Source organism: Oncorhynchus keta, unplaced genomic scaffold, assembly GCF_023373465.1.
Source record: "Oncorhynchus keta strain PuntledgeMale-10-30-2019 unplaced genomic scaffold, Oket_V2 Un_contig_911_pilon_pilon, whole genome shotgun sequence".
Taxonomy (NCBI): domain Eukaryota; kingdom Metazoa; phylum Chordata; class Actinopteri; order Salmoniformes; family Salmonidae; genus Oncorhynchus; species Oncorhynchus keta.
Genome location: NW_026290392.1, coordinates 1 through 72,089, shown reverse-complemented (window position 1 = coordinate 72,089; position 72,089 = coordinate 1). Strand labels below are relative to the sequence as shown.

The window sequence follows — 72,089 nt, the reverse complement described above, 5'->3', positions numbered from 1 at the left end:
ATTTTTTTGGGGGATTCACAGACTTTACCCTCCCTACACCTCTGATGAATATAACAGGAGACCCGCTCGGGCAAAATCATTCTGGTTATGGACACGGAGAAGATGAACGCTTTAACATCAACAAGCCAGATGATATATCCAATGGACTTGGGGCTCTGCTGGGAGACATAAACATTGACAAGCCAGAGGATATATCCAATGGACTTGGGGCTCTGCTGGGAGACATAAACATCGACAAGCCAGAGGATATATCCAATGGACTTGGGGCTCTGCTGGGAGACATAAACATCGACAAGCCAGAGGATATATCCAATGGACTTGGGGCTCTGCTGGGAGACATAAACATCGACAAGCCAGAGGATATATCCAATGGACTTGGGGCTCTGCTGGGGACATAAACATCAACAAGCCAGATGATATATCCAATGGACTTGGGGCTCTGCTGGGAGACATAAACATCAACAGGCCAGAGGATATATCCAATGGACTTGGGGCTCTGCTGGGAGACATAAACATCAACAAGCCAGAGGATATATCCAATGGACTTGGGGCTCTGCTGGGGACATAAACATCAACAAGCCAGAGGATATATCCAATGGACTTGGGGCTCTGCTGGGAGACATAAACATCAACAAGCCAGACGATATATCCAATGGACTTGGGGCTCTGCTGGGAGACATAAACATCGACAAGCCAGAGGATATATCCAATGGACTTGGGGCTCTGCTGGGAGACATAAACATCGACAAGCCAGAGGATATATCCAATGGACTTGGGGCTCTGCTGGGAGACATAAACATCGACAAGCCAGAGGATATATCCAATGGACTTGGGGCTCTGCTGGGAGACATAAACATCAACAAGCCAGAGGATATATCCAATGGACTTGGGGCTCTGCTGGGGGACATAAACATCAACAAGCCAGAGGATATATCCAATGGACTTGGGGCTCTGCTGGGAGACATAAACATCGACAAGCCAGAGGATATATCCAATGGACTTGGGGCTCTGCTGGGAGACATAAACATCGACAAGCCAGAGGATATATCCAATGGACTTGGGGCTCTGCTGGGAGACATAAACATCGACAAGCCAGAGGATATATCCAATGGACTTGGGGCTCTGCTGGGAGACATAAACATCGACAAGCCAGAGGATATATCCAATGGACTTGGGGCTCTGCTGGGAGACATAAACATCAACAAGCCAGAGGATATATCCAATGGACTTGGGGCTCTGCTGGGGGACATAAACATCGACAAGCCAGAGGATATATCCAATGGACTTGGGGCTCTGCTGGGAGACATAAACATCACAACTAAAATGTTGTGTTATTGTTATGCATATTATTATTAATAAAATAATGGGGGAGTTAAAAATGAATGAACCCCAAAAGGTCAAAGGTCATTCGAGGATCCATTAAAAACGGGTTCTTTGAATAACTATTTTTATTTATTTTATTATTTTATTGAACCTTGATTTAAACTCGGCAAGTCGGTTTAAGAACAAATTCTTATTTACAAAATGTCGGCCTACTTTTAAAGGGTCCTTCGAAGAATTTATAGAGGTTTCCTCATAGTTCCAGTTTGAAGGACCCCTAAAGGATACTCCAGGAACCATTTATTTTCAGAGCGTACATTTTGTAGGCTACAATATGAGGAAATTATAGACCTAAAAATGCTTTCCAGTTTCACTGACTGACCCAAATGATGCTCTGTTCACTAGCTGGTGATGGCCGGTGCTCTGTTCACTAGCTGGTGATGGCCGGTGCTCTGTTCACTAGCTGGTGATGGCCGGTGCTCTGTTCACTAGCTGGTGATGGCCGGTGCTCTGTTCACTAGCTGGTGATGGCCGGTGTTCTGTTCACTAGATGGTGATGGCCGGTGTTCTGTTCACTAGCTGGTGATGGCCGGTGCTCTGTTCACTAGCTGGTGATGGCCGGTGTTCTGTTCACTAGCTGGTGATGGCCGGTGCTCTGTTCACTAGATGGTGATGGCCGGTGCTCTGTTCACTAGATGGTGATGGCCGGTGCTCTGTTCACTAGCTGGTGATGGCCGGTGCTCTGTTCACTAGATGGTGATGGCCGGTGCTCTGTTCACTAGATGGTGATGGCCGGTGCTCTGTTCACTAGCTGGTGATGGCCGGTGCTCTGTTCACTAGCTGGTGATGGCCGGTGCTCTGTTCACTAGCTGGTGATGGCCGGTGCTCTGTTCACTAGATGGTGATGGCCGGTGCTCTGTTCACTAGCTGGTGATGGCCGGTGCTCTGTTCACTAGCTGGTGATGGCCGGTGCTCTGTTCACTAGCTGGTGATGGCCGGTGCTCTGTTCACTAGCTGGTGATGGCCGGTGCTCTGTTCACTAGCTGGTGATGGCCGGTGCTCTGTTCACTAGATGGTGATGGCCGGTGTTCTGTTCACTAGATGGTGATGGCCGGTGCTCTGTTCACTAGCTGGTGATGGCCGGTGCTCTGTTCACTAGCTGGTGATGGCCGGTGTTCTGTTCACTAGCTGGTGATGGCCGGTGCTCTGTTCACTAGCTGGTGATGGCCGGTGTTCTGTTCACTAGATGGTGATGGCCGGTGCTCTGTTCACTAGCTGGTGATGGCCGGTGCTCTGTTCACTAGATGGTGATGGCCGGTGCTCTGTTCACTAGATGGTGATGGCCGGTGCTCTGGTGCCAAAAAAAAAACGTTCTCTCTCTTGTTTAACTTTGTAAAAATAATATATTTGGAAGTTGATTAAATGTTTTGGTAGCCTACAGCAGATAGAAACGAGTCGTGTCTTTTAAGCAGGAGTTATTTCCTTTCCAACCTGTGTTTCCTCGCGATTATATCTGAAATATTGCATAAAGCTCTGTTTCGTCTGCTGTTTGTTCGCTGACAGATTTGCTGCTGTGTTCCTGACTGTACATTGAGTGTGAGAACGTTCTAGACTGCAGGCTACGCTTTGTCATTGGGCCTACAGCCACAGCTAGTATATATATAAAATTAGAAGTATCCATTGATCTTCTGTGGCTAAATTATAGGCCTTATCTCGGTGTATTAGGCTATTCTGAGTTCTGAGTTATTTCTTTCTTCCTGAACAAACAGCAGTCATTCTATCATTTTGGAAAATGTCTTTCAATTTATCAGGGGCTCCTCCAGAACCCTGCGCACGGCTATGATTCTATAAATAAACTAAGTATTAAGTGCAACGCTGGAGAGAGGAGAGTTGCAGGTTCACGTCTATCAGAGGAGAGAGCGGGAGAGAGATCATGGTAAGTGAATACAGGCGTGCTTCTCACACAGGTTCGTTACCATGGTAAGTGAATACAGGCGTGCTTCTCACACAGGTTCGTTACCATGGTAAGTGAATACAGGCGTGCTTCTCACACAGGTTCGTTACCATGGTAAGTGAATACAGGCGTGCTTCTCACACAGGTTCGTTACCATGGTAAGTGAATACAGGCGCTTCTCAGGTTCTCACACAGGTTACAGGCGTTACCATGGTAAGTGAATACAGGCGTGCTTCTCACACAGGTTCGTTACCATGGTAAGTGAATACAGGCGTGCTTCTCACACAGGTTCGTTACCATGGTAAGTGAATACAGGCGTGCTTCTCACACAGGTTCGTTACCATGGTAAGTGAATACAGGCGTGCTTCTCACACAGGTTCGTTACCATGGTAAGTGAATACAGGCGTGCTTCTCACACAGGTTCGTTACCATGGTAAGTGAATACAGGCGTGCTTCTCACACAGGTTCGTTACCATGGTAAGTGAATACAGGCGTGCTTCTCACACAGGTTCGTTACCATGGTAAGTGAATACAGGCGTGCTTCTCACACAGGTTCGTTACCATGGTAAGTGAATACAGGCGTGCTTCTCACACAGGTTCGTTACCATGGTAAGTGAATACAGGCGTGCTTCTCACACAGGTTCGTTACCATGGTAAGTGAATACAGGCGTGCTTCTCACACAACCACCGCCAGGTGTTGGTCTCACACGGGTTCGTTACCATGGTAAGTGAATACAGGCGTGCTTCTCACACAGGTTCGTTACCATGGTAAGTGAATACAGGCGTGCTTCTCACACAGGTTCGTTACCATGGTAAGTGAATAAACACAGGTTCGTTACCATGGTAAGTGAATACTGCTCTCACACAGGTTCGTTACCATGGTAAGTGAATACAGGCGTGCTTCTCACACAACCACCGCCAGGTGTTGGTCTCACACGGGTTCGTTACCATGGTAAGTGAATACAGGCGTGCTTCTCACACAGGTTCGTTACCATGGTAAGTGAATACAGGCTTGCTTCTCACACAGGTTCGTTACCATGGTAAGTGAATACAGGCGTGCTTCTCACACAGGTTCGTTACCATGGTAAGTGAATACAGGCGTGCTTCTCACACAGGTTCGTTACCATGGTAAGTGAATACAGGCGTGCTTCTCACACAGGTTCGTTACCATGGTAAGTGAATACAGGCGTGCTTCTCACACAGGTTCGTTACCATGGTAAGTGAATACAGGCGTGCTTCTCACACAGGTTCGTTACCATGGTAAGTGAATACAGGCGTGCTTCTCACACAGGTTCGTTACCATGGTAAGTGAATACAGGCTTGCTTCTCACACAGGTGCGTTACCATGGTAAGTGAATACAGGTGTTGGTCTCACACAGGTTCGTTACCATGGTAAGTGAATACAGGCGTGCTTCTCACACAGGTTCGTTACCATGGTAAATGAATACAGGCGTTTTACAGATCCTTTTGAAAAACGAGATGATTACTTGGAGGATTAGTTTTACTACTTTTAAATTCAGAAAGGATGTTTTCTCCATGACATTCAAATCAGCGTTGGAAAAAAAAGCGCAAGTTTAAGTTTGTTCCACCTGAGCGAGTCTGACCACCAATCAGAGACCACTATGATGAAACATCAAAATGATGACCACCAATCAGAGACCACTACGATGAAACATCAAAATGATGACCACCAATCAGAGACCACTATGATGACACATCAAAATGATGACCACCAATCAGAGACCACTATGATGACACATCAAAATGATGACCACCAATCAGAGACCACTATGATGACACACCAAAATGATGACCACCAATCAGAGACCACTATGATGACACACCAAAATGATGACCACCAATCAGAGACCACTATGATGACACATCAAATGATGACCACTATGATGACACACCAAATGATGACCACCAATCAGAGACCACTATGATGACACACCAAAATGATGACCACCAATCAGAGACCACTATGATGACACACCAAAATGATGACCACCAATCAGAGACCACTATGATGACAACAAATCAACCACTATGATGACACACCAAATCCACTATGAGACCACCAAATGATGACCACTATGATGACACACCAAATGATGACCACCAATCAGAGACCACTATGATGACACACCAAATGATGACCACCAATCAGAGACCACTACGATGAAACATCAAAATGATGACCACCAATCAGAGACCACTATGATGACACACCAAATGATGACCACCAATCAGAGACCACTATGATGACACACCAAAATGATGACCACCAATCAGAGACCACTATGATGACACACCAAAATGATGACCACCAATCAGAGACCACTATGATGACACACCAAAATGATGACCACCAATCAGAGACCACTATGATGACACATCAAATGATGACCACTATGATGACACACCAAATGATGACCACCAATCAGAGACCACTACGATGACACACCAAATGATGACCACCAATCAGAGACCACTATGATGACACACCAAAATGATGACCACCAATCAGAGACCACTATGATGACACACCAAATGATGACCACTATGATGACACACCAAATGATGACCACTATGATGACACACCAAATGATGACCACTATGATGACACACCAAATGATGACCACCAATCAGAGACCACTATGATGACACATCAAAATGATGACCACCAATCGGAGACCACTATGATGACACATCAAAATGATGACCACCAATCAGAGACCACTATGATGACACACCAAAATGTGTTTGATGGATCGCGGTGGAAGAGAGCAGGAAGGGGTTTTCTGCTTGGCTTCGGTCCAAACGATGTCCTCCAATGGTGTGACTGCTGTCGGCATCCAAAGATGATCCATCTGGAATAAACGCTTGGAGGTACAGGATGACAGTAGTGGTGTCGTCTACAGCGATACGGACATCACCTTGTTATGGATATCTACACAGCGCATTGATGTGAATCACACTGCTGCTCTCTCATTCAGCTATTTGTGCCTTACGGACAGTTGTTGTCGTGGATGGCTGTGTTCACAAATCTAAAATGAATATTTGAACCCCAATTAAATGGTTGAATTCTATACTCTCTACATATTATGTCAAACAAAAAATGATCGTTGAACTCAGGGATGCAGCAGCCCAAGTCGGCTCACAACTTGTTCCGAAACAGTCAGAGAGTTGGATGTGCGCTGGGTCGCCGGGCGGGTTTTGTTCTGTCTGTACGTCGCACTTGTACAGATGAGAGGAGAACCAACACAGAGAAACAAAACACACAGAGGGTGATTAAACCCGCGGCCTTATGCACGATACACTGCATGAGCTAAGCATCACAATCGCTCTAGAACTCTGCTCAGAGAAGAGCAAATTCTAAATCACACAGAGTGATATGTTCTAAATCACACAGAGAGATATGGTCTAAATCACACAGACTGATATGTTCTAATTCACACAGAGTGATATGTTCTAAATCACACAGAGTGATATGTTCTAAATCACACAGAGTGATATGTTCTAATTCACACAGAGTGATATGTTCTAATTCACACAGAGAGATACGTTCTAAATCACACAGAGTGATATGTTCTAATTCACACAGAGAGATAGATGCGTTCTAAATCACACAGACTGATACATTCTAAATCACACAGAGAGATATGGTCTAAATCACACAGAGTGATATGGTCTAAATCACACAGCTTTTTAGCCTATATTATGCAGTACTGTCACTGAACCCCTTATCTCACATGTTCAATTTCAGCACAGGCTTCCACAGACTCCCACAGGCTTCCACAGGCTTCCACAGACTTCCACAGGCTCCCACAGGCTTCCACAGGCCCCCACAGGCTTCCACAGACTCCCACAGGCTCCAACAGGCTTCCACAGGCTCCCACAGACTTCCAGGCTTCCACAGGCTCGCAGAGGCTTCCACAGACTTCCAGGCTTCCACAGACTTCCTCAGACTTCCACAGACTTCCAGGCTTCCACTGGCTCCCACAGGCTTCCGAGGCTTCCAGGCTTCCTCAGGCTTCCACAGGCTTCCAGCAACTGCTGAATGACTAACCAGGCCAGCTTAGTTGAGTTTGGCTCTGTAGTGTGAAGAGAGGTACACTCTTAGGAGAAAAAAGGTGCTATCTACAACCTAAAACGGTTCTTCGGCTGTCCCCAAAGGATAACCCCTTTCAAGAACCCTTTTTGGTTCCAGGTAGAACCATTTCAGTTCCAGGTAGAACCCCCAAAAGGGTTCTACCTGGAAGTATGATGTAAAACCCTTTCCAAAAAGAGTTCTACTTGGAACCAAAATGGGTTCTACCTGGAACCAAAAAAGGGTTCTCCTATGGAGACAGCCGAAGAACCCCTTTGGAACCTTTTTTTTCTAAGGGTGTACTGTAGGGACTCAGAACATAAGAACACAATGGCGGTTTACACACTGCGGGACTAAGCTGACACTGAGTCAAGCCCAGATGAGTCGGCCTGGACTAAGCTGACACTGAGCCAAGCCAAGCCCAGATGAGCCTGGACTAAACTGACACTGAGCCAAGCCAAGTCCAGATGAGTTGGCCTGGACTAAGCTGACACTGAGCCAAGCCAAGTCCAGATGAGTTGGCCTGGACTAAGCTGACACTGAGCCAAGCCACGCCCAGATGAGTCGGCCTGGACTAAGCTGACACTGAGCCAAGCCAAGCCCAGATGAGTCGACCTGGACTAATGGACTAAGCTGACACTGAGCCAAGCCAAGCCCAGATGAGTTGGCCTGGACTAAGCTGACACTGAGCCAAGCCACGCCCAGATGAGTCGGCCTGGACTAAGCTGACACTGAGCCAAGCCAAGCCCAGATGAGTCGACCTGGACTAAGCTGACACTGAGCCAAGCCAAGCCCAGATGAGTCGACCTGGACTAAGCTGACATTGAGCCAAGCCAAGCCCAGATGAGTTGGCCTGGACTAAGCTGACACTGAGCAAAGCCACGCCCAGATGAGTCGGCCTGGACTAAGCTGACACTGAGCCAAGCCAAGCCCAGATGAGTTGGCCTGGACTAAGCTGACACTGAGCCAAGCCAAGCCCAGATGAGTCGGCCTGGACTAAGCTGACACTGAGCCAAGCCCAGATGAGTCGGCCTGGACTAATGGACTAAGCTGACACTGAGCCAAGCCAAGCCCAGATGAGTCGGCCTGGACTAAGCTGACACTGAGCCAAGCCAAGCCCAGATGAGTCGGCCTGGACTAGACTGACACTGAGCCAAGCCAAGTCCAGATGAGTCGGCCAAGACTAAGCTGACACTGAGACATGCCAAGCCCAGATTAATCGGCCTGGACTAGACTGACACTGAGCCAAGCCAAGTCCAGATGAGTCGGCCAAGACTAAGCTGACACTGAGACATGCCAAGCCCAGATTAATCGGCCTGGACTAAGCTGACACTGAGCCATGCCAAGTCCAGACGAGTCAGCCTGGACTAAGCTGACACTGAGCCAAGCCAAGCCCAGATGAGTCGGCCTGGACTAAGCTGACACTGAGCCAAGCCCAGATGAGTCGGCCTGGACTAATGGACTAAGCTGACACTGAGCCAAGCCAAGCCCAGATGAGTCGGCCTGGACTAAGCTGACACTGAGCCAAGCCAAGTCCAGATGAGTCGGCCTGGACTAAGCTGACACTGAGCCAAGCCAAGTCCAGATGAGTCGGCCTGGACTAAGCTGACACTGAGCCAAGCCAAGCCCAGATGAGTCGGCCTGGACTAGACTGACACTGAGCCAAGCCAAGTCCAGATGAGTCGGCCAAGACTAAGCTGACACTGAGACATGCCAAGCCCAGATTAATCGGCCTGGACTAAGCTGACACTGAGCCATGCCAAGTCCAGACGAGTCAGCCTGGACTAAGCTGACACTGAGCCATGCCAAGCCCAGATGAGTCAGCCTGGACTAAGCTGACACTGAGCCAAGCCACGCCCAGATGAGTTGGCCTGGACTAAGCTGACACTGATCCATGCCAAGTCCAGACGATTCAGCCTGGACTAAGCTGACACTGAGCCATGCCAAGTCCAGATGAGTTGGCCTGGACTAAGCTGACACTGAGCCAAGCCAAGTCCAGATGAGTCGGCCTGGACTAAGCTGACACTGAGCCATGCCAAGTCCAGATGAGTTGGCCTGGACTAAGCTGACACTGAGCCATGCCAAGTCCAGATGAGCTGGCCTGGACTAAGCTGACACTGAGCCAAGCCAAGCCCAGATGAGTTGACCTGGACTAAACTGACACTGAGCCATGCCAAGTCCAGATGAGTTGGCCTGGACTAAGCTGACACTGAGCCAAGCCAAGCCCAGATGAGTCGGCCTGGACTAAGCTGACACTGAGCCAAGCCCAGATGAGTTGGCATGGACTAAGCTGACACTGAGCCAAGCCAAGTCCAGATGAGTTGGCATGGACTAAGCTGACACTGAGCCAAGCCAAGTCCAGATGAGTCGGCCTGGACTAAGCTGACACTGAGCCAAGCCAAGTCCAGATGAGCTGGCCTGGAGTAAGCTGACACTGAGCCATGCCAAGTCGAGATGAGCTGGCCTGGAGTAAGCTGACACTGAGCCAAGCCAAGTCCAGATGAGCTGGCCTGGAGTAAGCTGACACTGAGTCAAGCCAAGCCCAGATGAACCTGGACTAAGCTGACACTGAGCCAAGCCAAGTCCAGATGAGTTGGCCTGGACTAAGCTGACACTGAGCCAAGCCAAGCCCAGATGAGTCGGCCTGGACATGCATCCAACATAATGGGTTTGGACCATGGTAGAAATGTCGGTGTGAAGAACATATCCAGACCAGCCCTGGATACAGCTTGGGGTTGGCCTTGTCCTTAATGTGAAAGATCAATAGGGGATATATACATTTTAGGTCGGCCCTCCACTAATATTGGCACCGTTGGTAAATATGAGCAAAATGGCCTTTTGGTATTTTATTCAAAAATATTCACAAAAATCAAACCTTTTAATTGAAGTAAAATGATTGAAGAATAATGTATGTGAAATACATGAAATAAATATATTTTTCTCTAAAACATGTGTGCCACAATTATTGGCACCCCCAGAAGTTCTAATGAGTAAAATCTAACTGAAGTATATTCCCATTCATATGTTACATTTCTTAAGTTCACCTGAGTGGATAGGAACACTTAAGTCATGAATTCCTGTTTCACTGGGGTATAAATATGAGGTGACACACAGGCCAAGTTCCCATAGTCATCCATCACAATGGGAAAAACCTGGGAATACAGTAACGATTTGAGACAAAAGGTTGTTGAGCTGCACAAACCAGGAAATGGCTGTGAGAAAATAGCTCAACGGTTGGAAATGTCCATTTCCTCTATCAGGGCAATAATGAAGAAGTTTAAAGCAACTGGAGGTGTTAACTATCGGCCTGGAAGAGAACATGTCTCTATACTAGGGTAGCCTAGTGGTTAGAGCGTTGGACTAGTAACCGGAAGGTTGCGAGTTCAAACCCCCGAGCTGACAAGGTACAAATCTGTCGTTTCCCCCCCTGAACAGGCAGTTAACCCACTGTTCCCAGGCCGTCATTGAAAATAAGAATGTGTTCTTAACTGACTTGCCTGGTTAAAGAAAGGTAAAATAAAATAAATAAAAAAATTGACCCCAAGCACAGTGAGGAGGATGGTTCGAGTGACCAACAAAAATCTCCAAGGATCACAGATGGAGAATTGCAGACGTTGGGTTTTGGGGTCAGAAAGTCTCCAAAACTGAGATGTCACCTACATAACCACAAGTTGTTTAGGAGGGTTGCCATTAAAAACAACAAACTCAAGCGCCTACAGTTTGACAAACGTTACTGGGACTTTCAATGGGACCGGGTTCTATGGTCAGATGAGACCAATATAGAGTTTCAATGGGACCAGGTTCTATGGTCAGATGAGACCAATATAGAGTTTCAATGGGACCAGGTTCTATGGTCAGATGAGACCAATATAGAGTTTCAATGGGACTGGGTTCTATGGTCAGATGAGACCAATATAGAGTTTCAATGGGACTAATGGTCAGATGAGACCAATATAGAGTTTCAATGGGACCAGGTATAGAGTTTCAATGGGACCAGGTTCTATGGTCAGATGAGACCAATATAGAGTTTCAATGGGACCGGGTTCTATGGTCAGATGAGAACAATATAGAGTTTCAATGGGACCGGATTCTATGGTCAGATGAGACCAATATAGAGTTTCAATGGGACCAATATAGAGTTTCAATGGGACCGGGTTCTATGGTCAGATGAGAACAATATAGAGTTTCAATGGGACCGGGTTCTACGGTCAGATGAGACCAATATAGAGTTTCAATGGGACTGGGTTCTATGGTCATATAGAGCCAATATAGAGTTTCAATGGGACTGGGTTCTATGGTCAGATGAGAACAATATAGAGTTTCAATGGGACCGGGTTCTATGGTCGGATGAGACCAATATAGAGTTTCAATGGGACTGGGTTCTATGGTCTATGGTCAATGGGACTGGGTTCTATGGTCATATAGAGCCAATATAGAGTTTCAATGGGACCAATATAGAGTTTCAATGGGACCAGGTTCTATGGTCAGATGAGACCAATATAGAGTTTCAATGGGACCAGGTTCTACGGTCAGATGAGACCAATATAGAGTTTCAATGGGACCAGGTTCTATGGTCAGATGAGACCAATATAGAGTTTCAATGGGACCGGGTTCTACGGTCAGATGAGACCAATATAGAGTTTCAATGGGACTGGGTTCTATGGTCAGATGAGACCAATATAGAGTTTCAATGGGACTGGGTTCTATGGTCAGATGAGACCAATATAGAGTTTCAATGGGACCAATATAGAGTTTCAATGGGACCGGGTTTTATGATCAGATGAGACCAATATAGAGTTTCAATGGGACCAATATAGAGTTTCAATGGGACCAATATAGAGTTTCAATGGGACCGGGTTTTATGATCAGATGAGACCAATATAGAGTTTCAATGGGACCAATATAGAGTTTCAATGGGACCAATATAGAGTTTCAATGGGACCGGGTTTTATGATCAGATGAGACCAATATAGAGTTTCAATGGGACCAATATAGAGTTTCAATGGGACCAATATAGAGTTTCAATGGGACCGGGTTTTATGATCAAATGAGACCAATATAGAGTTTCAATGGGACCAATATAGAGTTTCAATGGGACCAGGTTTTATGATCAGATGAGACCAATATAGAGTTTCAATGGGACCATGGTCATGAGACCAATATAGAGTTTCAATGGGACCGGGTTCTATGGTCAGATGAGACCAATATAGAGTTTCAATGGGACCAATATAGAGTTTCAATGGGACCAATTTATGATCAATGAGCCCAATATATAGAGTTTCAATGAGACCAATATAGAGTTTCAATGGGACTGGGTTCTATGGTCAGATGAGACCAATATAGAGTTTCAATGGGACCAGATGAGACCAATATAGAGTTTCAATGGGACCAATGAGACCAGAGTTTCAATGGGACCAGGTTCTATGGTCATGATGAGACCAATATAGAGTTTCAATGGGACTGGGTTCTATGGTCAGATGAGACCAATATAGAGTTTCAATGGGACCAGGTTCTATGGTCAGATGAGACCAATATAGAGTTTCAATGGGACCAGGTTCTATGGTCAGATGAGACAATATAGAGTTTCAATGGGACCAGGTTCTATGGTCAGATGAGACCAATATAGAGTTTCAATGGGACCAGGTTCTATGGTCAGATGAGACCAATATAGAGTTTCAATGGGACCAGGTTCTATGGTCAGATGAGACCAATATAGAGTTTCAATGGGACCAATTCTAGGTCAGATGAGACCAATATAGAGTTTCAATGGGACCAATTCTATGGTCAGATGAGACCAATATAGAGTTTCAATGGGACCAATGGGACCAGGTTCTATGGTCAGATGAGACCAATATAGAGTTTCAATGGGACCGGGTTCTATGGTCAGATGAGACCAATATAGAGTTTCAATGGGACCAATTCTATGGTCAGATGAGACCAATATAGAGTTTCAATGGGACCAGGTTCTATGGTCAGATGAGACCAATATAGAGTTTCAATGGGACCAGGTTCTATGGTCAGATGAGACCAATATAGAGTTTCAATGGGACCAATATAGACCAATATAGAGTTTCAATGGGACCGGGTTCTATGGTCAGATGAGACCAATATAGAGTTTCAATGGGACCGGGTTCTATGGTCAGATGAGACCAATATAGAGTTTCAATGGGACCAATATAGAGTTTCAATGGGACCGGGTTCTATGGTCAGATGAGAACAATATAGAGTTTCAATGGGACCGGGTTCTACGGTCAGATGAGACCAATATAGAGTTTCAATGGGACTGGGTTCTATGGTCATATAGAGCCAATATAGAGTTTCAATGGGACTGGGTTCTATGGTCAGATGAGAACAATATAGAGTTTCAATGGGACCGGGTTCTATGGTCGGATGAGACCAATATAGAGTTTCAATGGGACTGGGTTCTATGGTCATATAGAGCCAATATAGAGTTTCAATGGGACCAATATAGAGTTTCAATGGGACCAGGTTCTATGGTCAGATGAGACCAATATAGAGTTTCAATGGGACCAGGTTCTACGGTCAGATGAGACCAATATAGAGTTTCAATGGGACCAGGTTCTATGGTCAGATGAGACCAATATAGAGTTTCAATGGGACCGGGTTCTACAGTCAGATGAGACCAATATAGAGTTTCAATGGGACTGGGTTCTATGGTCAGATGAGACCAATATAGAGTTTCAATGGGACTGGGTTCTATGGTCAGATGAGACCAATATAGAGTTTCAATGGGACCAATGAGACCAATATAGAGTTTCAATGGGACCGGGTTCTATGGTCAGATGAGACCAATATAGAGTTTCAATGGGACCGTTCTATGGTCAATGAGACCAATATAGAGTTTCAATGGGACCAATAGACCAATAGAGTTTCAATGGGACCGGGTTCTATGGTCAGATGAGACCAATATAGAGTTTCAATGGGACCAATATAGAGTTTCAATGGGACCAATATGAGACCAATATAGAGTTTCAATGGGACCGGGTTTTATGATCAGATGAGACCAATATAGAGTTTCAATGGGACCAATATAGAGTTTCAATGGGACCAATATAGAGTTTCAATGGGACCAATATAGAGTTTCAATGGGACCGGGTTTTATGATCAAATGAGACCAATATAGAGTTTCAATGGGACCAATATAGAGTTTCAATGGGACCAGGTTTTATGATCAGATGAGACCAATATAGAGTTTCAATGGGACCAATATAGAGTTTCAATGGGACCGGGTTTCATGATCAGATGAGACCAATATAGAGTTTCAATGGGACCAATATAGAGTTTCAATGGGACCAGGTTTTATGATCAGATGAGCCCAATATAGAGTTTCAATGGGACCAATATAGAGTTTCAATGGGACTGGGTTCTATGGTCAGATGAGACCAACATAGAGTTTCAATGGGACCGGGTTCTATGGTCAGATGAGACCAATATAGAGTTTCAATGGGACCAATATAGAGTTTCAATGGGACCAGGTTCTATGGTCAGATGAGACCAATATAGAGTTTCAATGGGACTGGGTTCTATGGTCGGATGAGACCAATATAGAGTTTCAATGGGACCAGGTTCTATGGTCAGATGAGACCAATATAGAGCTTCAATGGGACCAGGTTCTATGGTCAGATGAGACCAATATAGAGTTTCAATGGGACCAGGTTCTACGGTCAGATGAGACCAATATAGAGTTTCAATGGGACCAGGTTCTATGGTCAGATGAGACCAATATAGAGTTTCAATGGGACCAATAAGATGAGACCAATATAGAGTTTCAATGGGACCAATATAGGGTTTCAGTTTCAATGGGACCAATATAGAGTTTCAATGGGACCAATATAGAGTTTCAATGGGACCAATATAGAGTTTCAATGGGACCAGGTTCTATGGTCAGATGAGACCAATATAGAGTTTCAATGGGACCAGGTTCTATGGTCAGATGAGACCAATATAGAGTTTCAATGGGACCAGGTTCTACGGTCAGATGAGACCAATATAGAGTTTCAATGGGACCAGGTTCTATGGTCAGATGAGACCAATATAGAGTTTCAATGGGACCAGGTTCTATGGATGAGACCAATGAGACCAATATAGAGTTTCAATGGGACCAGGTTCTATGGTCAGATGAGACCAATATAGAGTTTCAATGGGACCTATGTTCTATAGAGTTTCAATGGGACCAGGTTCTATGGTCAGATGAGACCAATATAGAGTTTCAATGGGACCGGGTTCTATGGTCAGATGAGACCAATATAGAGTTTCAATGGGACCTGGTTCTATGGTCAGATGAGACCAATATAGAGTTTCAATGGGACCGGGTTCTACGGTCAGATGAGACCAATATAGAGTTTCAATGGGACCAGGTTCTATGGTCAGATGAGACCAATATAGAGTTTCAATGGGACCGGGTTCTATGGTCAGATGAGACCAATATAGAGTTTCAATGGGACCAACATAGAGTTTCAATGGGACCGGGTTCTACGGTCAGATGAGACCAATATAGAGTTTCAATGGGACCGGGTTCTACGGTCAGATGAGACCAATATAGAGTTTCAATGGGACCAGGTTCTATGGTCAGATGAGACCAATATAGAGTTTCAATTGGACCGGGTTCTATGGTCAGATGAGAACAATATAGAGTTTCAATGGGACCGGGTTCTATGGTCAGATGAGACCAATATAGAGTTTCAATGGGACCAGGTTCTATGGTCAGATGAGACCAATATAGAGTTTCAATGGGACTGGGTTCTATGGTCAGATGAGACCAATATAGAGTTTCAATGGGACCAGGTTCTATGGTCAGATGAGACCAATATAGAGTTTCACTGGGACCTGGTTCTATGGTCAGATGAGACCAATATAGAGCTTCAATGGGACCGGGTTCTATCAGATGAGACCAATATAGAGTTTCAATGGGACTGGGTTCTATGGTCATGGGACCAATATAGAGTTTCAATGGGACCAGGTTCTATGGTCAGATGAGACCCAATATAGAGTTTCAATGGGACCAATATAGAGTTTCAATGGGACTGGGTTCTATGGTCAGATGAGACCAACATAGAGTTTCAATGGGACCGGGTTCTATGGTCAGATGAGACCAATATAGAGTTTCAATGGGACCAATATAGAGTTTCAATGGGACCAGGTTCTATGGTCAGATGAGACCAATATAGAGTTTCAATGGGACTGGGTTCTATGGTCGGATGAGACCAATATAGAGTTTCAATGGGACCAGGTTCTATGGTCAGATGAGACCAATATAGAGTTTCAATGGGACCAGGTTCTATGGTCAGATGAGACCAATATAGAGTTTCAATGGGACCAGGTTCTACGGTCAGATGAGACCAATATAGAGTTTCAATGGGACCAGGTTCTATGGTCAGATGAGACCAATATAGAGTTTCAATGGGACCAATATAGAGTTTCAATGGGACCAATATAGAGTTTCAATGGGACCAATATAGAGTTTCAATGGGACCAATATAGAGTTTCAATGGGACCAATATAGAGTTTCAATGGGACCAGGTTCTACGGTCAGATGAGACCAATATAGAGTTTCAATGGGACCAGGTTCTATGGTCAGATGAGACCAATATAGAGTTTCAATGGGACCAGGTTCTACGGTCAGATGAGACCAATATAGAGTTTCAATGGGACCAGGTTCTATGGTCAGATGAGACCAATATAGAGTTTCAATGGGACCAGGTTCTATGGTCAGATGAGACCAATATAGAGTTTCAATGGGACCAGGTTCTATGGTCAGATGAGACCAATATAGAGTTTCAATGGGACCAGGTTCTATGGTCAGATGAGACCAATATAGAGTTTCAATGGGACTGGGTTCTATGGTCAGATGAGACCAATATAGAGTTTCAATGGGACCGGGTTCTATGGTCAGATGAGACCAATATAGAGTTTCAATGGGACCGGGTTCTATGGTCAGATGAGACCAATATAGAGTTTCAATGGGACCAGGTTCTATGGTCAGATGAGACCAATATAGAGTTTCAATGGGACCGGGTTCTATGGTCAGATGAGACCAATATAGAGTTTCAATGGGACCAATATAGAGTTTCAATGGGACCGGTTCTACGGTCAGATGAGACCAATATAGAGTTTCAATGGGACCGGGTTCTACGGTCAGATGAGACCAATATAGAGTTTCAATGGGACCGGGTTCTATGGTCAGATGAGACCAATATAGAGTTTCAATGGGACCAGGTTCTATGGTCAGATGAGACCAATATAGAGTTTCAATGGGACCGGGTTCTATGGTCAGATGAGACCAATATAGAGTTTCAATGGGACCGGGTTCTATGGTCAGATGAGACCAATATAGAGTTTCAATGGGACCAGGTTCTATGGTCAGATGAGACCAATATAGAGTTTCAATGGGACCGGGTTCTATGGTCAGATGAGACCAATATAGAGTTTCAATGGGACCTATGGTCAGATGAGACCAATATAGAGTTTCAATGGGACCAGGTTCTATGGTCAATGGATGAGACCAAGACCAATATAGAGTTTCAATGGGACCAGGTTCTATGGTCAGATGAGACCAATATAGAGTTTCAATGGGACCAGGTTCTATGGTCAGATGAGACCAATATAGAGTTTCAATGGGACCAATATAGAGTTTCAATGGGACCAATATAGAGTTTCAATGGGACCGGGTTCTATGGTCAGATGAGACCAATATAGAGTTTCAATGGGACCAGGTTCTATGGTCAGATGAGACCAATATAGAGTTTCAATGGGACCAGGTTCTATGGTCAGATGAGACCAATATAGAGTTTCAATGGGACCAGGTTCTATGGTCAGATGAGACCAATATAGAGTTTCAATGGGACCAGGTTCTATGGTCAGATGAGACCAATATAGAGTTTCAATGGGACCAGGTTCTATGGTCAGATGAGACCAATATAGAGTTTCAATGGGACCAGGTTCTATGGTCAGATGAGACCAATATAGAGTTTCAATGGGACCAGGTTCTATGGTCAGATGAGACCAATATAGAGTTTCAATGGGACCAGGTTCTATGGTCAGATGAGACCAATATAGAGTTTCAATGGGACCAGGTTCTATGGTCAGATGAGACCAATATAGAGTTTCAATGGGACCGGGTTCTACGGTCAGATGAGACCAATATAGAGTTTCAATGGGACCGGGTTCTATGGTCAGATGAGACCAATATAGAGTTTCAATGGGACCGGGTTCTATGGTCAGATGAGACCAATATAGAGTTTCAATGGGACCGGGTTCTATGGTCAGATGAGACCAATATAGAGTTTCAATGGGACCAACATAGAGTTTCAATGGGACCGGGTTCTACGGTCAGATGAGACCAATATAGAGTTTCACTGGGACCTGGTTCTATGGTCAGATGAGACCAATATAGAGTTTCACTGGGACCAGGTTCTATGGTCAGATGAGACCAATATAGAGTTTCACTGGGACCTGGTTCTATGGTCAGATGAGACCAATATAGAGTTTCAATGGGACCAGGTTCTATGGTCAGATGAGACCAATATAGAGTTTCAATGGGACCGGGTTCTATGGTCGGATGAGTTTTTTGTAAACAAACACCAGAGGTCGGTTTGGCGAAGACAAAAGAAAGATAGCCTTGCAGAAAAGTACTTCATCCCCACTGTGAAGTACGGTCGGTGGATCTTTGATGTTGTGGGGCTGTTTTTCCTTCCAAAAACCCCTGGACAACTTGTTAGGAAACATGTTATTGGGGACTATCATTCAAGTAGCAGCAGATATTAAATCAAAACCCGACGGCCTCTGCTAGGAAGCTGAAACTGGGCCGCGGTTGGATGTTCCAGCAGGACAACGATCCAAAGCACACCTCAAAATCAACACAAAAAAATGATTCACTGACCACAGAGTCAAGGTGTTACCATGGCCTTCCCAGTCCCCTGACCCAAACCCCATAGAAAACCTATGGGATGAGCTGGAGAGGAGAGTCCACAAGAGTGGACCTGGGAATCTGAGGGATCTGGAGAGGTTCTGTATGGAGGAATGGTCTTAGATCCCTTGCTGCCATGTGCTCTCAAACCCCATTACACATTATAGGAGAAGACTCAGAGCTGTTATCTTGGCTTAGAGAGGTTGCACAAAGTATTGAATGAAGGGGTGCCAATAATTGTGGCACACATATATTTGAGAAAAAAAAATGTTTTATGATAAGGCTTGATTTTTTTCTTACAATTATTTTACTTTAATTAAAGGTTAGATTTGTGTAAATATTTGGAATGAAAGACCAAGAGGACAAACAATAAATAACAAAAATGTACAGCTCATATTTATCAAGGGTGCCAATATTAGTGGAGGGTACTGTACATGTCACTGGGTGCCAATATTAGTGGAGGCACTGTACATGTCACTGGGTGCCAATATTAGTGGAGAGCACTGTACATGTCACTGGGTGCCAATATTAGTGGAGGGTACTGTACATGTCACTGGGTGCCAATATTAGTGGAGAGCACTGTACATGTCACTGGGTGCCAATATTAGTGGAGGGCACTGTACATGTCACTGGGTGCCAATATTAGTGGAGGGTACTGTACATGTCACTGGGTGCCAATATTAGTGGAGAGCACTGTACATGTCACTGGGTGCCAATATTAGTGGAGAGCACTGTACATGTCACTGGGTGCCAATATTAGTGGAGGGCACTGTACATGTCACTGGGTGCCAATATTAGTGGAGAGCACTGTACATGTCACTGGGTGCCAATATTAGTGGAGGGTACTGTACATGTCACTGGGTGCCAATATTAGTGGAGAGCACTGTACATGTCACTGGGTGCCAATATTAGTGGAGGGCACTGTACATGTCACTGGGTGCCAATATTAGTGGAGGGCACTGTACGTGTACACACACACACACACACACACACACACACACACACACACACACACACACACACACACACACACACACACACACACACACACACACACACACACACACACACTCCAGGTATCCCCAAAGCAATGCTATAGTCCTAGGACTACCATTCTAATGGCCATATGGTGCGTTGTCTGGACACCGAATGGAGTTTATCCTCTTGGTACTGTCGCTGAATGTGAAGACATGGAGTTTATCCTCTTGGTACTGTCGCTGAATGTGAACACATGGAGTTTATCCTCTTGGTACTGTCGCTGAATGTGAACACATGGAGTTTATCCTCTTGGTACTGTCGCTGAATGTGAACACATGGAGTTTATCCTCTTGGTACTGTCGCTGAATGTGAAGACATGGAGTTTATCCTCTTGGTACTGTCGCTGAATGTGAACACATGGAGTTTATCCTCTTGGTACTGTCGCTGAATGTGAAGACATGGAGTTTATCCTCTTGGTACTGTCCGCTGAATGTGAACACATGGAGTTTATCCTCTTGGTACTGTCCGCTGAATGTGAACACATGGAGTTTATCCTCTTGGTACTGTCCGCTGAATGTGAACACGTGGAGTTTATCCTCTTGGTACTGTCCGCTGAATGTGAACACGTGGAGTTTATCCTCTTGGTACTGTCGCTGAATGTGAAGACATGGAGTTTATCCTCTTGGTACTGTCGCTGAATGTGAACACGTGGAGTTTATCCTCTTGGTACTGTCCGCTGAATGTGAAGACATGGAGTTTATCCTCTTGGTACTGTCGCTGAATGTGAAGACATGGAGTTTATCCTCTTGGTACTGTCCGCTGAATGTGAACACATGGAGTTTATCCTCTTGGTACTGTCGCTGAATGTGAACACATGGAGTTTATCCTCTTGGTACTGTCGCTGAATGTGAAGACATGGAGTTTATCCTCTTGGTACTGTCGCTGAATGTGAACACATGGAGTTTATCCTCTTGGTACTGTCGCTGAATGTGAAGACAAGGAGTTGCATACATCATCTCTGTCAGGCTGCCCTGACAGAGATGTTACGATGTTATATCCTCAATTCCCTGCGGATGCCAACACCTTGCATGTTATAAAGAGTCCACAGCTGGGCCTAGCCTCTATGTCCAAACGGAAGGTTCATTTACAAATCTGTGTGTAGTGGCATGGTGTTTTATGTAGGCCTACTCTTCCTACACGTCCATACTCTCCCATACACTTCCTAAACGCCCATACACTCCCATACACTTCCTACTCTTCCTACACTTCCTACACTTCTATACACTTCCATACACTTCCTTCACTTCCATACACTTCCATACTCTTCCTTCACTTCCTACACTTCCTTCACTTCCTACACTTCCTTCACTTCCTTCACTTCCATACACTTCCTTCACTTCCTACACTTCCTTCACTTCCATATACCCATACTCTTCCTTCACTTCCTACACTTCCTTCACTTCCTACACTTCCTTCACTTCCTTCACTTCCTTCACTTCCTACACTTCCTACACTTCCTACACTTCTATACACTTCCTACACTTCCTTCACTTCCTACACTTCCTTCACTTCCTACACTTCCTACACTTCCTACACTTCCTTCACTTCCTACACTTCCTTCACTTCCTACACTTCTATACACTTCCTACACTTCCTACACTTCCATACATTTCCTTCACTTCCTACACTTCCTACACTTCCATACATTTCCTTCACTTTCTTCACTTCCTACACTTCCTACACTTCCTACACTTCCTACACTTCCATACATTTCCTTCACTTCCTACACTTCCTACACTTCCTACACTTCCTTCACTTCCTACACTTCCTTCACTTCCTACACACCCTACACTTCCTACTCTTCCATATGCCTAGCATTATTAGTGTGTGAATGTAGCCTAATGCACGGATTGAGTCGAGGAGGCTGTCGGGCTCACCGGCTGCCCCCGAACCCCTGTGATTGACACCTTGCATAGCCACGGGGCAGGGAGCGTGTGTTTGGGTAAAGCCCCATCTGAGACAGCAATGTTACGTCCATTATTAACCTGTTTACAGGTCTAACCACAAGCCTCAGTCTATAGATGATGAAGGTCATTATACAAGAATGGTGTCTTTCCTGTCCGGCTCCACCTTAACTACCAGGAGAAAACACCTAGAAATATTAAATAATGACACAATACATGTTTTACTTTTAATTTAAGTGTTTTATTGTTAATAAAACATATTTGTAAGACAGTTATATTGCAAATGATTTAAAAAAATATCTATCTTAGGCAGGCTGTTTTGAAAAGCACATCGTGACTCTGCACTTTTTGTCACATGTTAAGCAATTTGACTACTAATTTGGTAATTTCATGCAAAGCTTTTAGATGTGTCTCTGGTGTTACACGGTTTATACTAAAAGGTGAAAAGGAAATTTGATTAAAATAATTGATCCAATCACGTGATTTTCATTAATTTACAACTTAAGAAGTGTTGTTTGAGCTACTGTGGCCTCCATTTTAGATATTCTATATTCTCTGAAGATTTGTCACTGGTGTTGCCGGTACTGGTGTTATTATAGAAAAATATGTTAAAAGTCAATTATTACTAATGAATACAAATATAGATATTTATATTAACATGAACCTTTTCTCTCTCTTTCATTTTATATGCAAAGTAAAGAGTAAAATTACATTCTGGAATGCCTGAATTGCCATTAAAAGGTTATAGAGGCATATGAACTAACAGGTTATAGAGACATATGAACTAACAGGTTATAGAGGCATATGAACTAACAGGTTATAGAGGCATATGAACTAACAGGTTATAGAGGCATATGAACTAACAGGTTATAGAGGCATATGAACTAACAGGTTATAGAGGTAAGGCATATGAACTAACAGGTTATAGAGGCATATGAACTAACAGGTTATAGAGGCATATGAACTAACAGGTTATAGAGGCATATGAACTAACAGGTTATAGAGGCATATGAACTAACAGGTTATAGAGGCATATGAACTAACAGGTTATAGAGGCATATGAACTAACAGGTTATAGAGGTATATGAACTAACAGGTTATAGAGGCATATGAACTAACAGGTTATAGAGGCATATGAACTAACAGGTTATAGAGGCATATGAACTAACAGGTTATAGAGGTATATGAACTAACAGGTTATAGAGGCATATGAACTAACAGGTTATAGAGGCATATGAACTAACAGGTTATAGAGGCATATGAACTAACAGGATATAGAGGCATATGAACTAACAGGTTATAGAGGCATATGAACTAACAGGTTATAGAGGCATATGAACTAACAGGTTATAGAGGCATATGAACTAACAGGTTATAGAGGCATATGAACTAACAGGTTATAGAGGCATATGAACTAACAGGTTATAGAGGCATATGAACTAACAGGTTATAGAGGCATATGAACTAACAGGTTATAGAGGCATATGAACTAACAGGTTATAGAGGCATATGAACTAACAGGTTATAGAGGCATATGAACTAACAGGTTATAGAGGCATATGAACTAACAGGTTATAGAGGCATATGAACTAACAGGTTATAGAGGCATATGAACTAACAGGATATAGAGGCATATGAACTAACAGATTATAGAGGCATATGAACTAACAGGTTATAGAGGCATATGAACTAACAGGTTATAGAGGCATATGAACTAACAGGTTATAGAGGCATATGAACTAACAGGATATAGAGGCATATGATCTAACAGGATATAGAGGCATATGAACTAACAGATTGTAGAGGCATATGAACTAACAGGTTATAGAGGCATATGAACTAACAGGTTATAGAGGCATATGAACTAACAGGATATAGAGGCATATGAACTAACAGATTGTAGAGGCATATGAACTAACAGGTTATAGAGGCATATGATCTAACAGGATATAGAGGCATATGAACTAACAGGTTATAGAGGCATATGAACTAACAGGTTATAGAGGCATATGAACTAACAGGATATAGAGGCATATGAACTAACAGGATATGAACTAACAGGTTATAGAGGCATATGAACTAACAGGATATAGAGGCATATGAACTAACAGATTGTAGAGGAAACAACGCAATTATCACAACACACAGGTTGTAATGTGTCCTTTTTTCTGGCTTGGGTTCCCCAGTGATTTTACCCATGCATTCTACTGGATTTTTAGTTACCCCCTAATTCTAAAATTATCTTTTGTTATATAGGCCTAGCTATTAGACTTCCTAAACTAGGCTATATGCAAGGTGTTCGACCTAAATTATGCAGAAGAACGTTGTCGCTAATTCTGGGTGCAGACCGACCCGGGACTCAACCCCAGGCCTCTTTGCAGTCAGTGACCATAGACATTAAAACCACTCTTATTGACTTGTATGTTTGTATTAGTCCATGTGTAACTCTGTGTTGTTGTATACGTCGAACTGCTTTGCTTTATCTTGGCCAGGTCACAATTGTAAATGAGAACTTGTTCTCAACTTGCCTCCCTGGTTAAATAAATAAAAATGTGCTTGTGCTCATAACAGTTCTAAGAGTGTATGTGTCTGGTCGGCAGTCGTAAAGGGAGGGGGGAAACAATGTTGAAATGGAAACATTGAAACTAATATGATTATATTTCACAGAGTGTAGTAGATAGATCATTGGATTGATAAAAGCACCGGAGATGTAGTGACTGTCTTTGCCACCGGGGCTGCTGTTTTTCTTCCTTCCCTCTTTTGCACGACAAGAATCAGATTCAACTTTGACTTCTCTTCCAACCGCAGGTCATTTGTTTTTAGTCCGGCAAAACGCTAAAAATATCCGGCTAAACTCATTGATTATCGGATTAATTATTAAAGATAAAAAAAAAAAAACAATGGATAATCCACAAATTAAATAGTTCATCGACTATATTTTCCATTTGATACTTTTTAAAATTGATTTGAAAGAAAATGGCTGAAATCAACTTAGCCCTCACTAAAGAAGGCTGGTGGGTAGCTTGTGGCTAATGTGCTAGCTAGTTAGCTACATTACACGTTCACTTTGCTAGCATAGCTTTAGCTTTTCTAGTTAACACCTCATTTAGGATCTCACATACTGTGATGCCTGTGATAATGTAGATAGATATATGACATTTCTGGCCTACGGACTGGTAACAGTAGCTAATAATTGTTATTTTGGCCGTTGATGTTGTGAATTTGTCTTGCAAATTGCTGTCAATTATTTTAGCATGTTTAGCTTTGATATGCTAACTAACAAGGCCGTGTATGCTCATTTGAAGCTAAGTAGCTACCTAGCAATACATTACTGTACTGTAGCTAGCTAGCTCTACATTACTGTACTGTAGCTAGCTAGCAATACATTACTGTACTGTAGCTACCTAGCAACACATTACTGTACTGTAGCTAGCTCTACATTACTGTACTGTAGCTACCTAGCAACACATTACTGTACTGTAGCTAGCTAGCAATACATTACTGTACTGTAGCTAACTAGCAATACATTACATTACTGTAGCTAGCTCTACATTACTGTACTGTAGCTAGCAATACATTACTGTACTGTAGCTAGCAATACATTACTGTACTGTAGCTAGCTAGCAATACATTACTGTACTGTAGCTAGCTAGCATGTAGCTCTACATTACTGTACTGTAGCTAGCAATACATTACTGTACTGTAGCTAGCTAGCAATATTACTGTACTGTAGCTAGCTAGCAACACATTACTGTACTGTAGCTAGCTAGCAATACATTACTGTACTGTAGCTAGCTAGCAACACATTACTGTACTGTAGCTAGCTAGCAATACATTACTGTACTGTAGCTAGCTAGCAATACATTACTAGCTAACAATACATTACTGTACTGTAGCTAGCTCTACATTACTGTACTGTAGCTAGCAATACATTACTGTACTGTAGCTAGCAATACATTACTGTACTGTAGCTACCTAGCAATACATTACTGTAGCTAGCTAGCTCTACATTACTGTACTGTAGCTACCTAGCAACACATTACTGTACTGTAGCTAGCTCTACATTACTGTACTGTAGCTAGCAATACATTACTGTACAGCTACAATACATTACTGTACTGTAGCTAACTAGCAATACATTACTGTACTGTAGCTAGCTCTACATTACTGTACTGTAGCTAGCAATACATTACTGTACTGTAGCTAGCAATACATTACTGTACTGTAGCTAGCTAGCAATACATTACTGTACTGTAGCTAGCTAGCAATACATTACTGTACTGTAGCTAACTAGCAATACATTACATTACTGTAGCTAGCTCTACATTACTGTACTGTAGCTAGCAATACATTACTGTACTGTAGCTAGCAATACATTACTGTACAATACATTACTGTACTGTAGCTAGCTAGCAATACATTACTGTACTGTAGCTAGCTAGCAATACATTACTGTACTGTAGCTAGCTCTACATTACTGTACTGTAGCTAGCTAGCTACATTACTGTACTGTAGCTAGCTCTACATTACTGTACTGTAGCTAGCTAGCTCTACATTACTGTACTGTAGCTAGCTAGCTCTACATTACTGTACTGTAGCTAGCTATACATTACTGTACTATAGCTAGCTCTACATTACTGTAGCTAGCTCTACATTACTGTACTGTAGCTAGCTCTACATTACTGTAGCTAGCTATTAATATATCTTCAAAGTTGATCTGCTCGTCAGTTGTTAGCTACGTTATTTAAGTACACTCGAGTGATATGCGAGTTGGCTGGCTAGCTTTTGAATTTCAATGTGTTTGTTCACTGTGGCTAGCTGGCGTGTTGTTGTTTAATAACCATTGGTTACGCCGTTGATATATGAGCCCTTTCTTTTGGTTGACCTCCTACACAGGTACCTTACAGACGAAGGAATAGAGGAGTTGAAAGGCACTTCTGAGAACCCCTCAGCTAATTACATTATTCGCATTGCACTCAATGTAAGTAGCTAGTATTCTCACATCTCTCTTCTAGTATACCAACAACAAAAACAAAAAAACGTTTTCCCCTTTCACCTGTGTCGATGGACATTTAACTGACCCCAGGGGGTTTGAGTAGAAAAGAGACGTTGTGCTTACAGTCAACCTCATTTATAAAAAATAAATAAATCAATCAAGCTTTTTACAAAAACAGGTTTGTGTAAAACAGATTCCTCTACATTGCTTTGAATATTCGTTATTGAATGTTTTGCCGGTATGTCAGATAAATGAAAGTTAAGAACAAATTCTTATTTTCAATGAGGGCCTAGGAACAGTGGGTTAACTGCCTGTTCAGGGGCAGAACGACAGATTTGTACCTTGTCAGCTCGGGGGTTTGAACTCGCAACCTTCCGGTTACTAGTCCAACGCTCTAACCACTAGGCTACCCTGCCGCCCCAATCAGACGAATCAGACTCAAACCAATCCAATAGTTTTTGACGTCCGTGACTAGGGGTGTGCTCTTGCCCACTCTGAGAGACGTGTGGAGAATCAAGATTCAGGCCAATATTTGCCAGAGCTTTCAAAACAGGTTTCTCTACATTGCTTTTCAATTGTGCATCTCGAGGTTTACTACAGGTCATCTCATTGTCGGCCTAATATGTTGGTTGGGATAAGTGTTGCTTATTTCTCCCTCCCCCTGTCTCTGTGACTATCTCTACAGAGTGACCTGAGGCCTATTGGCAGGAAGTTTCTCCCTGCGGACATCAACAGTGGCCGGGTGGAGAAGGTGAGGCAGTGTGTGTGTGTGTGTGTGTGTGTGTGTGTGTGTGTGTGTGTGTGTGTGTGTGTGTGTGTGTGTGTGTGTGTGTGTGCACCCAAGGGTCAGAGAAACTGTCAAAGATTCATAATGATTCGATACAGAACAAAAACAAAAACAAAGTTAGAACCAACAGGAATGTCTAATAGTGGATGGAGGTTAGTCAAGCTAGACTGTTATGGTCATAGATCTAATAGTGGATGGAGGTTAGTCAAGCTAGACTGTTATGGTCATAGATCTAATAGTGGATGGAGGTTAGTCAAGCTAGACTGTTATGGTCATAGATCTAATAGTGGATGGGGGTTAGTCAAGCTAGACTGCTATGGTCATAGATCTAATAGTGGATGGAGGTTAGTCAAGCTAGACTGTTATGGTCATAGATCTAATAGTGGATGGAGGTTAGTCAAGCTAGACTGCTATGGTCATAGATCTAATAGTGGATGGAGGTTAGTCAAGCTAGACTGTTATGGTCATAGATCTAATAGTGGATGGAGGTTAGTCAAGCTAGACTGCTATGGTCATAGATCTAATAGTGGATGGAGGTTAGTCAAGCTAGACTGCTATGGTCATAGATCTAATAGTGGATGGAGGTTAGTCAAGCTAGACTGCTATGGTCATAGATCTAATAGTGGATGGAGGTTAGTCAAGCTAGACTGCTATGGTCATAGATCTAATAGTGGATGGAGGTTAGTCAAGCTAGACTGTTATGGTCATAGATCTAATAGTGGATGGAGGTTAGTCAAGCTAGACTGCTATGGTCATAGATCTAATAGTGGATGGAGGTTAGTCAAGCTAGACTGTTATGGTCATAGATCTAATAGTGGATGGAGGTTAGTCAAGCTAGACTGCTATGGTCATAGATCTAATAGTGGATGGAGGTTAGTCAAGCTAGACTGCTATGGTCATAGATCTAATAGTGGATGGAGGTTAGTCAAGCTAGACTGCTATGGTCATAGATCTAATAGTGGATGGAGGTTAGTCAAGCTAGACTGTTATGGTCATAGATCTAATAGTGGATGGAGGTTAGTCAAGCTAGACTGCTATGGTCATGGATCTAATAGTGGATGGAGGTTAGTCAAACTAGACTGCTATGGTCATAGATCTAATAGTGGATGGAGGTTAGTCAAGCTAGACAGTTATGGTCATAGATCTAATAGTGGATGGGGGTTAGTCAAGCTAGACTGCTATGGTCATAGATCTAATAGTGGATGGGGGTTAGTCAAGCTAGACTGTTATGGTCATAGATCTAATAGTGGATGGAGGTTAGTCAAGCTAGACTGCTATGGTCATAGATCTAATAGTGGATGGAGGTTAGTCAAGCTAGACTGTTATGGTCATAGATCTAATAGTGGATGGGGGGTTAGTCAAGCTAGACTGCTATGGTCATAGATCTAATAGTGGATGGAGGTTAGTCAAGCTAGACTGTTATGGTCATAGATCTAATAGTGGATGGGGGTTAGTCAAGCTAGACTGTTATGGTCATAGATCTAATAGTGGATGGGGTTAGTCAAGCTAGACTGTTATGGTCATAGATCTAATAGTGGATGGAGGTTAGTCAAGCTAGACTGCTATGGTCATAGATCTAATAGTGGATGGGGGTTAGTCAAGCTAGACTGTTATGGTGAGTACCCATGCTGAAGACACATGGCAACATGGAAAGCTAACTCCTAGGCGTTTAGCTCAGTGGGCTATTTATCTCAGCCTTGAAAACAACATGCACCTGACCCGGGTTTGATACCCTGTTGGTTACACTGCCCTGTGCACGTTTGAGAAATACAGAAAAATGCACTACTTCCAAAGGCCACTAGATGTCTCTGTCACACCAGCTTTAAAATGCCTTCATTCCTTCCTTCAGCCATGTGGGGAGTTGCACTGAGTTCAACTGAGAAAAAGCCACAGATGATGACGAGGGAGATAATTAATTAATTAATTTGTATGTGAGCTAATAACCCACGGTCCTCAGAGAGCTAATAACCCACGGTTCTCCTAAAGCTCAGAGAGCTAATTACCCACGGTCCTTCTAAAGCTCAGAGAGCTAATAACCCACGGTCCTTCTAAAGCTCAGAGAGCTAATAACCCACGGTCCTTCTAAAGCAAAGAGAGCTAATAACCCACGGTCCTTCTAAAGCAAAGAGAGCTAATAACCCACGGTCCTCAGAGAGCTAATAACCCACGGTCCTTCTAAAGCAAAGAGAGCTAATAACCCACGGTCCTCAGAGAGCTAATAACCCACGGTCCTTCTAAAGCTCAGAGAGCTAATAACCCATGGTCCTCAGAGAGCTAATAACCCACGGTCCTCAGAGAGCTAATAACCCACGGTCCTTCTAAAGCTCAGAGAGCTAATAACCCACGGTCCTCCTAATGCTCAGAGAGCTAATAACCCACGGTCCTTCTAAAGCAAAGAGAGCTAATAACCCACGGTCCTCAGAGATAATAACCCCCGGTCCTCAGAGAGCTAATAACCCACGGTCCTCCTAAAGCTCAGAGAGCTAATAACCCACGGTCCTCCTAAAGCTCAGAGAGCTAATAACCCACGGTCCTCAGAGAGCTAATAACCCACGGTCCTCAGAGAGCTAATAACCCACGGTCCTCCTAAAGCTCAGAGAGCTAATAACCCACGGTCCTCCTAAAGCTCAGAGAGCTAATAACCCACGGTCCTCCTAAAGCTCAGAGAGCTAATAACCCACGGTCCTCAGAGAACTAATAACCCACGGTCCTCAGAGAGCTAATAACCCACAGTCCTCAGAGAGCTAATAACCCACGGTCCTCAGAGAGCTAATAACCCACGGTCCTCAGAGAGCTAATAACCCACGGTCCTCAGAGAGCTAATAACCCACGGTCCTCAGAGAGATAATAACCCACGGTCCTCAGAGAGCTAATAACCCACGGTCCTCCTAAAGCTCAGAGAGCTAATAACCCACGGTCCTCAGAGAGCTAATAACCCACGGTCCTCAGAGAGATAATAAACCACGGTCCTCAGAGATAATAACCCACGGTCCTCAGAGATAATAACCCACGTTCCTAAGAGAGATAATAACCCACGGTCCTCAGAGAGCTAATAACCCACGGTCCTCAGAGAGCTAATAACCCACGGTCCTCAGAGATAATAACCCACAGTCCTCAGAGATAATAACCCACGGTCCTCAGAGATAATAACCCACGGTCCTCAGAGAGCTAATAACCCACGGTCCTCAGAGAGATAATAACCCACGGTCCTCAGAGATAATAACCCACGGTCCTCAGAGATAATAACCCACGGTCCTCAGAGAGCTAATAACCCACGGTCCTCAGAGAGATAATAACCCACGGTCCTCAGAGATAATAACCCACGGTCCTCAGAGAGCTAATAACCCACGGTCCTCAGAGAGATAATAACCCACGGTCCTCAGAGAGATAATAACCCACGGTCCTCAGAGAGATAATAACCCACGGTCCTCAGAGATAATAACCCACGGTCCTCCTAAGGCTCTGTATAAGATATTGCACTCCTTTCAGGTAAGTCCAACTCCCACTCTGCATTAGTCTAACAGGGGAAGCGCCATCAATGCTGGTGATTCAGAATGTCTCAGTCTGTCTGCATTACGTTACTATCATCTTTGCTTGGCTCTTTTCCCAGAGTTGGTTATCACTAGACTGCAATTAATATGTACTGCATTTACAAAGAGGTGATTGAATATGCCGTAGATTGCCAGCTCTTGGAGCCCAGAAACCATTTTAATTGGAACGTGTAAACCTCAGTTGAATGTAAACGAGGGAACCAGCTGTGAAAAGAACCATCTGAGTAGTGTTATTTCTTTATGGCTTTTTAGTTGCCACTTCTCTGTTTACAACATGGACCTGAAGAACAAACACACTCTGTTTAACGGTACATCAGCGTTAAGGGAGGTCAGGTACATGATCGTTAAGAAAGGTCAGGTACATGATCGTTAAGGAAGGTCAGGTACATGGTCGTTAAGGAAGGTCAGGTACATGATCGTTAAGGAAGATCAGGTACATGATCGTTAAGGAAGTTTAGGTACATGGTCGTTAAGGAAGGTCAGGTACATGATCGTTAAGGAAGGTCAGGTACATGATCGTTAAGGAAGGTCAGGTACATGGTCGTTAAGGAAGGTCAGGTACATGATCGTTAAGGAAGGTCAGGTACATGATCGTTAAGGAAGGTCAGGTACATGGTCGTTAAGGAAGGTCAGGTACATGGTCGTTAAGGAAGGTCAGGTACATGGTCGTTAAGGAAGGTCAGGTACATGATCGTTAAGGAAGGTCAGGTATATGGCCGGTAAGGAAGGTCAGGTACATGGTCGTTAAGGAAGGTCAGATATATGGCCGGTAAGGAAGGTCAGGTACATGATCGTTAAGGAAGGTCAGGTACATGATCGTTAAGGAAGGTCAGGTACATGATCGTTAAGGAAGGTCAGGTACATGGTCGTTAAGGAAGGTCAGGTACATGATCGTTAAGGAAGGTCAGGTACATGATCGTTAAGGAAGATCAGGTACATGATCGTTAAGGAAGGTTAGGTACATGGTCGTTAAGGAAGGTCAGGTACATGATCGTTAAGGAAGATCAGGTACATGATCGTTAAGGAAGGTTAGGTACATGGTCGTTAAGGAAGGTCAGGTACATGATCGTTAAGGAAGATCAGGTACATGATCGTTAAGGAAGTTTAGGTACATGGTCGTTAAGGAAGGTCAGGTACATGATCGTTAAGGAAGATCAGGTACATGATCGTTAAGGAAGGTTAGGTACATGGTCGTTAAGGAAGGTCAGGTACATGATCGTTAAGGAAGGTCAGGTACATGATCGTTAAGGAAGGTCAGGTACATGGTCGTTAAGGAAGGTCAGGTACATGGTCGTTAAGGAAGGTCAGGTACATGATCGTTAAGGAAGGTCAGGTATATTGCCGGTAAGGAAGGTCAGGTACATGGTCGTTAAGGAAGGTCAGATATATGGCCGGTAAGGAAGGTCAGGTACATGATCGTTAAGGAAGGTCAGATATATGGTCGGTAAGGAAGGTCAGGTACATGATCGTTAAGGAAGGTCAGGTACATGATCGTTAAGGAAGGTCAGGTACATGATCGTTAAGGAAGGTCAGGTACATGGTCGTTAAGGAAGGTCAGGTACATGGTCGTTAAGGAAGGTCAGGTACATGGTCGTTAAGGAAGGTCAGGTACATGGTCGTTAAGGAAGATCAGGTACATGGTCGTTAAGGAAGGTCAGGTACATGGTCGTTAAGGAAGGTCAGGTACATGGTCGTTAAGAAAGGTCAGGTACATGGTCGTTAAGAAAGGTCAGGTACATGATCGTTAAGGAAGGTCAGGTACATGATCGTTAAGGAAGGTCAGGTACATGGTCGTTAAGGAAGGTCAGGTACATGGTCGTTAAGGAAGGTCAGGTACATGATCGTTAAGGAAGGTCAGGTACATGGTCGTTAAGAAAGGTCAGGTACATGATCGTTAAGGAAGGTCAGGTACATGATCGTTAAGGAAGGTCAGGTACATGATCGTTAAGGAAGGTCAGGTACATGGTCGTTAAGGAAGGTCAGGTACATGATCGTTAAGGAAGGTCAGGTACATGGTCGTTAAGAAAGGTCAGGTACATGATCGTTAAGGAAGGTCAGGTACATGATCGTTAAGGAAGGTCAGGTACATACGCATTAAGGAAGGTCAGGTACATGATCGTTAAGGAAAGTCAGGTACATGATCGTTAAGGAAGGTCAGGTATATGACCGTTAAGGAAGGTCAGGTATATGGCCGGTAAGGAAGGTCAGGTATATGGCCGGTAAGGAAGGTCAGGTACATGATCGTTAAGGAAGGTCAGGTACTTAAGCATTAAGGAAGGTCAGGTACATGATCGTTACGGAAGGTCAGGTACATGATCGTTACGGAAGGTCAGGTACATGATCGTTAAGGAAGGTCAGGTACATGGTCGTTAAGGAAGGTCAGGTACTTAAGCATTAAGGAAGGTCAGGTACTTAAGCATTAATGAAGGTCAGGTACATGGTCATTAAGGAAGGTCAGGTACATGGTCATTAAGGAATGTCAGGTACATGTTCGTTAAGGAAGGTCAGGTACATGATCGTTAAGGAAGGTCAGGTACATGATCGTTAAGGAAGGTCAGGTACATGATCGTTAAGGAAGGTCAGGTACATGATCGTTAAGGAAGGTCAGGTACATGATCGTTAAGGAAGGTCAGGTACATGATCGTTAAGGAAGGTCAGGTACATGATCGTTAAGGAAGGTCAGGTACATGATCGTTAAGGAAGGTCAGGTACATGATCGTTAAGGAAGGTCAGGTACATGAGCATTAAGGAAGGTCAGGAACATGGTCGTTAAGGAAGGTCAGGTACATGGTCATTAAGGAAGGTCAGATACATGAGCATTAAGGAAGGTCAGGTACATGATCATTAAGGAAGGTCAGGTATATGATCGTTAAGGAAGGTCAGGTACATAAGCATTAAGGAAGGTCAGGTACATGATCGTTAAGGAAGGTCAGGTACATAAGCATTAAGGAAGGTCAGGTACATGATTGTTAAGGAAGGTCAGGTACATAAGCATTAAGGAAGGTCAGGTACATGATCGTTAAGGAAGGTCAGGTACATGGTCGTTAAGGAAGGTCAGGTACATAAGCATTAAGGAAGGTCAGGTACATGATCGTCAGGTACATAAGCATTAAGGAAGGTCAGGTACATGAGCATTAAGGAAGGTCAGGTACATGATCGTTAAGGAAGGTCAGGTACATAAGCATTAAGAAAGGTCAGGTACTTACAGTTGAAGTTTACATACACCTAAGCCAAATGCATTTAAAATCAGTTTTTCACAATTCCTGAAATTTAATCCTGGCAAAAATTCCCTGTCTTAGGTCATTTAGGATCACCACTATTTTAAGAATGTGAAATGTCAGAATAATAGTAGAGAGAATTATTTCTTTCAGTTTTTATTTTTTCCATCACATTCCCAGTGGGTCAGAAGTTTACATACACTCAATTAGTATTTGGTAGCATTGCCTTTAAATTGTTTAACTTGGGTGAAACGTTTCGGGTAGCCTTCCACAAGCTTCCCACAATAAGTTGGGGGAATTTTCCAAGCTGTTTAGAGGCTCAGTCAACTTAGTGTATGTAAACTTCTGACCCACTGGAATTGTGAAACAGTGAAGTAATAAGTGAAATAATATGTTTGTAAACAATTGTTGGAAACATTAATTGTGTCAACGCACAAAGTAGATGTCCTAACCGACTTTCCTAAACTATAGTTAGTTAACAAAACATGTGTGGAGTGGTTGAAACATGAGTTTTAATGACTCCAACCTAAGTGTATGTAAACTAGTTTTAATGACTCCAACCTAAGTGTATGTAAACTAGTTTTAATGACTCCAACCTAAGTGTATGTAAACTAGTTTTAATGACTCCAACCTAAGTGTATGTAAACTAGTTTTAATGACTCCAACCAAAGTGTATGTAAACTAGTTTTAATGACTCCAACCTAAGTGTATGTAAACTCTCCAACCTAAGTGTATGTAAACTCGTCTTAATGACTCCAACCTAAGTGTATGTAAACTAGTTTTAATGACTCCAACCTAAGTGGGTGTAAACTCGTCTTAATGACTCCAACCTAAGTGTATGTAAACTAGTTTTAATGACTCCAACCTAAGTGGATGTAAACTAGTTTTAATGACTCCAACCTAAGTGTATGTAAACTAGTTTTAATGACTCCAACCTAAGTGGGTGTAAACTCGTCTTAATGACTCCAACCTAAGTGGATGTAAACTCGTCTTAATGACTCCAACCTAAGTGTATGTAAACTAGTTTTAATGACTCCAACCTAAGTGGGTGTAAACTCGTCTTAATGACTCCAACCTAAGTGTATGTAAACTAGTTTTAATGACTCCAACCTAAGTGTATGTAAACTAGTTTTAATGACTCCAACCTAAGTGTATGTAAACTAGTTTTAATGACTCCAACCTAAGTGGATGTAAACTAGTTTTAATGACTCCAACCTAAGTGGGTAAACTCGTCTTAATGACTAACCTAAGTGTATGTAAACTAGTTTTAATGACTCCAACCTAAGTGGGTGTAAACTCGTCTTAATGACTCCAACCTAAGTGGATGTAAACTGTTTTAATGACTCCAACCTAAGTGTATGTAAACTAGTTTTAATGACTCCAACCTAAGTGGATGTAAACTAGTTTTAATGACTCCAACCTAAGTGTATGTAAACTAGTTTTAATGACTCCAACCTAAGTGGATGTAAACTAGTTTTAATGACTCCAACCTAAGTGTATGTAAACTAGTTTTAATGACTCCAACCTAAGTGGGTGTAAACTCGTTTTAATGACTCCAACCTAAGTGGATGTAAACTAGTTTTAATGACTCCAACCTAAGTGGATGTAAACTAGTTTTAATGACTCCAACCTAAGTGGATGTAAACTAGTTTTAATGACTCCAACCTAAGTGGATGTAAACTAGTTTTAATGACTCCAACCTAAGTGGATGTAAACTAGTTTTAATGACTCCAACCTAAGTGGATGTAAACTCGTTTTAATGACTCCAACCTAAGTGTATGTAAACTAGTTTTAATGACTCCAACCTAAGTGGATGTAAACTCGTCTTAATGACTCCAACCTAAGTGGATGTAAACTGTAATGACTCCAACCTAAGTGTATGTAAACTTAATGACTCCAACCTAAGTGGATGTAAACTAGTTTTAATGACTCCAACCTAAGTGGGTGTAAACTCGTCTTAATGACTCCAACCTAAGTGGATGTAAACTAGTTTTAATGACTCCAACCTAAGTGGATGTAAACTAGTTTTAATGACTCCAACCTAAGTGGATGTAAACTAGTTTTAATGACTCCAACCTAAGTGGATGTAAACTAGTTTTAATGACTCCAACCTAAGTGGATGTAAACTAGTTTTAATGACTCCAACCTAAGTGGATGTAAACTAGTTTTAATGACTCCAACCTAAGTGGATGTAAACTAGTTTTAATGACTCCAACCTAAGTGGATGTAAACTAGTTTTAATGACTCCAACCTAAGTGTATGTAAACTAGTTTTAATGACTCCAACCTAAGTGGATGTAAACTAGTTTTAATGACTCCAACCTAAGTGGATGTAAACTAGTTTTAATGACTCCAACCTAAGTGGGTGTAAACTAGTTTTAATGACTCCAACCTAAGTGTATGTAAACTAGTTTTAATGACTCCAACCTAAGTGGGTGTAAACTAGTTTTAATGACTCCAACCTAAGTGGATGTAAACTAGTTTTAATGACTCCAACCTAAGTGGATGTAAACTAGTTTTAATGACTCCAACCTAAGTGGATGTAAACTAGTTTTAATGACTCCAACCTAAGTGTATGTAAACTAGTTTTAATGACTCCAACCTAAGTGGATGTAAACTAGTTTTAATGACTCCAACCTAAGTGTATGTAAACTAGTTTTAATGACTCCAACCTAAGTGGATGTAAACTAGTTTTAATGACTCCAACCTAAGTGGATGTAAACTAGTTTTAATGACTCCAACCTAAGTGGATGTAAACTAGTTTTAATGACTCCAACCTAAGTGGATGTAAACTAGTTTTAATGACTCCAACCTAAGTGTATGTAAACTAGTTTTAATGACTCCAACCTAAGTGTATGTAAACTAGTTTTAATGACTCCAACCTAAGTGTATGTAAACTAGTTTTAATGACTCCAACCTAAGTGTATGTAAACTAGTTGTAATGACTCCAACCTAAGTGTATGTAAACTAGTTTTAATGACTCCAACCTAAGTGGATGTAAACTAGTTTTAATGACTCCAACCTAAGTGTATGTAAACTAGTGTTAATGACTCCAATCTAAGTGGATATAAACTAGTTTTAATGACTCCAATCTAAGTGTATGTAAACTAGTTTTAATGACTCCAACCTAAGTGTATGTAAACTAGTTTTAATGACTCCAACCTAAGTGTGTGTAAACTAGTTTTAATGACTCCAACCTAAGTGTATGTAAACTAGTTTTAATGACTCCAACCTAAGTGGATGTAAACTTCCCGACAACTGTAAAAGCAGTCAGGTCCATTTGAGCGAGGAGACGGCGAGGGCAGCTCAATTCAATAAACTTTATTCATCCCAGAGGAGCAGTTATTGATGCTGGAACCATCTGGTGAGGTTGTTTGCCAGTTCCTGGTTACAAGGCTGATGTCTTTACTGCAACAAACCCTGACATTAGGACACACCGGAGCGGAGAAAATATCCTTATTGGACAAGTTCAGCTCCCCTCTCGCTTTGTCTGTTTTCATCTGTTTGGTGCTTAATGAATACGGACCCCTAACTCACTCTCTGGCTGTACTAAAAGGTTTTTGCTACAGTGTGCCCTAATGAATACGGACCCCTAACTCACTCTCTGGCTGTACTAAAAGGTTTTTGCTACAGTGTGCCCTAATGAATACGGACCCCTAACTCACTCTCTGGCTGTACTAAAAGGTTTTTGCTACAGTGTGCCCTAATGAATACGGACCCCTAACTCACTCTCTGGCTGTACTAAAAGGTTTTTGCTACAGTGTGCCCTAATGAATACGGACCCCTAACTCACTCTCTGTCTGTACTAAAAGGTTTTTGCTACAGTGTGCTCTAATGAATACGGACCCCTAACTCACTCTCTGGCTGTACTAAAAGGTTTTTGCTACAGTGTGCTCTAATGAATACGGACCCCTAACTCACGCCCTCAGTCTCTGGCTGTACTAAAAGGTTTTTGCTACAGTGTGCCCTAATGAATACGGACCCCTAAACTCACTCTCTGGCTGTACTAAAAGGTTTTTGCTACAGTGTGCCCCAATGAATACGGACCCCTAACTCACTCTCTGGCTGTACTAAAAGGTTTTGCTACAGTGTGCCCTAATGAATACGGACCCTAACTCACTCTCTGTCTGTACTAAAAGGTTTTTGCTACAGTGTGCCCTAATGAATACGGACCCCAACTCACTCTCTGGCTGTACTAAACTACTTTTTGCTCCCTGTGCCCAGATGAATACGGACCCTAACTCACTCTCTGGCTGTACTAAAAGGTTTTTCTACAGTGTGCCCAGATCATGGTAGGACCCTAACTCACTCTCTGGCTGTACTAAACAGGTTTTGCTAGTTCAGTGTGCCCTAATGAATACCTGACCCCAACTCACTCTCTGGCTGTACCCAAAGGTTTTTGCTACAGTGTGCCCTGTCCCAGATCAGTACGGACCCACCTCACTCTCTGGCTGTACTAAAAACTTTTTGCACAGTGTCCCAGATCAGGTAGGACAACTAAGTTCACTCTCTGGCTGTACCAAACCTGTCCCAGATTTTTGCTCCAGTGTGCCCTAATGAATACGGACCCCTAACTCACTACTAGTCTGTACCTAAGATCAGGTTTGTGAACCAGTGTGCTTCAATTAACACCCAGATCAGGTTGTCTTGTCCCAGATCTTTTCCATCAACCTAGTTCAAACACCTGTCCCAGATCAGTTGAGATGGTACTAGTTCAAATACCTGTCAGGTCCCAGAAGGTGAGGACAACTACTAGTTCAAACACCTCCCAGATCAGGACAACTAGGAGTCTCAGGGAGCCCCCAGGAGATACAACTACTAGTTCAAACGGACACACCCAGATCAGGTAGGCAACTACTAGTTCAAACACCTGTCCCAGATCAGGTAGAGTACAACTACTAGTTCAAACACCTGTCCCAGATCAGGTAGAGTACAACTACTAGTTCAAACACCTGTCCCAGATCAGGTAGAGAACAACTACTAGTTCAAACACCTGTCCCAGATCAGGTAGAGAACAACTACTAGTTCAGACACCTGTCCCAGATCAGGTAGAGAACAACTACTAGTTCAAACACCTGTCCCAGATCAGGTAGAGAACAACTACTTGTTTAAACACCTGTCCCAGATCAGGTAGATAACAACTACTAGTTCAAACACCTGTCCCAGATCAGGTAGAGAACAACTACTAGTTCAAATACCTGTCCCAGATCAGGTAGATAACAACTACTATTTCAAATACCTGTCCCAGATCAGGTAGAGAACAACTAACTACTAGTTCAAACACCTGTCCCAGATCAGGTAGAGAACAACTACTAGTTCAAACACCTGTCCCAGATCAGGTAGATAACAACTACTATTTCAAATACCTGTCCCAGATCAGGTAGAGAACAACTAACTACTAGTTCAAACACCTGTCCCAGATCAGGTAGAGAACAACTACTAGTTCAAACACCTGTCCCAGATCAGGTAGAGAACAACTACTAGTTCAAATACCTGTCCCAGATCAGGTAGATAACAACTACTAGTTCAAACACCTGTCCCAGATCAGGTAGATAACAACTACTAGTTCAAATACCTGTCCCAGATCAGGTAGACAACAACTAGTTCAAATACCTGTCCCAGATCAGGTAGAGAACAACTACTAGTTCAAACACCTGTCCCAGATCAGGTAGAGAACAACTACTAGTTCAAACACCTGTCCCAGATCAGGTAGATAACAACTACTAGTTCAAATACCTGTCCCAGATCAGGTAGAGAACAACTACTAGTTCAAATACCTGTCCCAGATCAGGTAGAGAACAACTACTAGTTCAAACACCTGTCCCAGATCAGGTAGAGAACAACTACTAGTTTAAACACCTGTCCCAGATCAGGTAGATAACAACTACTAGTTCAAACACCTGTCCCAGATCAGGTAGAGAACAACTACTAGTTCAAACACCTGTCCCAGATCAGGTAGAGAACAACTACTAGTTCAAACACCTGTCCCAGATCAGGTAGAGAACAACTACTAGTTCAAATACCTGTCCCAGATCAGGTAGAGAACAACTACTAGTTCAAACACCTGTCCCAGATCAGGTAGATAACAACTACTAGTTCAAATACCTGTCCCAGATCAGGTAGAGAACAACTACTAGTTCAAACACCTGTCCCAGATCAGGTAGAGAACAACTACTAGTTCAAACACCTGTCCCAGATCAGGTAGAGAACAACTACTAGTTCAAATACCTGTCCCAGATCAGGTAGAGAACAACTACTAGTTCAAACACCTGTCCCAGATCAGGTAGAGAACAGTGAATCCTTCCTCTTTAACCCTCTATAGTCCACGGCACAGTGAATCCTTCCTCTTTAACCCTCTATAGTCCATGTCCACGGCACAGTGAATCCTTCCTCTTTAACCCTCTATAGTCCATGTCCACGGCACAGTGAATCCTTCCTCTTTAACCCTCTATAGTCCATGTCCACGGCACAGTGAATCCTTCCTCTTTAACCCCCTATAGTCCATGTCCACGGCACAGTGAATCCTTCCTCTTTAACCCTCTATAGTCCATGTCCACGGCACAGTGAATCCTTCCTCTTTAACCCCCTATAGTCCATGTCCACGGCACAGTGAATCCTTCCTCTTTAACCCCCTATAGTCCATGTCCACGGCACAGTGAATCCTTCCTCTTTAACCCCCTATAGTCCATGTCCACGGCACAGTGAATCCTTCCTCTTTAACCCTCTATAGTCCATGTCCACGGCACAGTGAATCCTTCCTCTTTAACCCTCTATAGTCCATGTCCACGGCACAGTGAATCCTTCCTCTTTAACCCCCTATAGTCCATGTCCATGGCACAGTGAATCGAGACTCTCACGAAACGGTTGTTTTGCTCTATAGGACACCAACAAGCCTCTGTCCCCGGGAAACGAGTTTAAAAAATGAATGGGAAGATATATGGAGATAGTTTAAGTGCCAACAATAAGGGATAAAATACACGATCCAAAAATTATAAATAGTTTCCCGATCTTATATCTCTTAGATATAGGACAGACACTTCAGAACAAACTTCCTTATGATGTTTTTTTTTTTGGGGGGGTTTATCTGTTCCATGCAGTGAATCTGTTATTCAATGTGCTTCTATTGTCTAATAGCCGTAAGGCCAAATTTAAAAAAATCCACCAAAAACATATTTTTTAATAATAATTCCATATGTTAGCTTAGTAAAGAAATGCAATTTTATGACCTTTTAAAACAATTCCATATAGCTTAGTAAGGAAATGCCATTTTATGACCTTTTTAAAACAATTCCATATAGCTTAGTAAGGAAATGCCATTTTATGACCTTTTTAAAACAATTCCATATAGCTTAGTAAGGAAATGCCATTTTATGACCTTTTTAAAACAATTCCATATAGCTTAGTAAGGAAATGCCATTTTATGACCTTTTAAAACAATTCCATATAGCTTAGTAAGGAAATGCCATTTTATGACCTTTTTAAAACAATTCCATATAGCTTAGTAAGGAGATGCCATTTTATGACCTTTTAAAACAATTCCATATAGCTTAGTAAGGAAATGCCATTTTATGACCTTTTAAAACAATTCCATATAGCTTAGTAGACCCCCCCCCCCGCCTTGTTAGACAGGGCTTTTTCACTTTTTCTTTTTATAAGGAAATGCCATTTTATGACATTTCAATTGATTTCCCCCAAAATATATTAGTACTCTGAATGTGTACCTCATGTAAAAATGACTGCAGAAAGGAACTGTCTTGGTGACACACTGTTGCTATCGATTATGAATTACCATTTAGAAGTGGATACAGTACAAATCACCTCCTGTTGACTGTATAGACCTGTAGACTGACCTGCAGACTGACCTATAGACTGACCTGTATAGACCTGTACACTGACCTGTAGACTGACCTGTAGACTGACCTGTATAGACCTGTAGACTGACCTGCAGACTGACCTGTATAGACCTGTAGACTGACCTGTAGACTGACCTGTAGACTGACCTGCATAGACCTGTAGACTGACCTGCAGACTGACCTGTAGACTGACCTGCAGACTGACCTGTATAGACCTGTAGACTGACCTGTAGACTGACCTGTATAGGCCTGTAGACTGACCTGTAGACTGACCTGCATAGACCTGTAGACTGACCTGTAGACTGACCTGTAGACTGACCTGTATAGGCCTGTAGACTGACCTGTAGACTGACCTGTATAGACCTGTAGACTGACCTGTAGACTGACCTGTAGACTGACCTGTATAGACCTGTAGACTGACCTGTAGACTGACCTGCAGACTGACCTGTATAGGCCTGTAGACTGACCTGTAGACTGACCTGCATAGACCTGTAGACTGACCTGTAGACTGACCTGTAGACTGACCTGTATAGACCTGTAGACTGACCTGTAGACTGACCTGCATAGACCTGTAGACTGGTGCTGCTTCACTCCTGTCAACCAATCAGCCAGTATCGTAGATCCTCATTTTCAACCAAAACTCTCGTCTTGCTTTTGAAATGGAAGCACAGACCGATGTTGATGACTTTCTGAACTTCCTCAGCCCCCTCCCTCCCTCCCTCCCTCCCTCCCTCCCTCCCTCCCTCCCTCCCTCCGTCCCTCCCTCCCTCCCTCCCTCCTCCCTCCCCCGGCCTCCATCTCTCTCGCTTTCTTCTCCTCTCTCTGCAATTTCCACTCCTCAGTGGCTGATCCGCTACCAATCCGTTTCCTTAATTACAACTCCATCCAAGCAGCGTCCGCGGCGACGGCTGCCGTGGCGACCAGCCAGCCCCTACAGGTGGAGTGGCCGGAGAGGAACGCTGAGTCCCACATGGTTCCCTATTATCTATGGACTCAAAACGATGTTAGTGCACTACAAAGGGGATTAGGGTCCCATTTGGGACGGAGAGGAGAGCTTGCCCGGAATCTATCCGCGAGGAGAGAACAGTACAACCCTTTTATTATGGCAACACTAACTAGTGTCTGTTCTGTTGATATCAGCTAGCTCTGATAGTGGAGAGAGAGAGAGGGAGGGAGGGAGGGAGGGAGGGAGAAAGAGGGAGTGAGGGAGAGAGAGAGAAAAGGAAACAGAACGAGATGGATGAGAGGATGGATAGAAGGAAACAGAAAGAGGTTAGTTTGTAATGGCGTGCAGCCCAATTCGTTCCACAGTGTCATTATGAGACAGTACCCTGAGAGAGGATCCTGCTCCAGTCCCAGCTAGCTCTGATAGTGGAGGGAGGGAGGGAGGATCCTGCTCCAGTCCCAGCTAGCTCTGATAGTGGAGGGAGGGAGGATCCTGCTCCAGTCCCAGCTAGCTCTGATAGTGGAGGGAGGGAGGATCCTGCTCCAGTCCCAGCTAGCTCTGATAGTGGAGGGAGGGAGGATCCTGCTCCAGTCCCAGCTAGCTCTGATAGTGGAGGGAGGGAGGACCCTGCTCCAGTCCCAGCTAGCTCTGATAGTGGAGGGAGGGAGGACCCTGCTCCAGTCCCAGCTAGCTCTGATAGTGGAGGGAGGGAGGACCCTGCTCCAGTCCCAGCTAGCTCTGATAGTGGAGGGAGGGAGGGAGACAGCTCCAAGCTGTCTGAGCCGCTTGATAGAGACGTACTGGGTCATTGGGTTGGACCCTGTACTGGGCCATTGGGGGAGGGGACCCTGCTCCAGTCCCAGCCATTGGGTTGGACGACTGGGCCATTGGGTTGGACGTGCTGGGCCATTGGGTTGGAGGGACGTAGCTGGGTCATTGGGTTGGACGACCGGGCCATTGGGTTGGACGTACTGGGCCATTGGGTTGGGACGACCTGGGCCCATTGGGTTGGAGTGGACTGGGCCATTGGGTTGGAAGTACTGGGCCATTGGGTTGGACGACCTGTCCCAGCTAGCTCTGATTGGGGGAGGAGGACGTACTGAGCCCAGCTGGGTTGGTGGAGGGAGGGAGGATCGTGCTCCAGTGGGCCATTGGGTTGGGAGGACGTGCTGAGCCATTGGGTTGGACGTGCTGGGCCATTGGGTTGGACGTACTGGGCCATTGGGTTGGACGCTCCAGTCCCAGGCCATTGGGGGAGGACGTCCAGTCCCAGCTAGGCCATTGGGTTGGAGGACTGGGCCATTGGGTTGACGTAGTGGGCCGTTGGGTTGGACCCTGCTCGGGCCATTGGGATAGTGGGACGTCCCGGGCCATTGGGTTGGACGTAGCTAGGTCATTGGGTTGGGACGTACTGGGCCATTGGGTTGGACGTACTGGGCCATTGGGTTGGACGTACTGGGCCATTGGGTTGGACGTACTGGGCCATTGGGTTGGACGTACTGGGCCATTGGGTTGGACGTACTGGGCCATTGGGTTGGAAGTACTTGGGCCTGGGCCATTGGGTTGGACGTACTGGGCCATTGGGTTGGACGTACTGGGCCATTGGGTTGGACGTACTGGGCCATTGGGTTGGACGTACTGGGCCATTGGGTTGGACGTACTGGGCCATTGGGTTGGACGTACTGGGCCATTGGGTTGGACGTACTGGGCCATTGGGTTGGACGTACTGGGTCATTGGGTTGGACGTACTGGGCCATTGGGTTGGACGTACTGGGCCATTGGGTTGGACGTACTGGGCCATTGGGTTGGACGTACTGGGCCATTGGGTTGGACGTACTGGGCCATTGGGTTGGACGTACTGGGCCATTGGGTTGGACGTACTGGGCCATTGGGTTGGACGTACTGGGCCATTGGGTTGGACGTACTGGGCCATTGGGTTGGACGTACTGGGCCATTGGGTTGGACGTACTGGGCCATTGGGTTGGACGTACTGAGCCATTGGGTTGGACGTGAAATCCCTAATTGCTGCATCAGCAGCTGGACATCCCTCTAAGTCCCTGTGCTTTTTAATGAGAGGACTAGGGAGGCTGAATTCCAAATAGCACCTTATTTCCCATCAGGCTTTGGTCAAAAGTAGTGCACTACATAGGGAATAGGATCCCGTTTGGGACGCGGGCCGGGGGCTCAGAGGTGGTGGTGATCAGAACTGGGCTGTTAATTTAAAATGAGAACGGTCTGAACCGGGGAATGGGATTATTCCTAGTGTGTGTCCCAATTTGGGCCCCCCCTATTCCCTATATAGTGCACTACTTTTGGCCACAGGCCATGCCCTATCCAGACCACTTTTCTAAATGACACATCTGTGTTTCTATAGGGTGCTATTTCAGGACACAATCCCTCAGTCTCACCATCCTACTGCCACACAGCGTGTCATTTAGAAGAGTGGTCTGGATAGGGCACGGTCTGACAGGACAGAGAGGGTTTGTGGGTAACGTAAGCTAAGCTGTTCTTTTGGCACGGCTAGCCCTTGTTGGACAGTAGCCATCACAGGCATAGCTGGCTGGATGAAGAGTTTTAGGAAGGGAAAAATGAATCGTGATGATTTGTTGTTTTTACTTTTCTAATTAAAGCTGCCCCCCAAACCCCCCCCCAAAAACTGCTTTCACACCAATACACTGTCTGTTCTGTCTGTTGTTTGTGCCGTTCTTACAGAGATCGACATCTATTGTTGGTCCTTCTGTAGCTCAGTTGGTAGAGCATGGCGCTTGTAACGCCAGGTTAGTGGGTTCAATTCCCGGGACCACCCATACGTAGAATGTATGCACACGTGACTGTAAGTCGCTTTGGATAAAAGCGTCAGCTAAATGGCATATATTATTATATATATTATTTATCAATCTCCTGCTGTTGTTTTTGTCCTATCCAGTATTAGGTTAACCTGTGCTTCCATTCCATTACTGTCGCCAGTCTGGATGAAATGTACCTGTAAACATGCTCCATGTAAACCTATTATAGTCAATCTCCTCGTTTGTTTGTTTGTTTGTTTGTTTGTTTGTTTGTTTGTTTTGGCATTGGTTTATTAAGCTTCCTTTAACCGCTTAATTGATTTGATCTACTGAGCTCTCCGTTTAATACACAATGGGTTCTCTATGGAGCTGTCCTCTGGCCTCCCTAATTCACCCCCCCCGTATTGTTTTATATCTTTTAGCCTGAACACCCCTCCAGGAACCAAGGTGAAGGTCCTTGGTACGGTCCAGGTGAAGAATGGCATTCTGCTTCTGGACGACTCCAAGATCTCCGTCCTCGGAGGGGAGGTCGACCACATGATGGAGAAATGGGAACTGCAAAGGGTGAGGAAGAGGAGGTGTTTTTTACCCTTCGTTTTACAGCAGACTGTCTCTGTGACTGTGTTCCAAACAGGACCTTATTTCCTACATAGGGCGTGCACTTCAAAAGTAGTGCACTAGACTCTTTATACTATACGGGGAATAGAGGGCCTGCACCTCAAATGGTGGTGTTTATTACGCTGTTAATGGACAGTTGTTCGTCCTGTCTGGTTCAAAGGACCATGCAAAAGGTTGTCCTGAAGGGCGTTGTAAAGGGCGTTGTAAAGGGCTTTGTAAAGGTTGTCCTGAAGGGCTTTGGGTAAAGGGCGTACTAAAGGGCGTTGTAAAGGGCGTTGTAAAGGGCGTTGTAAAGGGCGTACTAAAGGGCGTTGTAAAGGGCGTACTAAAGGGCGTTGTAAAGGGCGTACTAAAGGGCGTACTAAAGGGTGTTGTAAAGGGCGTTGTAAAGGGCGTTGTAAAGGGTGTTGTAAAGGGCGTACTAAAGGGTGTACTAAAGGGCGTACTAAAGGGCGTTGTAAAGGGCGTTGTAAAGGGCGTACTAAAGGGCGTACTAAAGGGTGTACTAAAGGGTGTTGTAAAGGGTGTTGTAAAGGGTGATGTAAAGGGTGTTGTAAAGGGTGTTGTAAAGGGCGTTAAAGGGGCGTACTAAAGGGTGTACTAAAGGGTGTACTAAAGGGTGTTGTAAAGGGCGTTGTAAAGGGGTTTTTAGATTTTTACATCAGCAAATAACCTTCAATTCATAAAATTGTATCTGTTATATAAATTAATACATTTATTCAATTACATTTTTTTTTTTAAATTATCTTTTCTCAAAATCGTTTGTTTATTGTCCCATATAATAATCTGTACTCTTAAGTACTTTGTTCCTAAAATAAGAGGTAAAAACAAAAATCGAATCTAATTTTATTGGTCATGTAAACATGTTTAGCTGATGTTATTGGGGTGCAACGAAATGCTTGTGTTTCTACTTCCGACAGCAATACCGAACAAATTACACAATACACACAACATATACCCAATACACACACATCTAATTACACAACATATACCCAATACACACACATCTACACAACACATACCCAATACACACACATCTACACAACATATACCCAATACACACACATCTACACAACATATACCCAATACACACACACATCTAATTACACAACACATACCCAATACACACACATCTAATTACACAACACATACCCAATACACACACATCTACACAACACATACCCAATACACACACATCTACACAACATATACCCAATACACACACATCTACACAACATATACCCAATACACACACATCTAATTACACAACATATGCCCAATACACACACATCTACACAACATATACCCAATACACACACATCTACACAACATATACCCAATACACACACATCTAATTACACAACATATACCCAATACACACACATCTACACAACATATACCCAATACACACACATCTAATTACACAACATATACACAATACACACATCTACACAACATATATCCAATACACACACATCTAATTACACAACATATACCCAATACACACACATCTAATTACACAACATATACCCAATACACACACATCTACACAACATATACCCAATACACACACATCTACACAACATATACCCAATACACACACATCTAATTACACAACATATACCCAATACACACACATCTACACAACATATACCCAATACACACACATCTACACAACACATACCCAATACACACACATCTAATTACACAACACATACCCAATACACACACATCTAATTACACAACACATACCCAATACACACACATCTACACAACATATACCCAATACACACACATCTACACAACATATACCCAATACACACACATCTACACAACATACCCAATACACACACATCTAATTACACAACATATACCCAATACACACACATCTACACAACATATACCCAATACACACACATCTAGTTACACAACATATACCCAATACACACACACATATACACAACATATACCCAATACACACATCTACACAACACATACCCAATACACACACACACATATACACAACATATACCCAATACACACACATCTACACAACATATACCCAATACACACACATCTAATTACACAACATATACCCAATACACACACATCTACACAACATATACCCAATACACACACATCTAATTACACAACATATACCCAATACACACACATCTAATTACACAACACATACCCAATACACACACACATCTACACAACATATACCCAATACACACACATCTAATTACACAACATATACCCAATACACACACATCTACACAACATATACCCAATACACACACATCTAATTACACAACATATACCCAATACACACACATATACACAACATATACCCAATACACACATCTACACAACACATACCCAATACACACACACATATACACAACACATACCCAATACACACACACATCTAATTACACAACATATACCCAATAGACACATATACACAACACATACCCAATACACACACATCTAATTACACAACATATACCCAATAGACACATCTACACAACACATACCCAATACACACACATCTAATTACACAACATATACCCAATACACACACATCTAAGTAAAGGAATGGAATTCAGAATGTCTAAATATATACTCAAGGGCGTTCTAAATTCTTCTCCCCTTTGACCTCCAGAGCTTGGCCAAACACAGCAGGAGTAACATCGGACGAGAAGGTGGAGCCCCTCCCTTCGTGCCCTTCGGACAGGTATGACCTGCCAATATTTAACGAGTTCCACGCACAGCCAATCAGACTGATTCTCTCTCTGTTGACTAACCAATCAGACTGATTCTCTCTTTGTTGACTAACCAATCAGTCCGATACTCTCTCTGTTGACTAACCAATCAGACTGATTCTCTCTTTGTTGACTAACCAATCAGGCTGATTCTCTCTCCGTTGACTAACCAATCAGACTGATTCTCTCTTTGTTGACTAACCAATCAGACTGATTCTCTCTTTGTTGACTAACCAATCAGACTGATTCTCTCTTTGTTGACTAACCAATCAGTCCGATACTCTCTCTGTTGACTAACCAATCAGACTGATTCTCTCTTTGTTGACTAACCAATCAGACTGATTCTCTCTCCGTTGACTAACCAATCAGACTGATTCTCTCTCTGTTGACGAACCAATCAGACTGATTCTCTCTCCGTTGACTAACCAATCAGGCTGATTCTCTCTCCGTTGACTAACCAATCAGACTGATTCTCTCTTTGTTGACTAACCAATCAGTCCGATACTCTCTCTGTTGACGAACCAATCAGACTGATTCTCTCTCCTTGACTAACCAATCAGGCTGATTCTCTCTCCGTTGACTAACCAATCAGACTGATTCTCTCTCCGTTGACTAACCAATCAGGCTGATTCTCTCTCCGTTGACTAACCAATCAGACTGATTCTCTCTCTGTTGACTAACCAATCAGACTGATTCTCTCTCCGTTGACTAACCAATCAGACTGATTCTCTCTCCGTTGACTAACCAATCAGACTGATTCTCTCTCCGTTGACTAACCAATCAGACTGATTCTCTCTCCGTTGACTAACCAATCAGACTGATTCTCTCTCCGTTGACGAACCAATCAGACTGATTCTCTCTCCGTTGACTAACCAATCAGACTGATTCTCTCTCTGTTGACTAACCAATCAGACTGATTCTCTCTCCGTTGACTAACCAATCAGACTGATTCTCTCTCCGTTGACTAACCAATCAGACTGATTCTCTCTCTGTTGACTAACCAATCAGACTGATTCTCTCTTTGTTGACTAACCAATCAGCCTGAATCTCTTTGTTGACTAACCAATCAGACTGATTCTCTCTCCGTTGACTAACCAATCAGTCTGATTCTCTCTCTGTTGACTAACCAATCAGACTGATTCTCTCTCCGTTTACTAACCAATCAGACTGATTCTCTCTCCGTTGACTAACCAATCAGACTGATTCTCTCTCTGTTGACTAACCAATCAGACTGATTCTCTCTTTGTTGACTAACCAATCAGCCTGAATCTCTTTGTTGACTAACCAATCAGACTGATTCTCTCTCCGTTGACTAACCAATCAGACTGATTCTCTCTCTGTTGACTAACCAATCAGACTGATTCTCTCTCCGTTGACTAACCAATCAGACTGATTCTCTCTCCGTTGACTAACCAATCAGACTGATTCTCTCTCGTTGACTAACCAATCAGACTGATTCTCTCTCTGTTGACTAACCAATCAGACTGATTCTCTCTCCGTTGACTAACCAATCAGACTGATTCTCTCTCCGTTGACTAACCAATCAGACTGATTCTCTCTCTGTTGACTAACCAATCAGACTGATTCTCTTGTTGACTAACCAATCAGCCTGAATCTCTTTGTTGACTAACCAATCAGACTGATTCTCTCTCCGTTGACTAACCAATCAGACTGATTCTCTCTCCGATGACTAACCAATCAGACTGATTCTCTCTCTGTTGACTAACCAATCAGACTGATGAAATGGTCGTTTCTCTGTGCTCCTCAGAAGTGTGTAAGGAATGAGGAAGTGGACTCCAGAGAGCTGGACACCAGGAAGACTCTGGTCAGCACCAGTGTGGTGAAGACGGCTGACGAGAACGAAGAGTTTGAGAAGCAGAGGCTGTGCCATCGCTGAGGTGGCCAAGAACAAAGAGGTGTGTGTGTGTGTGTGTGTGTGTGTGTGTGTGTGTGTGTGTCTGTGTCTGTGTCTGTCTGTCTGTCTGTCTGTCTGTCTGTCTGTCTGTCTGTCTGTCTGTGTTTTATCCCTGTTGTCGTCGCTATAGTAACTGGACCATCCATGTCTGTTGAACTCTGTCTGTGTCCCACTGTGTGAGTTGGTTGTTTCTACTGGCTTGTTGTATCTGAAGGGCCAGTTTCCCAGACACAGACCAGGTGCAGCTTCTCCATTGTAAAACAGTTGTTTAGTCCAGGAAGAGACTTTGTCTGTCTGCCCCGGGAGGAATCCAGCTCTGAGTGTCTTTTGACCTCTTCTGAAGGGAACTCGGACGTTTGGAGGCGGAGGCAATGCTGGCGGGAACCTCGTTAATACAGGCGGTCGGGACCGACGAGGAGGAGGAGACCGAGGAGGAGACCGACGAGGAGGAGGAGACCGAGGAGACAGGGACTCGTACCGGCAGAGACGAGAGGAGAGGACGGAGGAGTCCAGCCGTCCAGAAGGAAACTACAGAGAGCTCGGGAGTTACCGGGAACAACCAAACTACCGGGAACTAGGAAATTACCGCGAGCTGGTGAGGGCTCCGACCTTTTGACCCAGTGTTTCCCTTAGCTCTGTGTAGGCGGGTGGGTCTCTTTCCCTCTGTCTAAAAGCCCCCCCCCCCGGGCTCCTTTCAATTTTAATTGAAGATGTTTGAGGTCTTTGTGGTCAGGAGAATAATTCTGGTAAAATATGCCTTGGCTCTCTGGTTTTGGGCTGGACCTGTCTAGGCTTCACAACAACAACAACAACCACAACCACAACAAGTCAGCCTAATTCATTTGTTTAATTCCTGGCTCGCAGTAAGAAATGTCTCTGATTCAGGTTTTTATTGAGCCGTTTTGGTGTCAGAGTCAGATGATGGTTTAGGGTCCTCTGTGGTCTGATTGTGAAATAATCTTGGGGACCCTCATTGGTTTCAGAGTCAGATGATGGTTTAGGGTCCTTTGTGGTCTGATTGTGAAATAATCTTGGGGACCCTCATTGGTTTCAGAGTCAGATGATGGTTTAGGGTCCTTTGTGGTCTGATTGTGAAATAATCTTGGGGACCCTCATTGGTGTCAGAGTCAGATGATGGTTTAGGGTCCTCTGTGGTCTGATTGTGAAATAATCTTGGGGACCCTCATTGGTGTCAGAGTCAGATGATGGTTTAGGGTCCTCTGTGGTCTGATTGTGAAATAATCTTGGGGACCCTCATTGGTGTCAGAGTCAGATGATGGTTTAGGGTCCTTTTGTGGTCTGATTGTGAAATAATCTTGGGGACTCTCATTGGTTTCAGAGTCAGATGATGGTTTAGGGTCCTCTGTGGTCTGATTGTGAAATAATCTTGGGGACCCTCATTGGTGTCAGAGTCAGATGATGGTTTAGGGTCCTCTGTGGTCTGATTGTGAAATAATCTTGGGGATCCTCAGTGGTTTGAGACGGTGTGGGACTGGGCCTCAACATCAACGAGTCTTTCATTCAGTTGTGTAATGTAGACTCCTGGCTTGCAGTAAGACCCCTCCCTTCCCCCATCAGGCTGTCTCCCAAAGGGCACCATATTCCCTCTATAGGGCACTACTTTAGACCCTATTCCCTCTATAGGGCACTACTTTAGACCCTGTTCCCTCTTTAAGACCTGAGAGAGGGAAGTTCAAATGGGGGGGTTAATGAAGACCTGAGAGAGGGAAGTTCAAATGGGGGGGGGTTAATGAAGACCTGAGAGAGGGAAGTTCAAATGTGTGGGGGGTTAATGAAGACCTGAGAGAGGGAAGTTCAAATGTGTGGGGGGGGGTTAATGAAGACCAGAGAGAGGAAAGTTCAAATAGGGGGGGTGAAGACCTGAGAGAGGGAAGATCAAATGGGGGGGGGGTTAATGAAGACCAGAGAGGGAGGGAGAAGTTCAAAAATGGGACCAGGGGAGAAGTTAATGAAGTCCAGAGCACTGTATTTGTACATGACATTTGAAATGTCTTTATTCTTTTGGAACTTCTGTGAGTGTAATGTTTACTGTTAATTATTATTGTTTATTTCACTTGTTAAAGTATGTTTCCATGCCAATAAAGCCCCTTGAATTGAACTGAAGTGCGTCACCTCTCCTGAGTTCCAAAAGAATAGAGACATTTCACATGTCATATTATGTCTATATACGGTGTTGTAACGATGTGCTCCGGGTCTTCATTAACCCCTCCACTCACTCCCCTCCCCCATTTGAACTCCCCTCCCCCATTTGAACTCCCCTCCCCCATTTGAACTCCCCTCCCCCATTTGAACTCTCCTCCCCATTTTAACTCCCCCTCCCCATTTTAACTCCCCTCCCCATTTTAACTCCCCTCCCCCATTTTTAACTCCCTCCCCCATTTTAACTCCCTCCCCATTTGAACTCCCCTCCCCCATTTGAACTCCCCTCCCCCATTTTAACTCCCTCCCCCATTTGAACTCTCCTCCCCCATTTGAACTCTCCTCCCCATTTTAACTCCTCCCCCATCCCTCCATCTCCCCTCCCCTCCCTCCACCCCCTCCCATCCCTCCACCCCCTCCCTCCACCCCCTCCCATCCCTCCACCCCCCTACCCTCCCCTCCACCCCCTCCCCTCCCTCCACCCCCTCCCTCCCTCCACCCCCTCCCCTCCCCTCCCCACACCCCCTCCCCTCCCTCCATCCCCCTCCCCTCCCATCCCTCCACCCCCTCCCATCCCTCCACCCCCTCCCCTCCCTCCACCCCCTCCCATCCCTCCACCCCCCCATCCCCTCCCTCCACCCCCCCCATCCCCTCCACCCCCTCCCCTCCCTCCACCCCCTCCCTCCCTCCATCCCCCTCCCATCCCTCCATCTCCCCTCCCCTCCCTCCACCCCCTCCCATCCCTCCACCCCCTCCCCTCCCTCCACCCCCTCCCATCCCTCCACCCCCTCCCCTCCCTCCACCCCCTCCCATCCCCTCCACCCCCTCCCCTCCCTCCACCCCCTCCCCTCCCTCCATCCCCTCCCATCCCTCCATCTCCCCTCCCCTCCCTCCATCCCCCTCCCCTCCCTCCACCCCCTCCCCTCCCTCCATCCCCTCTCCCCTCCCTCCACCCCCTCCCCTCCCTCCATCTCCCCTCCCATCCCTCCATCTCCTCCCCTCCCTCCACCCCCTCCCCTCCCTCCATCTCCCCCCCCCCCTCCCTCCACCCCCTCCCATCCCTCCACCCCCTCCCTCCACCCCCTCCCATCCCTCCACCCCCTCCCCTCCCTCCACCCCCTCCCTCCCTCCACCCCCTCCCCTCCCCTCCCTCCACCCCCTCCCCTCCCTCCATCCCCCTCCCCTCCCTCCCTCCACCCCCTCCCCTCCCTCCCTCCACCCCCTCCCCTCCCTCCACCCCCTCCCTCCACCCCCTCCCCTCCCTCCATCCCCCTCCCCCCCTCCCATCCCTCCACCCCCTCCCATCCCTCCACCCCCTCCCCTCCCTCCACCCCCCCCATCCCTCCACCCCCCTCCCCTCCCTCCACCCCCTCCCATCCCCTCCACCCCCTCCCCCTCCCTCCACCCCCTCCCCTCCCTCCACCCCCTCCCCTCCCTCCACCCCCTCCCCTCCCTCCACCCCCTCCCCCCCTCCCTCCACCCCCTCCCCTCCCTCCATCCCCCTCCCCCCCCTCCCTCCCTCCACCCCCTCCCCTCCCTCCATCCCCCCCCCCCTCCCTCCACCCCCTCCCATCCCCTCCACCCCCTCCCATCCCTCCATCCCCCTCCCCTCCCTCCACCCCCTCCCCTCCCTCCACCCCCTCCCATCCCTCCATCCCCCTCCCTCTAGGTGGATGAGCGGGCCCTAAGGGACATTATGGAGATGGGGTTTGATAAGGAGGATGCTCGTCAGGCCCTGATGGACAACAACAACAACATGGAGGTGGCTCTCAACAGTCTACTGACGGGGACCTTCAAACCCCCCACCCCCGAGGAACCCAGCAGACCCCCACCCAGAGGTAAGCCCTGCTCCCCCACCCAGAGGTAAGCCCTGCTCCCACCCCCCACCCAGAGGTAAGCCCTGCTTCCACCCCCCACCCAGAGGTAAGCCCTGCTCCCCCCACCCAGAGGTATAGAATCCCCCCACCCAGAGGTCAGCCTACAACATGACCTACGACTACGTAATAACTATAGAATCCCATTGATAATGTGACTTTTCTGCTGCGCCTGTTTCCTCCATGCAGCAGACAGAGGAAGGGGTCGTGGCCGGGGTCGGGGTCGGTCCAGTAGGTTTGGGGGTGAGGATGAGGAGGAGGGAGCAGGAGGAAGACCGTCAGGACCCAGCACTCTGTTCGACTTCCTGGAGTCCAAGATGGGGAGCTTCTCCCTACAAGGTACAGTCCTGTCCTTTACCAATAGTCTTCTCCCTACAAGGTACAGTCCTGTCCTTTACCAATTGTCTTCATCAGGGTTGCTATAGTTGAAACCTGTTCGTTTTAACAATAAAGAAGTGTCTCTACTTCACTTTGCTCCTGAATTCATGCACCTTGATGGGAGAGCGAGGCAGCAGCAGGGATCTTTCCCCTCCTCTACCTTTATCCCGCTGTGATGCCTGTTTTCAACCTGACATTTTTTTTCCCACAAAGCACAAAGCAGTTTGTTACACCTATTTGTGACATATTTTGAAAAGGGGAATTTTCTATTACAGGGAGATAATAACTTTCTTTTTGTTCCTGTTTTTCTTTCTGATTCACAACTCTTTTTTTTTCCAGCATCAAAGATGAACTGTCATTCAAAATTCCTTCAAGTATTGTACATTTTTAAAAATAATAGACTATTGTGAGAAACAATGTACTGTCTCTGGTGTTATAGTCTCTGGTGTTATAGTCTCTGGTGCTATAGTCTCTGGTGTTATAGTCTCTAGTCCTGTCTCTGGTGTTATAGTCTCTGGTGTCATAGTCTCTGGTGTTATAGTGTATGGTGTTATAGTCTCTGGTGTTATAGTCTCTAGTCCTGTCTCTGGTGTTATAGTCTCTGGTGTTATAGTCTCTAGTCCTGTCTCTGGTGTTATAGTCTCTGGTGTTATAGTCTCTGGTGTTATAGTCTCTGGTATTATAGTCTCTGGTGTTATAGTCTCTGGTGTTATAGTCTCTGGTGTTATAGTCTCTGGTGTTATAGTCTCTGGTGTTATAGTCTCTGGTGTTATAGTCTCTGGTGTTATCGTCTCTGGTGTTATAGTGTATGGTGTTATAGTCTCTAGTCCTGTCTCTGGTGTTATAGTCTCTGGTGTTATAGTCTCTGGTGTTATAGTCTCTGGTGTTATAGTGTATGGTGTTATAGTCTCTGGTGTTATATATAGTCTCTGGTGTTATAGTCTCTGGTGTTATAGTCTCTGGTGTTATAGTCTCTAGTCCTGTCTCTGGTGTTATAGTCTCTGGTGTTATAGTCTCTGGTGTTATAGTCTCTGGTGTTATAGTCTCTGGTGTTATAGTCTCTGTATGGTGTTATAGTCTCTGGTGTTATATATAGTCTCTGGTGTTATAGTCTCTGGTGTTATAGTCTCTGGTGTTATAGTCTCTAGTCCTGTCTCTGGTGTTATAGTCTCTAGTCCTGTCTCTGGTGTCATAGTCTCTGGTGTTATAGTCTCTGGTGTTATAGTCTCTGGTGTTATAGTCTCTGGTGTTATAGTCTCTGGTGTTATAGTCTCTGGTGTTATAGTGTATGGTGTTATAGTCTCTGGTGTTATAGTCTCTGGTGTTATAGTCTCTGGTGTTATAGTCTCTGGTGTTATAGTCTCTGGTGCTATAGTCTCTGGTGTTATAGTCTCTGGTGTTATAGTCTCTGGTGTTATAGTCTCTGGTGTTATAGTCTCTAGTCCTGTCTCTGGTGTTATAGTCTCTGGTGTTATAGTCTCTAGGCCTGTCTCTGGTGTTATGGTCTCTGGTGCTATAGTCTCTGGTGTTATAGTCTCTGGTGTTATAGTCTCTGGTGTTATAGTCTCTGGTGTTATAGTCTCTGGTGCTATAGTCTCTGGTGTTATAGTCTCTGGTGTCATAGTCTCTGGTTTTATAGTCTCTAGTCCTCTAGTCCTGTCTCTGGTGTTATAGTCTCTGGTGTTATAGTCTCTGGTGTTATATTCTCTGGTGCTATAGTCTCTGGTGTTATAGTCTCTAGTGTTATAGTCTCTGGTGTCATAGTCTCTGGTTTTATAGTCTCTAGTCCTCTAGTCCTGCCTCTGGTGTTATAGTCTCTGGTGTTATAGTCTCTGGTGTTATAGTCTCTGGTGCTATAGTCTCTGGTGTTATAGTCTCTGGTGTTATAGTCTCTGGTGTTATAGTCTCTGGTGTTATAGTCTCTGGTGCTATATATAGTCTCTGGTGTTATATATAGTCTCTGGTGTTATATATAGTCTCTGGTGTTATATATAGTCTCTGGTGTTATATATAGTCTCTGGTGTTATAGTCTCTGGTGTTATAGTGTATGGTGTTATAGTCTCTAGTCCTGTCTCTGGTGTTATAGTCTCTGGTGTTATAGTCTCTGGTGTTATAGTCTCTGGTGTTATAGTCTCTGGTGTTATAGTCTCTGGTGTTATAGTCTCTGGTGTTATAGTCTCTGGTGTTATAGTCTCTGGTGCTATAGTCTCTGGTGTTATAGTCTCTGGTGTTATAGTCTCTGGTGTTATAGTCTCTGGTGTTATATATAGTCTCTGGTGTTATAGTCTCTGGTGTTATAGTCTCTGGTGCTATAGTCTCTGGTGTTATAGTCTCTGGTGCTATAGTCTCTGGTGCTATAGTCTCTGGTGTTATATATAGTCTCTGGTGTTATATATAGTCTCTGGTGTTATATATAGTCTCTGGTGTTATAGTCTCTGGTGTTATAGTGTATGGTGTTATAGTCTCTAGTCCTGTCTCTGGTGTTATAGTCTCTGGTGTTATAGTCTCTGGTGTTATAGTCTCTGGTGTTATAGTCTCTGGTGTTATAGTCTCTGGTGCTATAGTCTCTGGTGTTATAGTCTCTGGTGCTATAGTCTCTGGTGTTATAGTCTCTGGTGTTATAGTCTCTGGTGTTATAGTCTCTGGTCCTGTCTCTGGTGTTATAGTGTATGGTGTTATAGTGTATGGTGTTATGGTGTTATAGTCTCTGGTGTTATAGTCTCTGGTGTCATAGTCTCTGGTGTTATAGTCTCTGGTGTTATAGTCTCTAGTCCTGTCTCTGGTGTTATAGTCTCTGGTGTTATAGTCTCTAGTCCTCTAGTCCTGTCTCTGGTGTTATAGTCTCTAGTCCTGTAGTCCTGTCTCTGGTGTTATAGTCTCTGGTGTTATAGTCTCTAGTCCTCTAGTCCTGTCTCTGGTGTTATAGTCTCTGGTGTTATAGTCTCTAGTCCTCTAGTCCTGTCTCTGGTGTTATAGTCTCTGGTGTTATAGTCTCTGGTGTTATATTCTCTGGTGCTATAGTCTCTGGTGTTATAGTCTCTAGTGTTATAGTCTCTGGTGTCATAGTCTCTGGTTTTATAGTCTCTAGTCCTCTAGTCCTGCCTCTGGTGTTATAGTCTCTGGTGTTATAGTCTCTAGTCCTGTAGTCCTGTCTCTGGTGTTATAGTCTCTGGTGTATAGTCTCTGGTCTTGTAGTCCTGTCTCTGGTGCTGTAGCCCTGTCTCTGGTGCTGTAGTCTCTGGTGCTGTAGTCTCTGGTGCCATCGTCCTGTCTCTGGTGCTGTAGCCCTGTCTCTGGTGCTGTAGTCTCTGGTGCTGTAGTCCTGTCTCTGGTGCTGTAGTCCTGTCTCTGGTGCTGTAGTGTCTGGTGCTGTAGCCCTGTCTCTGGTGCTGTAGTCTCTGGTGCTGTAGTCTCTGGTGCTGTAGTCCTGTCTCTGGTGCTGTAATCCTGTCTCTGGTGCTGTAGTCCTGTCTCTGGTGCTGTAGTCTCTGGTGCTGTAGTCTCTGGTGCTGTAGTCTCTGGTGCCGTAGTCTCTGGTGCCGTAGTCTCTGGTGCTGTAGTCTCTGGTGCCGTAGTCTCTGGTGCCGTAGTCTCTGGTGCCGTAGTCTCTGGTGCTGTAGTCTCTGGTGCTGTAGTCTCTGGTGCTGTAGTCTCTGGTGCTGTAGTGTCTGGTGCTGTAGTGTCTGGTGCTGTAGTGTTGTCTCTGGTGCTGTAGTCTCTGGTGCTGTAGTCTCTGGTGCTGTAGTCTGGTACCGTAGTCTCTGGTGCTGTAGTCTCTGGTGCTGTAGTCTCTGGTGCCGTAGTCTCTGGTGCTGTAGTCTCTGGTGCTGTAGTCTCTGGTGCTGTAGTCTCTGGTGCTGTAGTCTCTGGTGCTGTAGTCTCTGGTGCTGTAGTCTGGTGCTGTAGTCTCTGGTGCTGTAGTCTCTGGTGCTGTAGTCTCTGGTGCTGTAGTCTGGTCCCGTAGTCTCTGGTGCTGTAGTCTCTGGTGCCGTAGTCTCTGGTGCCGTAGTCTCTGGTGCTGTAGTCTCTGGTGCTGTAGTCTCTGGTGCTGTAGTCTCTGGTGCTGTAGTCTCTGGTGCTGTAGTCTCTGGTGCTGTAGTCTCTGGTGCCGTAGTCTCTGGTGCTGTAGTCTCTGGTGCTGTAGTCTCTGGTGCTGTAGTCTCTGGTGCTGTAGTCTCTGGTGCCGTAGTCTCTGGTGCTGTAGTCTCTGGTGCTGTAGTCTCTGGTGCTGTAGTCTCTGGTGCTGTAGTCTCTGGTGCTGTAGTCTCTGGTGCTGTAGTCTCTGGTGCTGTAGTCTCTGGTGCTGTAGTCTCTGGTGCTGTAGTCTCTGGTGCTGTAGTCTCTGGTGCCGTCGTCCTCTCCTCTGGTGGTTACAGTGAGGAGCCAGGCCAGATGGTCTGTGTCTCTCTACAGAGGGTATTAATCTGTATGAAACAGTGCTGCCGTTAGTTAAGTCTCTGACATCAGTGTGTCGGCATGGCGACAAACTGACATATGGTTCACCACAGAGGGGAAATGGACACAGTCAACAGAGAGGGATGGGTTTCATTTCCTGCCTTTCATGAGGGGAAGTTACCGTTTGATGTTTGGGCTCATTTCAAGCGTTTTAGACGTTTGAAACCAGAGTTTGGGATCGTTTTTACTGAACTCTGGCAATGACTTTAGTTTCTGCCTTCTTTGTTTAAAAATAAAAAGTATATAATGACGTTTGTTTTTTGATTTGTTTCTCAGGTCTCCAATTAAAAGAGCGTATCCAGAACGTATTAAGCATGTCTGTGTGTGTACACGTTAGGAATGTGACCAATGGACAATGTTGCTTAACGTTTAATCTGCATTTTTTTTTTTACAAATAATTTTCTGTTAAAACTATACACAAAAACATCAGAAAATTCCACGTCAATTTACCATGCATAGTGGTCCTATTAGTTCACGATGCAGAATCATTCATTCACGAAGCAGAATAATGGTCCTAATAAGGACCCCTAGGGACAGACGGTGTAGTTCTCTCTCCCTCAGACAGACAGTGTAGTTCTCTCTCCCTCAGACAGACAGACAGACAGTGTAGTTCTATCTCCTCTCCCTCAGTCAGACAGTGAAATCTCCCTCAGTCAGACAGTGAAGTTCTATCTCCTCTCCCTCAGACAGACGGTGTAGTTCTATCTCCTCTCCCTCAGACAGACAGTGTAGTTCTATCTCCTCTCCCTCAGTCAGACAGTGAAATCTCCCTCAGTCAGACAGTGAAGTTCTATCTCCTCTCCCTCAGTCAGACAGTGTAGTTCTATCTCCTCTCCCTCAGACAGACGGTGTAGTTCTATCTCCTCTCCCTCAGACAGACGGTGAAGTTCTATCTCCTCTCCCTCAGACAGACAGTGTAGTTCTATCTCCCTCAGACAGACGGTGAAGTTCTATCTCCTCTCCCTCAGACAGACAGTGTAGTTCTCTCTCCCTCAGACAGACGGTGAAGTTCTATCTCCTCTCCCTCAGACAGACAGTGTAGTTCTATCTCCTCTCCCTCAGACAGACAGTGTAGTTCTATCTCCCTCAGACAGACGGTGAAGTTCTATCTCCTCTCCCTCAGACAGACAGTGTAGTTCTATCTCCCTCAGACAGACGGTGAAGTTCTATCTCCTCTCCCTCAGACAGACGGTGAAGTTCTATCTCCTCTCCCTCAGACAGACAGTGTAGTTCTCTCTCCCTCAGACAGACGGTGAAGTTCTATCTCCTCTCCCTCAGACAGACGGTGAAGTTCTATCTCCTCTCCCTCAGACAGACGGTGAAGTTCTATCTCCTCTCCCTCAGACAGACGGTGAAGTTCTATCTCCTCTCCCTCAGACAGACGGTGAAGTTCTATCTCCTCTCCCTCAGACAGACGGTGAAGTTCTATCTCCTCTCCCTCAGTCAGACGGTGAAGTTCTATCTCCTCTCCCTCAGACAGACGGTGTAGTTCTCTCTCCCTCAGACAGACAGTGTAGTTCTATCTCCTCTCCCTCAGACAGACAGTGTAGTTCTCTCTCCCTCAGTCAGACGGTGAAGTTCTATCTCCTCTCCCTCAGACAGACAGTGTAGTTCTATCTCCTCTCCCTCAGACAGACGGTGAAGTTCTATCTCCCTCAGTCAGACAGTGTAGTTCTATCTCCCTCAGACAGACGGTGAAGTTCTATCTCCTCTCCCTCAGACAGACAGTGTAGTTCTCTCTCCCTCAGTCAGACGGTGAAGTTCTATCTCCTCTCCCTCAGACAGACAGTGTAGTTCTATCTCCTCTCCCTCAGACAGACAGTGTAGTTCTATCTCCCTCAGACAGACAGTGTAGTTCTATCTCCCTCAGACAGACAGTGAAGTTCTATCTCCCTCAGACAGACAGTGTAGTTCTATCTCCCTCAGTCAGACAGTGTAGTTATATCTCCCTCGGTCAGACAGTGTAGTTCTCTCTCCCTCAGTCAGACAGTGAAGTCTTCCTCAGTCAGACAGTGAAATCTCCCTCAGTCAGACAGTGAAATCTCCCTCAGTCAGACAGTGAAATCTCCCTCAGTCAGACATTGAAATCTCCCTCAGTCAGACAGTGAAGTTCTCTCTCCCTCAGTCAGACAGTGAAGTTCTCTCTCCCTCAGTCAGACAGTGAAGTTCTCTCTCCCTCAGACAGACAGTGAACTCTCCCTCAGTCAGACAGTGTAGTTCTATCTCCCTCAGTCAGACAGTGTAGTTCTATCTCCCTCAGTCAGACAGTGAAATCTCCCTCAGTCAGACAGTGAAATCTCCCTCAGTCATATCCCCTTGAAAGCACCTCTGCTTCGGTATATTTGTTTGTCTGTTCAGTGTAGGACGACAGCTTTTTAAATGCCAAAACCAAACCTTCTCTGGAGAGTCGAGGCGCCCGCTGAACGGGTGTTCTACTTGTCTGTGAAGGAAGGTCGCTTCTGAAGTGGGACTTAACGTCCATCACGAGGCTTCCAGAACTGTCCATCAAATTAATCTTGAGCTGCCTGTGGGATAAACAATCGTACAGCCTGCCTTCCGCCTGCTCACAGACCAATCTTTACATCTTGTTAAATACCATGACTTGCCAATTTCATTTATTTTATTTCACCTTTTATTTAACCAGGTTGGCCAGTTGAGAACAAGTTCTCATTTACAACTGCGACCCTGACCAAGATAAAGCAAAGCAGTGCGACAAAAACTACAACACAGAGTTACATATGGAGTAAAACAAACGTACAGTCAATAACACAATAGAAAACTCTGTTTATTCACTGTGTTCAAATGTAGTAAGGAGACATTTAGTAGACTGAAAATACATCTTCCTCTAGGAATCGCCTCCTGAGATTCAGTATTTTTGAAAACGGAGACTGGATTAGTTGCCGTACTTCCGAGAACACAAACACTCACATCTTTTCATAGAGAGGTGGGAGGGGCACAGAGACAGACAGAACAGCTAGAGAGGTGGGAGGGGCACAGAGACAGACAGAACAGCTAGAGAGGTGGAGAGGGGCACAGAGACAGACAGAACAGCTAGAGAGAGGGGAGGGGCACAGAGACAGACAGAACAGCTAGAGAGGTGGGAGGGGCACAGAGACAGACAGAACAGCTAGAGAGAGGGGAGGGGCACAGAGACAGACAGAACAGCTAGAGAGGTGGGAGGGGCACAGAGACAGACAGAACAGCTAGAGGGGTGGAGAGGGGCACAGAGACAGACAGAACAGCTAGAGAGGTGGGAGGGGCACAGAGACAGACAGAACAGCTAGAGAGGTGGGAGGGGCACAGAGACAGACAGAACAGCTAGAGAGGTGGAGAGGGGCACAGAGACAGACAGAACAGCTAGAGAGGTGGGAGGGGCACAGAGACAGACAGAACAGCTAGAGAGGTGGGAGGGTCACAGAGACAGACAGAACAGCTAGAGAGGTGGGAGGGGCACAGAGACAGACAGAACAGCTAGAGAGGTGGGAGGGGCACAGAGACAGACAGAACAGCTAGAGAGGTGGAGAGGGGCACAGAGACAGACAGAACAGCTAGAGAGGTGGGAGGGGCACAGAGACAGACAGAACAGCTAGAGAGGTGGGAGGGGCACAGAGACAGACAGAACAGCTAGAGAGGTGGGAGGGGCACAGAGACAGACAGAACAGCTACAGAGGTGGGGAAGAGAGGTGGGAGGGGCACAGAGACAGACAGAACAGCTAGAGAGGTGGGGAAGAGAGGTGGGAGGGGCACAGAGACAGACAGAACAGCTAGAGAGGTTGGAGGGGCACAGAGACAGACAGAACAGCTAGAGAGAGGGGAGGGGCACAGAGACAGACAGAACAGCTAGAGAGGTGGGAGGGGCACAGAGACAGACAGAACAGCTACAGAGGTGGGGAAGAGAGGTGGGAGGGGCACAGAGACGGACAGAACAGCTAGAGAGGTTGGAGGGGCACAGAGACAGACAGAACAGCTAGAGAGGTGGGGAAGAGAGAGGGGAGGAGCACAGAGACAGACAGAACAGCTAGAGAGGTTGGAGGGGCACAGAGACAGACAGAACAGCTAGAGAGGTGGGAGGGGCACAGAGACAGACAGAACAGCTAGAGAGGTGGGAGGGTGCACAGAGACAGACAGGACAGCTAGAGAGGTGGGAGGGGCACAGAGACAGACAGAACAGCTGGAGAGGTGGGAGGGTGCACAGAGACAGACAGAACAGCTAGAGAGGTGGGAGGGGCACAGAGACAGACAGAACAGCTAGAGAGGTGGGAGGGGCACAGAGACAGACAGAACAGCTAGAGAGAGGGAGGGGCACAGAGACAGACAGAACAGCTAGAGAGAGGGGAGGGGCACAGAGACAGACAGAACAGCTAGAGAGAGGGGAGGGGCACAGAGACAGACAGAACAGCTAGAGAGAGGGGAGGGGCACAGAGACAGACAGAACAGCTAGAGAGGGGAGGGGCACAGAGACAGACAGAACAGCTAGAGAGAGGGGAGGGGCACAGAGACAGACAGAACAGCTAGAGAGGTGGGAGGGGCACAGTGACAGACAGAACAGCTAGAGAGAGGGGAGGGGCACAGAGACAGACAGAACAGCTAGAGAGGTGGGAGGGGCACAGAGACAGACAGAACAGCTAGAGAGGTGGGAGGGGCACAGAGACAGACAGAACAGCTAGAGAGGGGAGGGGCACAGAGACAGACAGAACAGCTAGAGAGAGGGAGGGGCACAGAGAGACAGAACAGCTAGAGAGAGGGGAGGGGCACAGAGACAGACAGAACAGCTAGAGAGAGGGGAGGGGCACAGAGACAGACAGAACAGCTAGAGAGGGGGGGGGGCACAGAGACAGACAGAACAGCTAGAGAGAGGGGAGGGGCACAGAGACAGACAGAACAGCTAGAGAGAGGGGAGGGGCACAGAGACAGACAGAACAGCTAGAGAGAGGGGAGGGGCACAGAGACAGACAGAACAGCTGGAGAGGTGGGGAAGAGAGGTGGGAGGGGCACAGAGACAGACAGAACAGCTGGAGAGGTGGGGAAGAGAGGTGGGAGGGGCACAGAGACAGACAGAACAGCTAGAGAGAGGGGAGGGGCACAGAGACAGACAGAACAGCTAGAGAGAGGGGAGGGGCACAGAGACAGACAGAACAGCTAGAGAGAGGGGAGGGGCACAGAGACAGACAGAACAGCTAGAGAGAGGGGAGGGGCACAGAGACAGACAGAACAGCTAGAGAGAGGGGAGGGGCACAGAGAGACAGAACAGCTAGAGAGAGGGGAGGGGCACAGAGACAGACAGAACAGCTAGAGAGAGGGAGGGGCACAGAGACAGACAGAACAGCTAGAGAGAGGGGAGGGCACAGAGACAGACAGAACAGCTAGAGAGAGGGGAGGGGCACAGAGACAGACAGAACAGCTAGAGAGAGGGGAGGGGCACAGAGACAGACAGAACAGCTAGAGAGAGGGGAGGGGCACAGAGACAGACAGAACAGCTAGAGAGAGGGGAGGGGCACAGAGACAGACAGAACTGGGCACTAGGTCTATCTATCAGTATAGTCAGGTCAGACACCAGACAGAACAGGGCACTAGGTCTATCTATCAGCATAGTCAGGTCAGACACCAGACAGAACAGGGCACTAGGTCTATCTATCAGTATAGGCAGGTCAGACACCAGACAGACAGAACAGGGCACTAGGTCTATCTATCAGTATAGGCAGGTCAGACACCAGACAGACAGAACAGGGCACTAGGTCTATCTATCAGTATAGGCAGGTCAGACACCAGACAGACAGAACCGGGCACTAGGTCTATCTATCAGTATAGGCAGGTCAGACACCAGACAGACAGAACAGGGCACTAGGTCTATCTATCAGTATAGGCAGGTCAGACACCAGACAGACAGAACAGGGCACTAGGTCTATCTATCAGTATAGGCAGGTCAGACACCAGACAGACAGAACAGGGCACTAGGTCTATCTATCAGTATAGGCAGGTCAGACACCAGACAGACAGAACAGGGCACTAGGTCTATCTATCAGTATAGGCAGGTCAGACACCAGACAGACAGAACAGGGCACTAGGTCTATCTATCAGTATAGGCAGGTCAGACACCAGACAGACAGAACCGGGCACTAGGTCTATCTATCAGTATAGGCAGGTCAGACACCAGACAGACAGAACAGGGCACTAGGTCTATCTATCAGTATAGGCAGGTCAGACACCAGACAGACAGAACAGGGCACTAGGTCTATCTATCAGTATAGGCAGGTCAGACACCAGACAGACAGAACAGGGCACTAGGTCTATCTATCAGTATAGGCAGGTCAGACACCAGACAGACAGAACAGGGCACTAGGTCTATCTATCAGTATAGGCAGGTCAGACACCAGACAGACAGAACAGGGCACTAGGTCTATCTATCAGTATAGGCAGGTCAGACACCAGACAGAACCGGGCACTAGGTCTATCTATCAGTATAGGCAGGTCAGACACCAGACAGAACAGGGCACTAGGTCTATCTATCAGTATAGGCAGGTCAGACACCAGACAGAACAGGGCACTAGGTCTATCTATCAGCAAACAAAAACTACTTTTTGTGTATCCAATTTGGTTGAAATGTTTTAATGTTTACACCTGTGTGTGTGTGTGTGTGTGTGTGTGTGTGTGTGTGTGTGTGTGTGTGTGTGTGTGTGTGTGTGTGTGTGTGTGTGTGTGTGTGTGTGTCCTCTCTGGGTTTCCCCTCCAGAGCCAAAGAGCCAGTCCTCCCAAAGGCATCACGAGGGTAAGATGACGTTCCCTCCTAACAGCCAGTCCCAGGACAGGTACCCCCAACGCAGCGACAGCCGTAACGACTGGTCCAGGAACGACAGATCACGGAAGGAGAGGAACGACAGATCAGACTTCAGGAACGACCGGAACGACCGACCACCTCGTTTCCAGAGAGATAGTGACAAGGATTTCCCTAAACCTGGCCACGACCCCTCCATCGCCACATCCACCCCTTCCCCAGCCCCAGCTCCAGCAGGGAGCCGGCAGGGCCAGGAGAGAGCCCAGGACAGAGGCCAGGAAAGGGGCCAGACACAGGAGAAGGCCCCTCCTGGAGGTGGAGGAGGGTCAGAGAGGTGGAGAGAGGCCCAGGACAGAGGCCGGGAAAGGGGCCAGACACAGGAGAAGGCCCCTCCTGGAGGTGGAGGAGGGTCAGAGAGGTGGAGAGAGGCCCAGGACAGAGGCCGGGAAAGGGGCCAGACACAGGAGAAGGCCCCTCCTGGAGGTGGAGGAGGGTCAGAGAGGTGGAGAGAGGCCCAGCATGAGAGACAAACAGCCAGGGAGGCCAGAGGACAGACATCAGTGTTCTGCCCTGCTGCTACGTACCCTGCCCCCGGCCAGCGGAACAGAGAACCCAGAGACGGAACCCAGGGGATTCTTCTGGTTCTAGAACCTTCCAGCAGGGGATCAGAGTAGGTTCTAGTTCTGGTTCCGGAGGGTTCCAGAACCAAAGTCGGAGAGAGCAGCACTCGGTACCCGATCTGTCGTTTAATAAGAGAGGAGGAGGAGGAGGAGGAGGAGGAGGAGGAGGAGGAGGAGGAGGATGAAGCAGGACAACGGACCTGCACCAGCTGCCTCTAAACCAGGCCAGCACCAGACAGAGTCCAGTTTTAACTGTGTATCAGAACCTAAAGGGGTCCAGAGGTCTGACAGCGGAACAGACAACAGGTATGGATACTGGATTAGACTTGATTGGCAACGTCATCAAATCAAATCACATTTTTATTGATCACATACACATGGTTAGCAGATGTTATTGATCACATACACATGGTTAGCAGATGTTATTGATCACATGGTTAGCAGATGTTATTGATCACATGGTTAGCAGATGTTATTGATCACATGGTTAGCAGATGTTATTGATCACATACACATGGTTAGCAGATGTTATTGATCACATGGTTAGCAGATGTTATTGATCACATACACCCGGTTAGCAGATGTTATTGATCACATACACCCGGTTAGCAGATGTTATTGATCACATACACATGGTTAGCAGATGTTATTGGTCACATGGTTAGCAGATGTTATTGATCACATGGTTAGCAGATGTTATTGATCACATGGTTAGCAGATGTTATTGATCACATACACATGGTTAGCAGATGTTATTGGTCACATGGTTAGCAGATGTTATTGATCACATGGTTAGCAGATGTTATTGATCACATACACCCGGTTAGCAGATGTTATTGGTCACATGGTTAGCAGATGTTATTGGTCACATACACACGGTTAGCAGATGTTATTGGTCACATGGTTAGCAGATGTTATTGGTCACATACACACGGTTAGCAGATGTTATTGATCACATACACATGGTTAGCAGATGTTATTGGTCACATACACATGGTTAGCAGATGTTATTGATCACATACACATGGTTATCAGATGTTAATGTGAGTGTGTAGCGAAATGCTTGTGCTTCTTGTTCGGACAATGCAGTAATAACCAACAAGTAATCTAACCTAACAATTCCACAACTACTGTCTTATACACACAAGTGTAAGGGGATAAAGAATATGTACATAAAGATATATGAATGAGTGATGGTACAGCGCGGCATAGGCAAGATACAGTAGATGGTATAGAGTACAGTATATGAATATGAGATGAGTAATGTAGGGTATGTAAACATTATCTAAAGTGGCATAGTTTGTATGGATACTTGATTAGACTTGACTATGAATGTCGTCTCATTGTCAATGTCATCCGTGTTTATGAATACAACGTGTGAGAGTCGACTGTTTACTAATGTGTGTGCAGTGCCAATGAAGAAAGGTGCATTCTGGGATGTGCAGTAACGTTGTGTTGTATTGTAGAGCTGAGCCCAACAGCAGACGGAGAGGAGGAGGGGGGAAGTCCCACGGGGAAAGACCCAACTCTGACAACTTTGACCGTTACCGGGACAACGGACCGTCGTACTCTTCTACGTCGTGGGCGGGGCAAGAGAAGGACTGGGGCGTGTCCCGTGGTGAGTCTCGTCCAGTGAAAGGCCAAGTGGGCAGCGGCCCAGGCTCGGGGCCACACCTCCAAAACGGTGACTCGTCAACGGAACACCGGACAGGGCCAATCAAACAACAGAACTACTCCTCTGGTCCCGCCCCCAGGGAGAGGGAGGAGCCACACAACAGGAACAGCACTAACCCCGCCCATAACAACTCCAACACCGCCCCTAAGAAGAGAACGGGGCAGGTCAAAGGGCAGAGATCAGACCAGGGGCAGGTTGGGACCATGGAGCCTGCAGTGGCTCAAGGCCTGGGGAACTTGAAACCAGGAGACCAGGTTCTAGCGCTCTACTGGGAAGACAACAAGGTACAACTATATTAACACTGGAGTCATGGTTAGATAGATGGGAGTCATGGTTAGATAGATGGGAGTCATGGTTAGATAGATGGGAGTCATGGTTAGATAGATGGGAGTCATGGTTAGATAGATGGGAGTCATGGTTAGATAGATGGGAGTCATGGTTAGATAGATGGGAGTCATGGTTAGATAGATGGGAGTCATGGTTAGATAGATGGGAGTCATGGTTAGATAGATGGGAGTCGTGGTTAGGGAGTCATGGTTATGGGAGTCATGGTTAGATAGATGGGAGTCATGGTTAGATAGATGGGAGTCATGGTTAGATAGATGGGAGTCATGGTTAGATAGATGGGAGTCATGGTTAGATAGATGGGAGTCATGGTTAGATAGATGGGAGTCATGGTTAGATAGATGTCATGGTTAGATAGATGGGAGTCATGGTTAGATAGATGGGAGTCATGGTTAGATAGATGGGAGTCATGGTTAGATAGATAGGAGTTAGATAGATGGGAGTCATGGTTAGATAGATGGGAGTCATGGTTAGATAGATGGGAGTCATGGTTAGATAGATGGGAGTCATGGTTAGATAGATGGGAGTCATGGTTAGATAGATGGGAGTCATGGTTAGATAGATGGAGTCATGGTTAGATAGATGGGAGTCATGGTTAGATAGATGGGAGTCATGGTTAGATAGATGGGAGTCATGGTTAGATAGATGGGAGTCATGGGATAGTCATCATGGTTAGATAGATGGAGTCATGGTTAGATAGATGGGAGTCATGGTTAGATAGATGGGAGTCATGGTTAGATGGGGAGTCATGGTTAGATAGATAGGAGTCATGGTTAGATAGATGGGAGTCATGGTTAGATAGATGGGAGTCATGGTTAGATAGATGGAGTCATGGTTAGATAGATGGGAGTCATGGTTAGATAGATGGGAGTCATGGTTAGATAGATGGGAGTCATGGTTAGATAGATGGGAGTCATGGTTAGATAGATGGGAGTCATGGTTAGATAGATGGGAGTCATGGTTAGATAGATGGGAGTCATGGTTAGATAGATGGGAGTCATGGTTAGATAGATGGGAGTCATGGTTAGATAGATGGGAGTCATGGTTAGATAGATGGGAGTCATGGTTAGATAGATGGGAGTCATGGTTAGATAGATGGGAGTCATGGTTAGATAGATGGGAGTCATGGTTAGATAGATGGGAGTCATGGTTAGGTAGATGGGAGTCATGGTTAGATAGATGGGAGTCATGGTTAGATAGATGGGAGTCATGGTTAGATAGATGGGAGTCATGGTTAGATAGATGGGAGTCATGGTTAGATAGATGGGAGTCATGGTTAGATAGATGGGAGTCATGGTTAGATAGATGGGAGTCATGGTTAGATAGATGGGAGTCGTGGTTAGATAGATGGGAGTCGTGGTTAGATAGATGGGAGTCATGGTTAGATAGATGGGAGTCATGGTTAGATAGATAGGAGTCATGGTTAGATAGATGGGAGTCATGGTTAGATAGATGGGAGTCGTGGTTAGGTAGATGGGAGTCGTGGTTAGATAGATGGTTAGATAGATGGGAGTCATGGTTAGATAGATGGGAGTCGTGGTTAGATAGATGGGAGTCATGGTTAGATAGATGGGAGTCATGGTTAGATAGATGGGAGTCATGGTTAGATAGATGGGAGTCATGGTTAGATAGATGGGAGTCATGGTTAGATAGATGGGAGTCATGGTTAGATAGATGGGAGTCATGGTTAGATAGATGGGAGTCATGGTTAGATAGATGGGAGTCATGGTTAGATAGATGGGAGTCATGGTTAGATAGATGGGAGTCATGGTTAGATAGATGGGAGTCGTGGTTAGATAGATGGGAGTCATGGTTAGATAGATGGGAGTCATGGTTAGATAGATGGGAGTCATGGTTAGATAGATGGGAGTCATGGTTAGATAGATGGGAGTCATGGTTAGATAGATGGGAGTCATGGTTAGATAGATGGGAGTCATGGTTAGATAGATGGGAGTCATGGTTAGATAGATGGAGTCATGGTTAGATAGATGGGAGTCATGGTTAGATAGATGGGAGTCATGGTTAGATAGATGGGAATCATGGTTAGATAGATGGGAATCATGGTTAGATAGATAGGAGTCATGGTTAGATAGATGGGAGTCATGGTTAGATAGATGGGAGTCATGGTTAGATAGATG

The 72,089-nt window shown here is 45.3% G+C and overlaps 2 protein-coding genes and 2 long non-coding RNA genes across 8 annotated transcripts; 3 read left to right on the top strand and 1 right to left on the bottom strand.

The window, feature by feature from the left end:
* Nucleotides 1–25,003: 25,003 nt before the first annotated feature.
* LOC127927038 (tudor domain-containing protein 3-like) lies at nt 25,004–68,081 on the top strand. The gene is given in 12 exon segments (XM_052512690.1): nt 25,004–25,249; nt 27,132–27,216; nt 27,917–27,982; nt 41,047–41,069; nt 46,794–46,935; nt 49,658–49,729; nt 51,526–51,638; nt 51,640–51,673; nt 52,016–52,267; nt 55,502–55,670; nt 55,896–56,045; nt 67,270–68,081. Coding segments are annotated over 12 exon segments (1,860 nt in total). The 5' UTR covers nt 25,004–25,211; the 3' UTR covers nt 67,986–68,081.
* On the top strand, nt 28,320–29,332 carry LOC127927036 (uncharacterized). Of its 4 annotated transcripts, none has more exons than XR_008125964.1 (3): nt 28,320–28,458; nt 28,507–28,986; nt 29,275–29,332. It is a non-coding gene; the product is annotated as an uncharacterized LOC127927036 (long non-coding RNA). The 4 variants fall into 4 exon arrangements; XR_008125965.1 differs by having other exon boundaries at nt 28,320–28,698; nt 28,843–28,986; XR_008125967.1 differs by having other exon boundaries at nt 28,320–28,698; nt 28,747–28,986.
* LOC127927037 (uncharacterized) lies at nt 36,773–38,102 on the bottom strand. Its single transcript, XR_008125968.1, has 3 exons — nt 37,949–38,102; nt 37,214–37,808; nt 36,773–37,108 (listed from the first exon to the last, which is right to left on the bottom strand). It is a non-coding gene; the product is annotated as an uncharacterized LOC127927037 (long non-coding RNA).
* Nucleotides 68,082–68,091: 10 nt separating the features above from the next.
* Nucleotides 68,092–71,918, top strand: LOC127927035 (tudor domain-containing protein 3-like). 2 transcript variants are annotated; one of them, XM_052512689.1, is made up of 3 exons: nt 68,092–68,237; nt 69,398–70,125; nt 71,446–71,918. In XM_052512689.1, exons 1-2 carry the CDS (start codon nt 68,113–68,115, stop codon nt 69,903–69,905), a joined length of 633 nt encoding a protein of 210 aa, XP_052368649.1. In that variant the 5' UTR covers nt 68,092–68,112; the 3' UTR covers nt 69,906–70,125; nt 71,446–71,918. The 2 variants fall into 2 exon arrangements, 1 of the variants encoding a protein (XP_052368649.1); XR_008125963.1 differs by lacking the exons at nt 68,092–68,237; nt 69,398–70,125 and adding an exon at nt 70,783–71,412.
* The last annotated feature ends 171 nt before the right edge of the window (nt 71,919–72,089 follow it).

Excerpts from the sequence above, each read along its gene's own strand:
- LOC127927035 (XM_052512689.1), top strand. The coding sequence starts at position 68,113 with ATGAAGCAGGACAACGGACCTGCACCAGCTGCCTCTAAACCAGGCCAG. Across the intron at positions 68,238-69,397 it reads GACAGCGGAACAGACAACAG|AGCTGAGCCCAACAGCAGAC; the intron begins GTATGGATACTG and ends GTTGTATTGTAG.